The 61,075-nt window shown below is 49.0% G+C and overlaps 2 protein-coding genes across 2 annotated transcripts; both read left to right on the top strand.

Moving 5' to 3' along the window:
• The first annotated feature begins 3,518 nt into the window (after positions 1-3,518).
• Positions 3,519-31,625, top strand: ALDH4A1 (aldehyde dehydrogenase 4 family member A1). The gene is made up of 15 exons (XM_079987032.1): positions 3,519-3,676; positions 6,952-7,045; positions 9,029-9,121; positions 10,082-10,129; positions 10,471-10,626; positions 12,259-12,408; positions 13,546-13,620; positions 15,651-15,838; positions 17,307-17,380; positions 18,632-18,828; positions 20,840-20,884; positions 26,148-26,300; positions 28,282-28,403; positions 28,846-28,964; positions 30,511-31,625. Exons 1-15 carry the CDS (start codon positions 3,636-3,638, stop codon positions 30,621-30,623), a joined length of 1,668 nt encoding a protein of 555 aa, XP_079843158.1. The 5' UTR covers positions 3,519-3,635; the 3' UTR covers positions 30,624-31,625.
• An 8,535-nt stretch (positions 31,626-40,160) lies between these two features.
• Positions 40,161-54,231, top strand: TAS1R2 (taste 1 receptor member 2). The gene is made up of 5 exons (XM_079986918.1): positions 40,161-40,431; positions 41,993-42,769; positions 44,963-45,175; positions 49,515-49,635; positions 53,096-54,231. The coding sequence occupies exons 1-5, from the start codon at positions 40,171-40,173 to the stop codon at positions 54,022-54,024; spliced, it is 2,301 nt and encodes a 766-aa protein (XP_079843044.1). The 5' UTR covers positions 40,161-40,170; the 3' UTR covers positions 54,025-54,231.
• Positions 54,232-61,075: the final 6,844 nt, after the last annotated feature.

The raw sequence follows: 61,075 nt of genomic DNA, 5'->3' as shown, positions 1-61,075 counted from the left end.
TAGCCTTAGAATGCTAATAATAGCTCACTTCAAGGTAATGCTGATAATGGTCTGTCTGGATATATCTGTGTGCCGAGAGCACCTTTCCTTGTTGCTCAGCCTCCACTACCTCATTTAAAACAGAATTAGTTTTTTTTAAAACACAACACATTTCTTGAAAATATTATTTCATTTATTACCTGCCCTTTGCCAACATGTCCCCAGCGTGGGCTAGAACAACCTTAAAATTCAGCATTAAAGGTAAAGGGACCCTGACCGTTAGGTCCAGTTGTGGATGACTCTGGGGTTATGCGCTCATCTCACTTTATTGGCCAACGGAGCCAGTGTACAGCTTCTGGGTCATGTGGCCAGCATGACTAAGCCACTTCTGGCGAACCAAAGCAGCGCACGGAAATGCCGTTTACCTTCCCGCTGGAGCAGTACCTATTTATCTACTTGCACACTGACATGCTTTCGAACTACTAGGTTGGCAGGAGCAGGGACTGAGCAACGGGAGCTCACCCCCTCGCAGGGATTCGAACCGCCGACCTTCTGATCGGCAAGCCCTACGCTCTGTGGTTTAGACCACAGCGCCACCCGCGTCCCTAATTCAGCATTAACAATGGTTAAAACAAATAACGGGCTGCGTTCCGAAAACACATATCATGTGTCAAAAGGCCAGGGCAAAGAAGTGTGTCTTCAGAGTACAACAAAAGCTGCATTATGAAAGTACCTGATGGACCTCTGTGGGGTGGGAGTTCCACAGTTCAGAAGGTGCCACAGACAATGCCCTCTCCTAGGCTGGCCACCCCCCTGAGCTTCTGAGGGCAGAGGAACTACCAAGCACCCAGAAGGCTCTGTAGGGAAGGAGGTGGCCTTTTAGGTGATTGCAGCCTGAGTCTACGGCTTTAAAGACCCAGAGGGTACTATTGGAGGGTTTGCAATTTTTAACAGGCTTTTGTTCTGGGCTCCTCGCCTTCCTGCAAGTGTGTGTGTGGGGGGGGGGGGGACTCTGTTGCAAGAGGCCAGTAAAGATCAACAGCTTGCTTGCTTCCTCCATTTGTATCTCTGACTGATAGCAGACCTCAGGGGACCCGAAGTCCCTTGATGGGGAGTTGGCCTGCATAAGCCAACCCCAGTTTTCTTGCAAGAGGCACGCTGCCACCAATGGCAGAGAAAGTAGAACAGAGCCATCACCACTAGCAGCCCTGCTTGTGATTCCCAGCAACTAATATTTCAAGGCCCCTGGCACCGTTCTTAACAGGAGGTAGAACCTGCCCATGACGACTCAAGAGCTCTTGACCCAACTGCACTGTAGTTGCTGGAAATCCCAGGAGGAGAGAGGGCTCGTGCTCAGAGCCTGCTCTCAGACTTCCCTTTGGGCATCTATCTGGTTGGCCACAGTGAGAACAGGATGCTGGACTGGATGGGCCTTTGGCCTGATCCAGCAGGGCTCTTTTTATGTTCTCCAGCAATACCAGGCAGATATCCCACAGAGAAAGCACTTCCCTCTATCAGTGGTTCTCAACCTTGGGTCCCCAGATGTTTCTGGCCTACAACTCCCATGATCCCTAGCTCACAGGACCAGTGGTCAGGGATGATGGGAGTTGTAGGCCAAAAAACATCTGACTCAAGGTTGAGAAAGGCTGCATGGGTAGTGAAATAAAAAATTTAAGGTCTTATATATATCATAATGGGACGCGGGTGGCACTGTGGGTAAAACCTCAGTGCCTAGGACTTGCTGATCGTAAGGTCGGCGGTTCGAATCCCGGCGGAGGGGTGAGCTCACATCGTTCGGTCCCAGCTTCTGCCCACCTAGCAGTTCGAAAGCACCCCTAAGTGCAAGTAGATAAATAGGTACCGCTTTATAGCGGGAAGGTAAACGGCGTTTCCGTGAGCGGCACTGGTGCTGGCTCACCAGTTGCAGCTTCGTCATGCTGGCCACGTGACCTGGAAGTGTCTTCGGACGGTGCCGGCTCCCGGCCTCTTGAGCGAGATGAGCGCACAACCCTAGAGTCGGTCACGACTGGCCCGTACGGGCAGGGGTACCTTTACCTTTACCTTATATATAATAAATGTTCATAAATGTACCAACCAAGCGCATACATAGATGTGTGGACCACATGTCTGGCACAGCACAGGAGGACCGCCCTGAAACCATTTTCAAATGTTTTCTCTGCAAGGAGGGAGGAGGTGGGGGAGCCTCCCCATTGTCTTTTTGTTCACAAATCCTGTATTAAGGATATGTTTGTGTATGAATAGGGTGAGCCTGTGATCTGGCTCAGGAACTAAGTATTTGTCATTACAAAAGACTGGCCAGGCACCCCAGGGTATCCAATCAAGTAGGCATTAACAGGTAATCTGCCAGACAGGAGGTAAACAACGCACTCAGATTTCTGCTGTAGACCACCCTTTATGTGATGTAGGTATGATGTATCTGGGGTGGTGGTCTTGAGCTACACCCCTTCTGTGATGTAGATATGATGTTTCTGGGGGTGGTCTTGGACTCCAAGGCGGGCAGTTTGAAATGTCTATAGAAGGGTGGACACACCTTTGTTCTGGGTCCTCCTCCTTCTGCATGTTGCAACAGTTCAATAAAGATCAGGCTTTGCTTCTCAATATTCTCAGGTTGGCCTCTGTTATTTTCTCCGACCGATGAAGAACCTGCAAAGGACTCTATAAGGGCTCTTGTGTCCCCCATAAGGGAATAAGGGCAGATTTACATTTATTACAGTAGGCAAACTAAGGCCCAGGGGCCGGATCCGGGCCAATCGCCTTCTAAATCCAGCCCGCGGACAGTCCGGGAATCAGTGTGTTTTTACTTGAGGAGAATGTGTGCTTTTACTAGAAATGCATCTCTGGGTTATTTGTGGGGCATAGGAATTCGTTCATATTCCGCCCCCCAAATATAGTCCGGCCCTCCACAAGGTCTGAGGGACAGTGGACCGGCCCCCTGCTGAAAAAGTTTGCTGACCCCTGCTCTAGATGCATCTTCATAGCACGGAGAGCTGCACCGGTTGCATTTCTGCCTGTGGTCCAGCTGCCACAGACTAAGGGAAAATGCTTGCTTGGGTCTGGGGCCGATATCCAACCCTTTGTGAATGCATTGGAAATGCTGCAGGATTCCTTAGTTTGCCCCCCACATTTTTACACCCGCTTCCTTAGCTGATTCCCCCTTTAAGACATCTTTGCTGCGTTTCCCCTTTACCTCTCTCATTTAAAGGTTGCAACTTGAAGCCGGCGTCTGATTGGTCGGAACTCTGCGGTGCCGCCTTCTGGTTGGCTCCCGCGGCTCCCTCCCCGTTTTCCGCAGAGCATTGGGTTAGCCTACTTGCCTTTCTTTGGGGGGGGGGAGGCAAAGGAAGAATCTAAATATAGATACTTTCAGCTAGGGATATTTGAGGCTGAAATCTGCTGAGAAAATACACATAACAATAAATGCTTTCGGAGCTATGTTCTGTAGCAAGGCGTAATGGGTTGTTCTTCTCGGGGGCGGGGGAATACAGATATCCCCCCCTCATTGCTAAGAGAATGGTCCATTCCAAATTAAGGAACAGGGAGGGGTTACCCCTTTCCATGCGTGCTTTGCTCCCAGTTTGGGATTCCTTTTTGCAAAGCCTCTAAAGAGAGAGATATATACAGTGTATATACGTAAGATGCTGCTTCCTCTGTTACAGAGAACGCTACCCAGGGTGGGGTGAGTTTGGATTATTGGGGGGGGGGGGAGATTATTTGGGGAGGGGGGCAAATCTTCTCTTTCCTGTCTTGAATCCCGATTTTCCAAGTGTGGGGCAGTCAGGCTGAAACCACCCTATCGCAGACTGTGCTCCTAATAATAATAATAATAATAATAATAATAATAATAATAATAAATAATAAATAAATAAATAAATTTATTATTTATACCCCATACCATCTCGTTGGGTTTCCCCAGCCACTCTGGGCGGCTTCCAACAAAACACTAAAATACAATAACCTATTAAACATTAAAAGCTTCCCTAAACAGGACTGCCTCTAGATGTCTTCTAAAAGTTTGGTAGTTATTTTTCTCTTTGACATCTGGTGGGAGTGCGTTCCACAGGGCGGGTGCCACTACCGAGAAGGCCCTCTGCCTGGTTCCCTGTAACTTGGCTTCTCGCAATGAGGGAACCGCCAGAAGGCCCTCGGCGCTGGACCTCAGTGTCCGGGCAGAACGATGGTGGTGGAGACGCTCCTTCAGGTATACTGGGCCGAGGCCGTTTAGGGCTTTAAAGGTCAGCACCAACACTTTGAATTGTGCTCGGAAATGTACTGGGAGCCAGTGTAGATCTTTCAGGACAGGTGTTATATGGTCTCGGTGGCCGCTCCCAGTCACCAGTCTAGCTGCTGCATTCTGGATTAGTTGTAGTTTCCTGGCTGGCTTTTATATTGGGTATTGCAGAGCCCCTCTTATAGAAGTCTGAAAGTGACCCACCCCATTTTTGGAAGGAAGGTCTTCTTGCCACTATCTGATCACCCTTCAGGCTGGTGGTGGCGAGTCTGGAGCCCTTAGTTCTAGGGGTATCTCTGGAGTAACCTCCTTCCTTGCATGCAAAAGTACCCCTGCAGTAAACAAAGATCAAAACTGGGCAGTCCCTTCTATTTTTTTTGGGGGGGGATAGGGAACCTCCTAGTAGCCTCCCCAGGAATTACTTTTCTCTTCATTCCTCAATGAATAGCCCCCTTCTACTGATTCCTGATGTAAAGACCCCTTCCAGAGTTTGACTGCAAGCCTAACTTCACTTAACCTGTGAGTTAAGCTCCATTCAATTCAGTGGGACATTTATGTATATATAGTTCAGCCATGATCTCTTTTTGTCTCCTGGATCTTACTCTCTTGTGCTGTTGTAAGGATTTGCAATTTCAAACTGTCAGTATTCTATTGGTGGGTGGTAGCAGGGGATGGAGATCTGTATTTATTGAGTTGTTTCTAACATTAGCCCTCCTTTGAGTAAACTAATAAACTTAATGGACATTGGCAAACTTGAGACCATTAATTTCAGTAGGTCTAATCTGGGTAAAACTAACCCATAGTATTTATCTCCCGGGACAGGCACTCGTTTTCCTCTCTTTTTATCTCCAGAAGCCTTTCGCTTTCTGAGACTTTGACCATGCCCGAAAAGAGCAATTTCCCCAAATTTAGACAACCTGGAAAAAAACAGACCTGGGGGAGGGGTTGTTAGGTGTGCTTTCCTCTCTCCCTAGGCAGCCAAAGATTTTGCAAGGAGCTTCAAGGCAAGAACTTTGACAGAGGTCGGGTGGCTGCTCTGATGAAATTTTCTGGCCTGTCGTCAGCAAGTGGAATTTTTTCTTTCTCCCCCCCACCAGCAAAAGAACTTCAGTGGGAGGTTAAAAGATGATTCGAGCTCTTAAAAATTAAACTGCAGGAGGAGAACGTCTGCATTTTTGCCCTTCAGAGTGCTTGCCTTAACTTATTTGGAAAAGAATTATTTATAGGCTTTAAATTAAAATGCTGATCCCAGGCTTTACTGCTAAATTCATTATTATTGATAATTACCCAACCTTCACCCTAAGGCGATCAGGTCCTTGAGATGGTAAAAACAATACGTGATTTTTAAAAAGACTCACTTGTGTTGTTGTTTTTTGAAATTCAGACTGAAATGAAAATGGAATAAAATATTTAAAAAGATGGCAACAGGGCAATAGTTCCCATTCAGCTTTGGTCTTACCAACTCAAATCATTTGTTCATTTAGTTCAGTGCTGTCTACTCTGACTGGCAGCAGCTCTTCAGGGTTTCAGCCAGGGGGAATCCCAGCCCTAGCTAGAGATGCTAGTTATTGAATCTGGGACCTTCTACTACGCCCCTTTCAGATGTAGCTGAACTACAACTCCCACCGCTGCTGGCCGTGCTTGCTGGGTCTGCCGGGAGTTGAAGTTCAGCAACATCCAGCGGGCCTTAATTCTTAAGTCTATCTCTTGCCTCCCGTTGACATAGATTCCTGGTAATTCCAACAGTCCCACAGTCCTGTTATCTCTATCTGCCTTGCACCTTTCCTTTCCTTATCGCAGCTAATGAGGGCTTGGATTTTATCAGCGCTTGCATGAGATAACAGACCGGCAAAGCCACCATCTTAGGAAAGTAAACACACGCAGCCGGTCTGCTTTCCACATGTCTCTCCAACTGCACTTGCCCTAAAGTTCTTAAAGAAAATTCGAGCTGGCTCGCTGGTCCGGTGCGGAGAAGAATGTCAAGCTTTGCACCAAGACGCACAGGTCTGCTGAGCAAACTGTTGAACTTTGGACTGAAGGCCAAAACATTGGGCAGGCTGCGTTGGCAATGGCAGCGTCTCTGTAGCAAGATCTTTTGCTAGCGCTGTTAATAGCTGTCAACCGTCCCTTATTTGGCGGGAAAGTCCCTTATCCCAGCGCTGTGTCCCGCTGCTGTCCCTTATTGATGATGTCCCTTAAATTTCCCGGGTTTCAAAGGAAGCAGCTCCTCTCTCTCCCTCCCAGGGAGGAGGGAGGCTCCAACTGTGTTGCTTGGCTGCGTTGCTCACCCAGTAAGGAGTCTAAGAACGACTGGGGGGTAGAGCTTGCATGCCTTGTGCCGATCAAATCGGCTGCATTGCCTGGAGACTCGCCTTTGCTCAGCGCTTCCCAGCGGAGAGGTGACAGTGGTTTTCCTTGCTGCATCCCCTTTGCCGGGTTGCTGTGCTGTGGGAACCACTGCTTGAGGCTTCATTTGGCTGCTGGCTGGGCTTTCTGCATTTGGCTGCTGATCCTGTATTTACGAGGCTGCTGGTCCCTTATTTTCAAATCTGTAAGTTGACAGCTATGGCACTGTTGTGGATGTCATTCTGTAGCCGTCATCCGCCACGGCCTTTCTGTAAAAGGACCCAGCAGCTTAATAGGGGGGGTAATTCCCAAAGGAACCTGAGAACTAACATTTCTCCCTTTTCTTTCTCCCTTCTCCCACCTGCTCCCCTTACCAGGTTGCGATGGCAGCACCGAGCCACTGCAGAGGTGGCCAACGAACCCATTTTGGCATTCAAGTCCGGCAGCCCTGAACGAGCAGCTCTGCAGAAGGTACTGCATAGAGGAGATATACGCACTTTGGGCATCATTGAACTTGACCGTCACTTGCCTTTACTGCCCCTCACTGCCTCCGTCACAACTCTGCCTTCTTTTAATGCTAGAATGGGGAAACCTTGGCCCTCCAGATGTTGCTGCTACAGCTGATGGGAATTGGGAGTCTAGCAACATCTGGAAGGCCCACAGTTCCCCCATCCCTAAACTAGACCATCACTTGCCTTTACTGACCCCAGCTACCGTATTTTTCCATGTATAACAAGCCCCTGTGTATAAGACTAAAAATTGGGGACTAAAAATTGAGAAAATGGGTGGAGATTGCCCACAGTTGCTGAACTTTTTCGGGGGGAATTGTTAGATAATGAAGCTTAATTGGTTTACGACCCCAATTAGCTGCAGTTTATAGCGGTCCGGCACGCTCCTCAGCCAAGCTGCGCCGATCTGCGTCTCTCCGGTTTCGCCTTGCAGAGTAAAAACACAGCGGAAAAACTGTTGCTTCAGATCCATGCAAACACATCAAGCACTTGTGTGTCCATTTTATCAGTCTTTTATTACAGCAGAATATTTACATCTCAGCATTCCCCTGGGCTGCTAGCAGCCATGGCCACCGTCTCCTTCAGCTGCGGAGACGGAACAGTGAGGAAACGACTCCTCCCTCCTTTCGGGTCACGCGACAGGAATTGAGGGACGTCACACAGAACTCTTTAACCCTGTGAGTTCTGAAACCATTCACAGGAATTCCCTAGAATTTTTGAAAATTGCTCACCCTCAGGACTGCCACAACCAATTGCACACACATCCACAAAGCCACCAATCATCTGCACACTCGCCGAAAGCAAGTGCCAATTGCCCGCCCAATTGCTGCAGCAGCCAATAGCCAGTGGACCTCCACGCATCCACCAATAACATGCAAAAACGCCACTGGCAGTCTCCTACTTGCTGCAGCCAACAATCGCCTGTGCCAACTCTCCACTATCCGTGTATAAGACGAGCCCCAATTTTTTGCATAATTTTAAAATAAAAAACCCTCGTCCTATACACGGAAAAATATGGTACTTCCATCAGCTACCGTTTTCCTTGTGCATTTTTTCCTTGTTCATACCTACTTCCTTGGGTTATGGGGCTTTTCATGCCAAAGCCTTTTTACTGTTATGCCGACTTAGGTACCCTAATTCGAAGCATCCTCAGATTTTGCATCCTATTCAACTTCTAGAGTGTCATGCTGTTTTGGAAGAAGGTAAAGGTACCCCTGACCGTTAGGTCCAGTTGTGGACGACTCTGGGGTTGTGGCGCTCATCCCGCTTTATTGGCCGAGGGAGCCGGCGAACAGCTTCCGAGTCATGTGGCCAGCATGACTAAGCCACTTCTGGCAAACCAGAGCAGCGCATGGAAACGCTGTTTACCTCTCTGCCGGAGCGGTACCTATTTATCTACTTGCACTTTGACGTGCTTTCAAACTGCTAGGTTGGCAGGAGCAGGGACCGAGCAACAGCAGTTCACCCCGTTGCAGGGATTCGAACTGCCGACCTCCCAATCGGCAAGCCCTAGGCTCTGTGGTATAGACCACAGAGCCACCTGCGTCCCTTTGGAAGAAGTTACATAACCCGTAATCTTACATATACATGTATGGGTCTGAGTGACAGACGTCTTTGTTACATATCTTTAGGCACCAGGCAGAAAGATTCTTTTTCCCCCAGGTAATGGCTGCATCAATCATCTATAGCCTTTTAAACTGTGTTCTTGTTTTTGTTTGTTACTATATTATGTATTTTTATGTTGTAAATTACTCTGTGATCCTTGGATAAAGGGCAGTATAGAAATTTAATTAATAATTGTAGTTGTAATAATAATAATAATTTTAATGCAGAGATGGGGAATGAACCCATGGCTTCCAGATATTGCTGAACTACAGTTCCCATCCGGTGTTAGAAACTCAGATATATAAGCTGGGCACCAAATGACTCTTAACTCATACTGTAGGCTCTAAATGATTTGAAAGGCAAGACTGAATCCATCCCTTGTGTCGTTGGAGGAGAGGAGGTGTGGATGGCCGATATGAGGTATCAAGTCTCGGTGAGTTCCATCGGCAAACTTCCGCTTATATCTATATTTTGTTAGTGCCCTGACATAGCCCTGTGATGAATTTTCCCTCCACTTCCCAAAATCACTAAGCTGTCGAGATTTTGTTTTTAGATTTTGTTTGGGAAGGATAACCTCTCTGTCGCTGGAGCCTGTGTAGCGGTTTGAGTGTCAGGCTAGGATCTGGGAGACCCGGGTTCAAATCCCGACTCAGCCGTAAAGCTCTCTGTGGGAACCTTGGGGGCCAGTTGCTGCTTTTGCTTACCTCACTGGGTTGTTGCTGGGATTAAATGAGGGCAAGGAGGAACTGTGTACACTCCTCGGGCTTCCTGGAGAAAAAGGCAGGATATAAATCCAATGAAAGAAAATCTTGTTGGGATTAGTTGGATGGCCCTTGGTATGAGCTTGAAATATTCCTTGAAATATCTTTTGGAATGCCAATGGGCTTTGTTCCTACCTAAGACTACTGCTATCCTATATAAACTTAAAGGTAAAGGGACCCCTGACCATTAGGTCCAGTCGTGACCGACTCTGGGGTTGCTGTGCTCATCTCGCTTTATTGGCCGAGGGAGCCGGCGTACAGCTTCCGGATCATGTGACCAGCATGACTAAGCCGCTTCTGGCGAACCAGAGCAGCGCACGGAAACGCCGTTTACCTTCCCGCCAGAGCGGTACCTATTTATCTACTTGCACTTTGATGTGCTTTCGAACTGCTAGGTTGGCAGGAGCAGGGACTGAGCAACAGGAGCTCACCCCGTCACGGGGATTCAAACCGCCGACCTTCAGATCGGCAAGCCCTAGGCTGTGTGGTTTAACCCACAGCACCACCTGCGTCCCTTGCGCCACCTGGGAGTAAATCTCGTTGAAACCTGGGAGATGGGGCTGGCTTCTGAGTAGACGGGCAGAACGTTACAATAAGGACCTCCAAAAATACCCTTTTCTTTTCTTTTTCAGCCTTTCAACCATTCCCACAAAGTGGCCAAATACTGCTATGCAGATAAGGTGAGCAGTGCCTGTGTCGGAAGCCGTGTCTGGCGGCAGATGTGCTGCTTGGGCATGGATAGTTTCCTGGTGACAGAAATGGGTTTTCCTGCATGCTCTACCTGTTGAGCTACAGTCCCTCTCTTAACTTCCCACGGCGGCCAATCAGATGCCTCTGGTTGGCCCACCAGCAGAGTACAAAACTCCCCACCATCCAGTACTCAGATGAATGCTGCTGTCCTGTGGCAGGGAGTGCCGCCGGTGCTGTGTGCATCGAACGATGGAGGAAGTTATTCTCTCTATTCTCTCCAAACTGCATTTAATTCTTATAAACCTCCCCTGTCGTCTTCTCTGCCAACCAGGACTTGCTGAACAAGGCCATCAACGCCGCAGTAGCCGCCCGAAGGGAATGGGACCTACGGCCTGTCCAGGACCGTGCAGAGATATTTTTCAAAGCGGCCAACCTGCTGAGCGGTCCCAGGAGAGCAGAAATCTTGGCCAAGACCATGGTGGGACAGGTGTGTGGTGTGTCACGGGTCTAAAACCCCAGCAGGCTGTGCAAGGGATTATGGGAGATGTTTCTGTGGTTAGGGCCAGGTGCGCAGCCTAGAAGTCATTTTGGACTCACAACTGTCCATGGAGGCACAGATTAAATCGGTGTCCAGGGCAGCTGTTTACCAGCTCCACCTGGTACACAGGCTGAGACCCTATCTGCCCGCGGACCGTCTCGCCAGAGTGATGCATGCTCTGGTTATCTCCCACTTTGACTACTGCAATGCACTCTATGTGGGGCTACCTTTGAAGGTGACCCGGAAACTACAACTAATCCAGAACGCGGCAACCAGCCTGGTGACTGGGAGCCGAGACCACATAACACCAGTCTTGAAAGACCTACATTGGCTCCCAGTACGTTTCCGAGCACAATTCAAAGTCTTGGTGCTGACCTTGAAAGCCCTAAACGGCCTCGGTCCAGTATACCTGAAGGAGCGTCTCCACCTCCATTGTTCTGCCCGGACACTGAGGTCCAGCTCCGAGGGCCTTCTGGCGATTCCCTCACTGCAAGAAGCCAAGATACAGGGAACCAGGCAGAGGGCCTTCTCAGTAGTGGCACCCGCCCTGTGGAACGCCCTCCCACCAGATGTCAAAGAGAACAACAACTACCAGACTTTTAGAAGACATCTGAAGGCAGCCCTGTTTAGGGAAGCTTTTAATGTTTGATGTATCACAGTATTTTAATATTCTTTTGGAAGCCGCCCAGAGTGGCTGGGGAAGCCCAGCCAGATGGGCGGGGTATAAATAATAAATTATTATTATTATTATTATTATTTATTATTAGGACCCTCCTCTGCCTTCCCACGGGCTGTGTTGAGTTAGAAACAAAAATCTGAAAGAAGAAGCAATATCATTTACAGTGGACACTCGGGTTGCGAACGTGATCCATTTGGGAAGCACGTTTGCAACCCGCAGTGTTCGCAACTTGCGTCTGCGCACGCACGGGTTGTGATTCAGCGCTTCTGCGTATGCTCAAAGCGCAATTTAGCACTTCTGCGCATGCACGGCCACCGAAACCCGGAAGTAACCCGTTCCAGTACTTCCAGGTTTCGCCGGTCTGCAACCCAAAAAAACGCAACCTGAAGTGTCTCTAATGCAAGGTATGACTGTATTTCTTTCTTTTACTAAAATTTTATATACTGCTTGATTGCAGGGGTGGACCCTTGGCAGTCCCTTCCAATTCTACAGTCCTTGGATTGTATGATTGCAAAAGAAAAGAAACCCAATATTTTTGCACCTAGTCTTTGGAACTCCCTGCCCCTTGACATCTTCACCATACACCTTCTGGTGCCTGCTGAAAACGTTTTTGATTAGGCAAAGCCGATCCAGACACGTAGAATGCTTGCGAGGGTTTTGATCCGATTTTTAACGCCTTGTTGATTTTTGTTCTTTTTTTCCAGTGTTTCAAATGTTTGATTTTAACTTTTTTTTTAAAAAAAGTAATAATTTGATTGTTCTGCTCATTTTTGTGAACGCTGGACGCGTATTATGTGGTAGCTCCGTGTTAAGGGGAGGGAAGCAGAGGCCAGTGTGGATAAGGGACTGAACATGAACTTTGAAGAATGGCAACTTTGGAAAGTTTTGTTTGTTTAAACCAGGCAAAGACCGTCATCCAGGCAGAGATTGACGCGGCCGCAGAGCTCATCGACTTCTTCCGTTTCAATGCCAAATACGCCGTGGAGCTGGAGGAACAGCAGCCGCTCAGCGTTCCCCCCAGTACCAACAGCATGATCTATCGGGGGCTGGAGGTGGGGCACAAAGGTTGTTCCCCCCTAGGGTGGGGTATCCTCTATGTGACAGTCAGGATAGAGACCATTGTGACTGGGGGGTGGGGGGTTGGACCAGAACATCCTTGCGGGTTCCTTCCAGCTCTGTAATTCCATGATCATAAAGACAACAATCCATGGAGGCGCAGGTCAGTTCTGTGTCCAGGGCAGCTGTTTACCAGCTCCATCTGGTATGCAGGCTGAGACCCTACCTGTCCGCAGATTGAGTCGCCAGAGTGCTGCATGCTCTGGTTATCTCCTGCTTGGACTACTGCAATGCGCTCTACGTGGGGCTACCTTTGAAGGTGACCCGGAAACTGCAACTAATCCAGAATGCGGCAGCTAGACTGGTAACTGGGAGCGGCCACTGAGACCAAGTGTTGGTGCTGACCTTTAAAACCCTAAATGGCCTCAGCCCATTATACCTGAAGGGGTGTCTCCACCCCCATCGTTCTGCCCGGACGATGAGGTCCAGCGCCGAGGGCCTTCTGGTGGTTCCCTCACTGTGAGAAGCCAAGTTACAGGGAACCAGGCAAAGGGCCTTCTCGGTAGTGGCACCCGCCCTGTGGAACGCCCTCCCACCAGATGTCAAAGAGAAGAACAACTATCAGACTTCTAGAAGACATCTGAAGGCAGCCCTATTTAGGGAAGATTTTAATGTTTAACAGACCACTGTATTTTAATCTTTTGTTGGAAGCTGCCCAGAGTGGCTGGGGAAGCCCAGCCAGATGGGCAGGGTATAAATTATTATTATTATTATTATTATTATTATTATTATTATTATTATAAAGCACTTTGCTAAATGACAGGGAGCCATTCGCCCCCAACTTCTGACCATCAGTCCCGCCCACCCACCTTTTCTGACTTCTGCATGGTTTCAAGCTTGCCTGTGCACAATGAGGGCTAGAAGCTTTGCAGGGCTGTGTTTGTTTGTTTTTTAATTAAAGTGAAGTTTCTCAGGGAGCTGCAGCCCTGTTCATATTTTTAAAAAAATAGATGCTACAGATGCTTTTGCAGGCTCATTCGCTCGCTCGCTCGCGCCTCCCCCCCCCCCCAGAAACTCTTCTGTGGCTGCTTATTCCACGGTCCTAATTCATCCTTTTTTCCCTACTCCTGCAGGGTTTCGTTGCTGCCGTCTCCCCCTTCAACTTCACTGCCATCGGAGGGAACCTGGCAGGAGCTCCCGCTTTGATGGTGAGTAATCGGGGGGGGGGGGCTGGGCGGCTCTTTGGTGTTTCATCCTCCCCCCACCAGCCAGTGGCAGGGGGAGTTTGGGGGAGAAGTGTTTCTCCCCCCCCTCCCCACGTATTTCTACACCCAGCCCTGTGCTTTTTGAACACCAGGGGGGGTCCCTCCTGCTGCCTGCTAAGCATCTCACGGAGAAAGCGTTCCGGTTCTTAAACATCGCCCTCCCTCCCCTCGCCATCCTCTGGACATTTTTTTTTAAAAAGGTCTTTTTTTTAAAACTAGGAAACTTCCTCGAAGTTTGCTAGGCAATCCTGAGACACGGAGGAGAGTGGGTTAGGGACAAAAGCACATACCCAGTCTCTCAAATTCAAGAACGTAAGAATTTAGGAATAATCAGGCCACTGTCCCAACTAGTCCCTCAAGTGCAAGGGCCTTCTCCCCTCCTGTAGTTTTCTGCAAAAATAGAGGTTTGTAGCCATCACTGCCTCCTGTGGCAGGCAGTTCCATAGTTTATGTGCTGCATGAAGAAGTTATTTCATGTTATCTGTCTCAAATCTTCCAACGTTCGGCTGCGTTGGAGGAGTTCTAGTGTTATGAGAGAGGGAGAAAATATTTTCTCTCTCTGCTTTCTCCATGCTACGCCCAAATTTGTAAACTTCCATCATGGCCCCTCTTCCTTGCTTTTTCTCAAAGCCAGAGTTTCCCAAACTTGGGTCTCGTGCTGTTTTTGGACTACAATTCCCATCATCCATGACACTGGTCCTGCTAGACATGGATGATGGGAGTTGTAGTCCAAAAACAGCCGGAGACCCAAGTTTGGGAAACCCTGCTCTAAACTAAAAAGTCCCAAATGATGTTACCTTTCGTCGTAGGGGAGTCTCTCCACCCCCTCGCTCGCTTTGCCCTGTTCTGAACCTTTTGAAACTCTACAGTGTCCTTTTTGAGGTGAGGCTCAACCTGGGAAAGTCTTTTGTAGCTGCAGGTCTTATCCCTGCCATCTCCAGTTAGGCTTGAGATGTCCTCTTTGTGAAGCCCTGGGAGCTGCTGCCAGTCAGTGTAGACAATACTGAGCTATATGTACCAATTGGCCTGATAAGGCAGCTTCCTGTTCAGTGTTCAGCCTGCTGAGTGAGACTGCAGCAAGCCCACCTATTCTTGTCTCTCCTACTGCTTGTCCCCGAGTGACTGGCATTTTGGAGATAGACTGCCCCTATACATGAAGGCTCCATTCCATGCCACAGTGGCTGTTTAAGGACATCCAAAGGCCCAACATCAAGCCAGCCTCCTGCTTCCCACGCCAGCTGATAAGACGCCTCTGGGAAGCCCATAATCAGGGCACGAAGGCAACAGCCCTCTGCCTTTGTTTCTGCAAAGCAGCTGACATTCTCAAGTACACTGCCCCTGAACTTGGAGGTTCCATTTACCGTATTTTTCGCCCTATAGGACGCACTTTTCTCCCTCCAAAAATGAAGGGGAAATGTGTGTGCGTCCTATGGGGCGAATGCAGGCTTTCGCTGAAGCCTGGAGAGCGAGAGGGGTCAGTGCGCACCGACCCCTCTCGCTCTCCAGGCTTCAGGAAGCTCTCCGCAACCCTTGGGAGCCCGGCACGAAGTCGCACCGGTCTCCCAAGAGTTGCGCAGAGCTGCCTGCATCCTGAAGCCTCTGGCGTGCTGAACAGCGCGTCCCGGGCTTTGGGCCTCTGTGCGCAAGCGTGGGAGACCGGTGCGACTTCCCGCCGGGCTCCCTAGGCTTGCGGATAGCAGCCTGTTCTGGGGTCAGGGGAAGCTCGGGCTTCCCCTGCCCCAGCCCCGCGCCTGGGGGGGAAATAATTTTTTTTCTTTATTCCCCCCCCAAAAAAAAAACTAGGTGCGCCCTATGGGCTGGTGCGCCCTATAGGGCGAAAAATACGGTAACTGTCCTAACTAAATACCAGTTGCATTGCAGGCGGGTGAACTAGAATCCCTTCCAGCTCTACAATTCTATGATTCTGTGACAAATCTGATTTGCTTTGTGGCCTTTGCTTTCTCCCCTTCCAGGGGAACGTGGTCCTCTGGAAGCCTAGCGACACAGCCATGCTGTCCAGCTATGCCGTCTACAAGATCCTTTTGGAAGCCGGGCTCCCGCCCAACGTCATCCAGTTCGTCCCGGCCGACGGCCCCATTTTTGGCGATACAGTAACCGCCTCGGAGCACTTTTGTGGGCTCAACTTCACCGGCAGTGTACCGTGAGTTAGGAGGGGTGGGAGACCTCCTGTTTGTAGGCTGCCACCGATTTGAAGTTTTCTTTACAGGTTGTTCAATTTCCTGTTCATAGGCTGCCACTTCCTGGAAGACCTGTTTACAGGATGCCCAGCTTCCTGTTTACAAACTTCCACTTCCTGGAGGTCATGTTTGTGGGCAGCTCAGCTTCCTATTAATAGGCTGCCACTTTCTGGAAGACATTTATAGGCTGCCACTTCCTGGAAGAGTTATTTACCGGGGTGCTCAACTTCCTGCTTACACACTGATACTTCCTGGAAGTTGTATTTGCAAGTTTCTCAACTTCCTGTTTATAGACTGATACTTCCTGCAAGATGAATTTGCAGCATGCTCGACTTCCTGTTTATAGGCACCACTTCCTGGAAGAGTTGTTTACGGGATGCTGAGCTTCCTGCTTACACACTGACACTTCCTGGAAGTTGTATTTGCAAGTTGCTCAACTTCCTGTTTATAGACTGATACTTCCTGGAAGGTGTGTTTACAGGTTGCTCAACTTCCTGTCTATAGGTTGACACTTCCTGTCCGTGGCAGAGTGCAGGAGAGGCAAAGCCAGAAGTACTTCATTTCGTTCTCTCTCTCTCCCCCCCCTCTTTTTTTCTTCTTTTTGATTTCAAGTGTGACCAAACTCTTGCTTTTCAAAACAATAAAAATGCTAATGCTGTCACACCAGGAGTCTCACACTCCAGCGCTAATTTATGAGCTCCCCACCTTTTAAGGAGCAGGGGCGCATCCGAGCGTGGCGCTCGTTCAGAGGTTTAGAGGAGGCTGGCGCTTTTAATAGCCTCGCAGTCTTCTGAGAGCCAGAGATTGCAGGAGAGGGGGGGGTCAGGTCGGGGTGGAAATGGCAACTCCCGCTCGCCCCAGAAAACAGCAAATTGTAATGGGAGGGAGAGAGAGAATCTGCTGATGCAGCCTCTGCCAGAAATTAAGCAGCTGGCTGGTGGCAAACAGAGAATTTGGTGCCCCAAGAATTGTAGAATTGTTAGAGATGGAAGGGACTCCACAGGGACATTTAGTCCAACCCCCTAGAGATTGAACCCAGGATCACATACAATATGTTTAGGGGCAGGCTTGACAGATTAAAACAGAGATTATGTGTGTGTGTAACATCACTGTTCATACGAACACCGGAAGTGTCTGAGTTCTGAAATTCTGCATCATGAGAGCCAGTGTGGTGTAGTGGTTAAGAGCGGTAGATTTGTGATCTGGGGAACCGGGTTCGATTCCCCGCTCCTCCACATGCAGCTGCTGGGTGACCTTGGGCTAGTCACACTTCTCTGAAGCCTCTCAGCCCCACTCACCTCACAGAGTGTTTGTTGTGGGGGAGGAAGGGAAAGGAGAATGTTAGCCGCTTTGAGACTCCTTTGGGTAGTGATAAAGCGGGATATCAAATCCAAACTCCTCTTCTTCTTCTTTTCCTCCCCTCCTTTCCAGAACCTTCAAACGCCTCTGGAAGCAGGTCTCCGAGAACCTGGATCGGTACCGCACCTTCCCACGGCTTGCTGGGGGTAAGCGTCTGATGTGGGTGATGCCGCCCCAATTCTCCACGGAGGCCGGAAAGACTTGAGTTGTTCCTTGCATGAGTTGCTGTTATTTACTCCTTTCCCCCAAGGAACTAAGAACATAACAACAGCCTGCTAGATCAGGGCACCTGGCTCATCTAGCCCAGAATCTTGTCCTCACAGTGGCCACAAACTGATGCCTCAGGCCAAGCAGGATCTGAGCCCCAGAGCCCTCTCCCCATCCTGCCACATTTAGCAACTGGTATTCAGAAGCATAGCTGCCTCCGGCTGTAGACATGGTGGTTGTTAGTCACTCAGTGAATGCATGGAGTGCTCAGGCAGGCTGGAAAGAAACAGATCTGTGCTGTGCGATGTGCAGGGAACCTTTGGAACTCACTGCTGCAGGACCTGAGCAGAACAGCAACTCTCCCCACCCCTCAAGGCTCTTAGAAGAGAGCCCCCTCGTGCTTGAGCTTTGCTTGTGGGCTTCCTGTAATGGGCATCTGTTTGGTCGCTGTGAGAACAAGATGCTGCGCTAGATGGCTTGATCCAGCTGGGGGCTTCTTATATACCTCCGGGAGGCATGTGGATTGAAAGGCTGAAATTCAGGTGATGGTTTGCACGGAGACTCCGAGTTGACTTCTGCCATTTTTTCATTCATTCATTATACAACTGTACAGTGGATGCTCGGGTTGCAAACGTGGGTTGCGATTCGGCGCTTCTGCGCATTCACAAAGCGCGATTTAGCGCTTCTGCGCATGCGTGACCGCCGAAACCCGGAAGTCACCTGTTCCGGTACTTCTGGGTTTCGGCAGCCTGTAACCCCAAAAAACCGCAACCTGAAGCGTCTGTAACCCGAGGTATGACTGTACCTTGGTTTTCGAACAGCTTAGTTCTTGAACGTTTTGGCTCCTGAACGCCGCAAAACCAGAAGTGACTGTTCCGGTTTGTGAACTATTTTTGGAAGCCGAACGTCCAGCGGGGCTTTCGATTGGCTGCAATTCAGTGTTTGAATGGGGTGTGTGTGTGAGAGAGAGAGGGAGGATTTCAGCTCCCAGAAACTGCAGGAGAGTGTCGCCGCTGGACTCGGGTCACGCTCAGGGTACCTGGCTGGCCGCTCTGAGAAGAGGACACTGGGCCAGGGTCCTGATCCAGGGGCAGGGCTCTTCCAACGTTCTCACGAAGCACGGAAGACGACGCCATGCTGCTGCTCAACTCCCGTGCCAAAGTCTCCCTTCTCTCTCTCCCTCTGCGCAGAGTGCGGCGGCAAGAACTTCCACTTTGTCCACGCCTCGGCGGACGTGCCCAGTGTGGTGAGCGGAACCCTGCGCTCGGCGTTTGAGTACGGCGGGCAGAAGTGCTCGGCCTGCTCCCGCCTCTACGCCCCCGACTCTCTGTGGCCCCGCATCAAAGCCGCGCTCCTGGAAGAGCACCGGAAGATCAAAGTGGGCGATGTGAGTGGGAAGACTCCTCTCCCGCTGAAGGGGCTTTGCGGCTCAGCGGGTGGCTGATGGGATTAGAGGCTGCACTTGGCTGGCTGCTAATTCCCATTGAAGGCACCTCTTTATCCCCTGCTTTCCCCCTCCCCGCTTTCGGGACCATCCCTGCCCCCTCCCCGCAATGCTTGACACCCCCTTTCCCTACAGAACTCTCTCCTTCGTCCTTAGTACAGTGGTACCTCGGGTTACATACGCTTCGGGTTACATACGCTTCAGGTTACAGACTCCGCTAACCCAGAAATAGTACCTCGGGTTAAGTACTTTGCTTCAGGATGAGAACAGAAATTGTGCTCTGGTGGCGCAGCAGTAGCAGGAGGCCCCATTAGCTAAAGTGGTGCTTCAGGTTAAGAACAGTTTCAGGTTAAGAACGGACCTCTGGAATGAATTAAGTACTTAACCCGAGGTGCCATTATACTCCCCCCTCCTCTCTCTCTCTGTGGCAATTAGAAATAAATTTGTTGCCTACACAGGCAAGGGTTGGTTGCACGGAACAGACTAATTAATAAACGAACAAACAAACCACTGCCTTTTGCCACCCCCCCTTTTTTTCTTCAGAAAGCTATTGATGGCTACTAGCCATGGTGGCTTGACGCGGGTGGCGCCGTGGGTTAAACCACAGCGCCTAGGGCTTGCCGATCAGAAGGTCGGTGGTTTGAATCCCCATGATGGGGTGAGCTCCTGTTTCTCAGTCCCTGCTCCTGCCAACCTAGCAGTTCAAAAGCACGTCAAAGTGCAAGTAGATAAATAGGTACCACTCTGGTGGGAAGGTAAACCGCGTTTCTGTGCACTGCTCTGGTTCGCCAGAAGCGGCTTAGTCATGCTGGTCACATGACCCGGAAGCTGTACGCCGGCTCCCTTGGCCAATAAAGCGAGATGAGCGCCGCAACCCCAGAGTCGGCCACGACTGGACCTAATGGTCAGGGGTCCCTTTACCTTACTAGCCATGGTGGCAGTTCTCTGGCTCCACAGTCAGAGGCTGAGATGCTTCCGAGTCCCAGTTTCTGGAAAACACAGGAGGAGAGAGAGGGCCCTTGCTCCTATATCCCACTTGCAGGTTCCCCCTTTGGGGTAGCTGGGCTACTGGGCACTGCAGTGTTGGGCTACTTGGGCCGTTGGCCTGGGTCAAGGCCGCAGGGCGGATTGCAACGTCAGAGCACAATATTGCAAGCGGTCGCAGTCACAAAAACAGGAGGGGTTCCCAAAACATGCGCTGGCTCCCCTTCCAGCCATAGATGGCGAGGGTTGAACCTAGATCCCTTCGCCATCCAAATCTCGTGCTCTGTGATTCGTTTCTTCATTGAGCACATTCACAGAGTGCCTTAACAATCCGTCCTTTTTCCCGGGGAGATCTGGGAATTGTAGCTCTGTGTGGGGAAGAATAACTCTCACCACCCGTAACAGACTACAGCTCCCTGAATTCTTTGGGGAAAGCATTGATGATAGTAGCTTCTGTACCTAAAGACACTGAACTTCATTTGGCAATTAATTACATTAGTTTCGGCCATTGCAGATAGCGAGATTAATGGTTTTTAGTGGGACTCGGAACTGTAGCGCGACTGGACCTAATGGTCAGGGGTCCCTTTACCTTTACCTTTATCATGTCACTTTAAACATTCATGGCTTCCCCTGAAGGATTCTGGGAACTGTAGTTTGTTAAGGCTGCTGAGATTTGTGACGCAGTTCCCCCATTCCCCTCCCAGAGCTACAATTTCCAAAGCAGTTTAGCAATCATTCCCTCTTCCCAGGGAATAACTCGGGAGGGGAAGAGGGATCTCAGACAACCTTCAGCACCTTTAATAAACTACAGTTCCCAGAATCCTTCAGAGGAAGCCAAAGTGGTGTTAAAATGGTATCACAGTACTTTCAATGTAAGACATGAATGCAGCCCTCGCTTTGGTGGGAGATGGGCAGAACGGAAACCAAGTGGCATCTTACATTTTTCTTCCTCGTTTCCTTTTCTCCCCAGCCAACAGATTTTGAGACGTTCTTCTCTGCTGTCATCGACCACAAGGTAACGTGCTTCATTTGTATCTCTTTTCCGGTCGCTCCAGTAATTCTGTACAGTGAAATCAGGATTTCTCTATGGAAATTCCGTCCCTGTGCACCTCTGACTGCCCCCTACGCTGGTTTTGTTCATTTATCCTTGCAGGCTTTTGGGATGCTGTAGGGTTGATCTCACTGGCCCAGTAGACTCTGCCCTAAGCTAGTGATTCCCTGCCTGGCTTTTGTATTGCAACCAGACCAGGGGTTGGCCCTGCCTGTCCTTTGCTCTAGCGCCACCTGCTGTTTGGCTCCCTGCCTTCTGCCCTACTGGGCCCAGTGGCCGCCAACCGCCATCACTAATGGAGAATTGTATGGCCAAGCTGGGATTCTTGGTTTTTTTGAGGATCATAACGGATTCTAGATTATGGTTTCTGTAAAATCCATTTTGTGTGTTAGCTGCTGGTAGCCGCCACCCCAGGGCTTTTTTTGAGAAAGATTTGGATGAAACAAATTTAGTAGCAGCAGCAGCAACAACAACAACAACAACACATGTGCACACTCCTTATTCTTTGGCCAGTAGTTGCCAAGTCTTTTGCAGACCGAGGGTCACATTCACTTCTAGGCAGGCTTTCAGGGGCCACGTGTCATGGTAGATGGGGGCAGAGGCAAAAGTGGGACGGGCAACAAAGGTAAATTTTGCCTTTGCGCAGTAGGGTACTTTCAGGGCCGGATTTAGGTTTGGTGAGGCCCTAAGCTACTGAAGCTAATGGGGCCTTTTATATGTCCCGCTGTCAACAACAAATTATTACTGGTTTTTGTGTTGAATATATGCTATATGGTAATTGATGGACCTACACTACTGTTGCTGTATATAGGTTTTATATTACTTGATTTTTTATCTTATATTTTGGAAATGTACATCCAGTTTTTCCCCCCTTTAATTTTTTTGGGGGCCCCCCAAGAGAGTGGGGCCCTAAGCTATAGCTTGTTTAGCTTATACGTAAATCCGGCACTGGGTACTTTAATAAAACAGTCGCATGTCCTTCTCTATGCCCCCATCCAAGGAAGGAAGAGGCATTTTCAGAGTTCAAGGGAAGCATTTCCCAGCCAGGGAAGTGGGGTGCAAAGCAGGGGCAGTGAGGGGTGTGGCCTCAGAGGAGGGGGTGTGGCCTGGCGAGAGTCCTAGGGGCTGGACAAAGAGGCTTCGAGGACCTCAAATCAGCCCCTGAGACCCCCATTTATTCACTAATTAACTTGGCTAGTTGCTTTATCTTGCCCAAGGCAACCCAGAGCAACTTACAACTACACCCCTGCAACATAGATGCATTAAAATCAAGGTGGGGATGGGGAAATGCATCTCACCCACTTCTCAGAAGCCACAGATAGAGGTGGAAGGCCTGGTTGAAGAGGAATGTTTTTGCCTGGTGCCTAAAGGTGTATAATGAAGGTGCCAGGTGAGCCTCCCTGGGGTGAGCATTCCACAGACGGGGAGCCAGTGCGGAAAAGGCCCCGTTCTTGTCTTGCCACCCTCCGGACTTCTCACAGAAGAGGCACATGAAGAAGGGACCAGGGTCCAGATCGCTTTTATGGGGAGAGTCTGTCCTTGTGGTATTGCGGTCCTGAGCCGTTTAAGGCTTTATACATTGAAAGCAGCACTTCGAATTGGGCCCAGAAACAAATTGGCAAGCAGCACAGTCAGGCCAGGATCATGCCATCTTGCTCCAGTGAGCAACCTGGCCACCAAATTCTGGACCAGCTTGAAGCCTCCGAACTATCCTCAGACGCAATTGCAGTAATCTAACCTAGAGGTCTTTGTCCATGGAGTTTTCTTGGCAGGGATACTGGAGTGGCTTGCCAGTTCCTGCTCCAGGTGGATCATGTTTGGTCAAAACTCTCCACTATGACCTGTCCATCTTGGGTGGCCCTGCACGGCATAGCTCATAGCTTCTCTGAGTTATTCAAGCTCCTTCGCCACGGCAAGGCAGTGATCCATGAAGGGGCAATGATGAAATTAAAAGATGCCTGCTTCTTGGGAGAAAAGCAATGACAAACCTAGACAGCATCTTAAAAAGCAGAGACATCACCTTGCCGACAAAGGTCCATATAGTTAAAGCTATGGTTTCCCCAGTAGTGATGCATGGAAGAGAGAGCTGGACCACAAAGAAGGCTGATCGCCGAAGAATTGATGCTTTTGAATTATGGTGCTAGAGGAGACTCTTGAGAGTCCCATGGACTGCAAGAAGATCAAACCTATCCATTCTGAAGGAAATCAGCCCCGGCTGCTCACTGGAAGGACAGATCGTGAAGCTGAGGCTCCAATACTTTGGCCACCTCATGAGAAGAGAAAACTCCCTGGAAAAGACCCTGATGTTGGGAAAGATGGAGGGCACAAGGAGAAGGGGACGATGGTTGGACAGTGTTCTCGAAGCTACCAGCATGAGTTTGACCAAGCTGCAAGAGGCAGTGGAAGACAGGAGTGCCTGGCGTGCTCTGGTCCATGGGGTCACGAAGAGTCGGACACGACTAAACGACTAAACAACAACAGCAACCTAGAGATTACCAGAGCATAGACTACAGAAGTTAGTCTATCCCTGTCCAGACAGGGGTTCAAAAGACGTTCATGGCTATGGCAGATTTTTGCCCTTCTGCAGTGCAGGTTGCTGCTTAGTCCTGGAAAACTTGGTGGAAAACGTCTCTCAGGATAATCCTCAATGAAACTCCGGAGTGCATCACTTGCACTGCAGGCAGTGTGATGTAGTGGTTATGGCGTTGGGCTAGAACCCCAGAGACCAGGGTTCGAATTCACCCCCACCCCACTTTGCCATGAAACTCGTTTGGTGGCCTCGGGGCAGCCTAAACTACCTCACAGGTTTGTTGTGGGGATTAGAGGAGGAGAACGATGTCAGTTGCCTTGAGCTCCTCGGGAGAAAAAGGTGGGATAGAAAGGAACAAAAAAAGGCCCAAATTAGCAAACCCGTTTCCTCCTTCCACCTAGGGATATAGATCTGGCCTCCCCATCCTTCTTGGACCCACAGCCAGCGATCCCACAGCCACCTGCCCTTCCCTGTCCCACTTTCCATGGCTCCCTGTCCCACCCTCCTCCCCAGTCTCTGGGTCCTGCATGGTGTTACCCCCACCTCAGTTCCTTCCTCGCCCCCCTCTCGCTCTGCTATCTCCACCTCCCAGGAGCTGAGCTTCCTCCATTCCTGCCTTTTCTGCTGAGCGAATCCCTGCCGAGATTACGGCTGAGCCGGCAAATGCTTTCTTTAAAGACGTATTTTCACAGCTTAGCAGCAGGCATCTGTCAATAATGATAACCCCACCGCTGCCATCGCCTCCTCCTCCTCCTCCTCTTCGCTCCCCGCCCTCACGTTCCCCTGCTTCGCTCAGTCTAGGCACATTTCCCCCTTCCCGTAGCCGAAGACTTTCCCTTTGAAGTCCTTTGCTTCTCCTGTTGAATCGGGCTAATCTCTCGTCACACCCAAAGGGGTTGGGAATAGGCGTCACTGACCACAGGGATCTATCTTTGGGGCAAGTTTCTTGTTTCCCAGAATCCTCCTCTTCTTTCCTTTGCTTGGCCCTCTTAAGAAGGTCAGGGGTGGCCACCGTCCCTTCCATCTAGCTCAACCCACCCCCAAGTGGAGCCACCGCTTGGGGGCATTACAGTGGTGCCTTGGGTTACGTACGCTTCAGGTTACATGCGCTTCAGGTTACAGACTCCGCTAACCCATAAATTTTACCTCAGGTTAAGAACTTTGCTTCAGGATGAGAACAGAAATCATGCTCCGGCGGTGCAGCGGCAGCGGGAGGCCCCATTAGCTAAAGTGGTACCTCAGGTTGAGAACAGTTTCAGGTTGAGAACGGACCTCCAGAACGAATTAAGTTCTCAACCAGAGGTACCACTGTATAACCTCTGAGCGCTTTATGGAAACAAACATATCCGAAAACTTCCGAAAGAATTAAGACTGGCAGTCAGCTGAAGTACGTGTGGCTAGGCAAAAAAAATGTTTCTGGTGGGTGCCATGAGTTTTGGCACGTTCTGGATTTCAAGAGGCGGGGAGTTCCAAAGTGTAGGTGCGGCCTTCATGGAAAAGATCCTTTGCCTAGTTTACAACAGGCAACTGTAACAGTGGCAGTTTTGCAGAATTTGGCAGTCGAGTGGGTGTCTGTTAAGGCGACCCTGCAAGCAAACGAGTCCCAAGCTGTTAAGGGCTCTATACGGTGATGCTCAATTTCCAGCGGAGAACAACTCTGAAGTCGACACAGTAGAGTGCTGTCGGGGTGCTTGTATCGATCACCCAAATGCAGGCGGTTGTGTGAATGCGATCTGGGTACCTGCTGGACTTGGGCCTTCCTTCATAAACCCCCCATTCTGGTGGCCGCACCCCAATTTTGTAGGGTGAGGATGGAAATGGAAACTGCCCGTGCCGTAATGCCATTATACAAACCCGTGGTGCGATTGCATCTGGAATACTGTGTCTCGTTCTGGTTGCCTCCCTTCAAAAGGGATATTATAGAGTTGGAAAAGATTCAGAAAAGGACAAGCAAAATGATCAAAGGCTGTGTGTGTGTGTGTGTGTGTGTGTGTGTGTGTGTAGCGACTCCCCTATGAAGGAAGGTTGCAGTGTTTGGGACTTTTTAGTTTAGAGCAGTGTTTTCCTAAACTTGGGTCTCCGGCTGTTTGTTTTGGACCACAATTCCCATCATCCATGACCGCTGGTCCTGCTAAATGGGGATGATGGGAGTTGTAGTCCAAAACAAAAACAGCTGGAGGCCCAAGTTTGGAAAACACTGGTTTAGAGAAATTGTAAGTAAGAGGCGACCCAATAGAAGCTTATAAATTTATGGGTGGCACGGAGAAAGTGGATAGAGAAAGGTTTTTTTTCTCCCTCTCAAAATAACACTAGAACTCGTAGGCATCCGATGAAGCTGAACGTGGGATATGGTAATTCAGGACGGATAAAAGAACTTCTTTATGCAGCACATCGTTAAACTACGGAACTCCCTGCCACAGGAGGCCGTGATGGCCACCAGCTTTTGTGGCTTAAAAAGATGATTGGACAAATTCATGGAGGAGGAGGAGGAGACTATTGATGGCTGTTAGCCACAGGCAGCCATGCTTCTGAATGCTAGTTTCTGGAAACAGTGGAAAGGGGAAGAGGGCTCTTGTGAGCAGATCCTTGCTTGCTGGTTTCCTGTTCTGCCACTGTGAGATGGTGGACTTGATGGGTCGTTGGCCTGCCTGATCTGTAAGGTTCTCTTTATGTTCTTATGTCATTCTTCTCTTCCAGTCTTTTGAGCGTATCAAGAAGTGGCTCGGCCACGCCAAGACGTCATCAAACCTAAGCATCCTGGCCGGAGGCGGGTGCGACGATAAGGTTGGGTATTTTGTCCAGCCGTGTATTATTGAGACGAAGGACCCGAAAGACCCCATCATGCAAGAGGTGAGTCTTCGAAGGGGGCGGCGTTTCTTGCCAGGGCAACGTTGACCGTTCTCTGTGGCTCACATATACATTTCGTGTGAAGCTGGAAAGCGAGGCCAGGTGTAGCTAGGAAGTCATAGAACAGAATCATAGAATCATAGAATCATAGAGTTGGAAGAGACCACAAGGGCCATCGAGTCCAACCCCCTGCCAAGCAGGAAACACCATCAGAGCACTCCTGACATATGGTTGTCAAGCCTCTGCTTAAAGACCTCCAAAGAAGGAGACTCCACCACACTCCTTGGCAGCGAATTCCACTGTCGAACAGCTCTTACTGTCAGGAAGTTCTTCCTAATGTTTAGGTGGAATCTTCTTTCTTGTAGTTTGGAGCCATTGCTCCGTGTCCGCTTCTCTGGAGCAGCAGAAAACAACCTTTCTCCCTCCTCTATGTGACATCCTTTTATATATTTGAACATGGCTATCATATCACCCCTTAACCTCCTCTTCTCCAGGCTAAACATGCCCAGCTCCCTTAGCCGTTCCTCATAAGGCATCGTTTCCAGGCTACAAGATCCAACTTGGATGGCTTTTGAAGGGGGTTGGAAAAATTTGGGGTCTGTGTATAATAAATAATAAATAATAAAATTTTATTTATATCCCGCCCTCCCCAGCCGAAGCTGTGGCTAACAACAATAAAATAATACAACATTCTAAAATCATTTCATTATAAAATCAGTTCAAATCAAATAATAATAATAAAATTTTATTATTTATTATTTATTTATGGCTGTGCTCTGCCTCCACAGTCAGAAGCAGCAATGTTCCTGAATACTGGTTGCTGGAAATTGCAAGAAGGGATTGGGGATTGGGTTCAGGTCTCGCTTGTGGGTTTCATCAGGCTGGCCACTGAGAGAACAGGACGCTGGACTAGATGAGGCATGGGCCTGATCCAGCTGGTTGCTAAAGCAAAAATTGCCAAAAGTATTTGTGTCCCCCCCACAAACACAGCTTCCAAGGTGGGTACCATGGATGAAGGCATTTACCCTACTCTAGAAAGGAAAAGGGACGCGGGTGGCACTGTGGGTTAAACCACAGAGCCTAGGGCTTGCTGATCAGAAGGTTGGCAGTTCGAATCCCTGCGACGGGGTGAGCTCCCGTTGCTCGGTCCCTGCTCCTGCCAACCTAGCAGTTCAAAAGCACGTCAAAGTGCAAGTAGATAAATAGGTACCGCTCCAGCGGGAAGGTAAACGGTGTTTCCGTGCGCTGCTCTGGTTCGCCAGAAATGGCTTAGTCATGTTGGCCACATGATCCGGAAGCTGTATGCCGGCTCCCTCGGCCAGTAAAGCGAGATGAGCGCTGCAACCCCAGAGTTGTCCGCGACTGGACCTAACAGTCAGGGGTCCCTTTACCTTAGAAAGGAAAAAGGCTTTGATCTGTTAAGACTGGAGGCAGAAACATTTTATGTTGGATCTCACGTTCTACTCTGGGGGGGAAAACAGAGATTGTTGGACTCCAGGTCCCATCAGCTTCATCCAGTTGGGACAGTGGTCAGGGATGATGGGAGCTGTAGTCCAGCAGGATCCAGAGATGAATAGGTCGCCCATCTCTGCACTATATGATGTGATGGAGGGAGCCGGAGGGCAGTGAAGGCAAGCGATGGAGGCATCTAGGGGCAGTAAAGGCAAAGTGACAGCCTGGTTCAGGGATTGGGAACTTGCAACTCTCTTTGTGTTGTTGGGGCTCCAGCTCCCATCAGCTTTAGTCAAGCTTGGCCAGTGGTCTGGGATATTGCTGGGAGTTGGGGTCCTACACAGAGTAGACCCATTATGTGGCATCCAGCTAAGTTCGACTCTAGGTGTTATCTAAGCTGAATGTGGAAGGTTTGGGACCGATCCTGAGGATCTGCAGAGGCTTAGACACTCACACCAGTGCTGTTCTCAGAGATGAATCTCTTGTCTCTTATCTTTTGCCCCCTATCTCCTCCCTCTCGCCCCACATTCAGGAAATTTTCGGGCCCATCCTGACGGTGTATGTTTACCCGGAGAGTCAGTACAAAGACATCCTTCAGCTGATTGACAACACGTCTCCGTATGGCCTCACGGGGGCAGTGTTTGCCCAAGATAAGTAAGCACTGGAGTCCACCCCCCCCACAGGGTCTCATCCTGACCACTTTTGCCAGCATAGTACAAATCAGGTGGTGCCAGCAAGTCAAGAGATGAGGAACTAATTTTAGATAGGTATGGGTTTTGATTCTGGGCCGTCTTTCCAAGACAAGGACCCACGTTTATTATTTCATTGGGTTGGTACCCCACTATTTCCCCTCCGAAGAGCTCAGTGCGGTGTGCATGGTTCTGTCCGTGCTCCTCGTTTCATCTCCACAACGACCCTGCGAGGTAGGTTAGGCTGAGAGAGGCACTGTCTGTCCCCTCCCCAAGGGATTCCATCCCCCTCCCCAAGGGATTCCATCCCTCGTCTTCTGGGTTGTCTGTGTGACTTGCTGCACAGGTGTGGCCTTGTGGTGTCTTAACATGATTCCCCCCCCCCCCCGGTTCTATGTCTCTTACAGAGCCGTCATTGACGAAGCGTCAAAGGTCCTGAGGAACGCAGCTGGCAACTTCTACATCAACGACAAGTCAACTGGCTCCGTCGTGGCGCAGCAGCCGTTCGGCGGATCCCGGGCCTCAGGTGTGCGAGAGCGAAAGTTGGGTGGGGTTTTGCACTGGGTGGGGCAGCACAGCACCTTCTGCCTGCCTCCTCTGTTTTAGTCACCTTTAAAGCCCTAAACGGCCTCAGCCCAGTATACCTGAAGGAGCGCCTCCACCCCCATCGTTCTGCCCGGACACTGAGGTCCAGCGCCGAGGGCCTTCTGGTGGTTCCCTCGCTGTGAGAAGCCAAGTTACAGGGAACCAGGCAGAGGGCCTTCTCGGTAGTGGCGCCCGCCCTGTGGAACGCCCTCCCACCAGATGTCAAAGAGAAGAATAACTACCAGACTTTTAGAAGACGTCTGAAGGCAGCCCTGTTTAGGGAAGCTTTTAATGTTTAATAGGTTATTGTATTTTAATACTCTGTTGGAAGCCGCTCAGGGTGGCTGGGGAAACCCAGCCAGATGGGCAGGGTATTATTATTATTATTAATAATAATAATAATAATAATAATAATAATAATAATAGAATTTAAGCAGAGGTTGGATGGCTATCTGTCATGGAATTGGCCTAGGTGAGCCTTTGGAATCCCTTGCAATTCTACGATCATCTTTCCTATGAGCTCAAAGTGGCATGTCTAGTGCTCCCCCTCATTTTATCCTCACAACGACCCTGTGGGGTAGGCTAGGCTGAGGGACAGCTGCTGTCCCTAAGTTCTCCTGGGGGGGGGCCCTTTGTGTGGCCAAATGGGGTGATTTGAACCCTGGTCCCTCCCAGGTCTGACACACTACACTAGGAGTGGCCAACTCCCGAGAGACTGCGATTTACTTTCAGAATTAAAATCTGGCAATGATCTACCCCTGCTTTTGGGGGGTTCAGGTCAAAGTTGTTGAACTTTTCTTAGGGAGCTTTTTCCGTTTTTGAGGGGTGTTAGAGGCAAGGGTCAAAGGGGAAAAGTCACTCACAATAATATCGCTTTGAGTGATAACAGCCACAGAGGGAAAGCTCTGTCTTCTCTTCCACTGATCAGACAACAATGGAGGGCAGGGAAGGAGTCAGTTTCAACGATGCTGAGGAAAGGCAGCCAGAGATCAAACAGTAATCTACCAAGGCCTTGAAGGGATCTACCAGTAGATTGCGATCGACCTGTTGGACATCCCTGCTCTATACCATGTTGGCTGCCCAAAAGCAATTAACAGGGAGTGCCGAGAGGAAATGTAATATTACATTTCTTTGTAATAGTGCATACTTCCAAATCCCAAGATTTATTTATTGAATATCTTGTGGTTGTTTTTTTTTAAAAAAATAGCATTTCAAAAATGCATGTCATAGCGGTTTACAGCAATAAAAACAGAACCATGCAAGAAAACCATAGAAAAAGTTAAAAATGCAAAGAGGTAAAGACCAATGAAAAGGCAGGTGAAAGAAGAAGAAAACAGTGTTAGCACTAGAAAATCCCTAACGTGAAATAAGTAGCCGGAGGCGCAATGAGGTCTAGCAGCTTGCTTTGTTTGTTTTGCGTTTTGAAAAAAAAAAAAGGAAATCGTTGTTCTCAGATTGCCGTTTGCATTTCCCCCCTTTGGAAACAGGAACGAACGACAAGCCCGGGAGCCCCCACTACATCCTGCGCTGGACGTCCCCCCAAGCTGTCAAAGAAACCCACGCACCCCTGGGGGACTGGAAGTATCCGTACATGCAGTGATGCAGCTCTCGACGGTGCCTTTATCTTGGAGCCGCAGTTGGGTTACCGACCCACCGCACTGTGGATCTGTTAAAGTAGTGGCAATCTCTCATAATGCACAGGTGTATTTAGGAACTCCCTCCCCAAATTCCTTGGGGAACCTTATTTCCTGTTTTGGAGGAAACATTGAGGCTCAGTGCAATGTTAGCCTTTGGAATAACCTTTAATTATTAATATTATTTTAATCTTTAAAAAGCTCTCTTAATTTCAACACATTTTAAACCTTGGTAGGATTCCAGATATGCTGAGCTAAGCCCTCTTGATCCGAGTCTCTAAAAAGTTTGCATCATTCTGTTTTTCCACCTTAAACCATGCCCTGCTCACACACGGGCAGAGGAATACGGTTTCTCTGCCAAGCGCAGCTTCGTTAAAAGGTTGGCTCATAGGGACATTTGCTTGTCTGAGCTGACCCTGCAGCCTTTGCGCTCAGAGTTGTGGGTTGGAAAAAGAGGGTTGCATCCCCCAAAAGACCTCCGGCTTTCAGACTGAGCATGGATCATATCAGCAGCGAGCATTGCAAACTTGCTGAACTGTGTGACCTGTTCCTTCCAACCCCTGTGGGGTTTTGTGGTTTTTTTGGATAGAATCTCCAAAACCAAAGTTCCCATTGGCCAATATTATTTGGACAACAATGCCTCTTTCTTTATAAACCTCACCTGCTGTAGATTTGATCGCTGAAGTGGGGCAAGGCAAAGGTGGTTTTTATTTTTTTTTTAAGGATGCCTATTTTTGCAGCCCTGATATTTTTATCCAGATTCCGGCATCAACTTTCCAAATAAAATAAAAGAAGGATTCTTTGGAGGGGAAAGTTAAAATGGAATGATTGGTTTGTGGGCAGCTAACATGCAATATGTTTAACAGCTCAACGCGGCTGTTAAATTCAGTGTTAATAATAATGTAATCAGGTGTATATTTTTATGTGCCTTTGGAACAAAGAGAGCTTAGTAAATCCAATTAAGATTTCATGCGTTTTCGGACTTGGCTCATTAAAATACTTTTACTTAGGGAAGGGGTGGGGAGGCTTAGGGCACTGCTGAGTTGCCTGATGGGAGGCTTTGTGGTTTGAGATCCTGAGGGCCAGATACAGAGTCTGGAGGGCCACATCTTGCCATTGGGCCTGAGGATTTCAATTCATGTGACATGCACACACTTGAGTTTGCTCAGGGGGTTAGAGGCAACTTTCCAGCTCTTGGGGATCCCACAAGTGGAAATCTGTGGGTAAAAACCTTTTAGCGTTGGGTTGAATGAGACCACGAGTCATACTGTTAACAGAAAAATCTGAGGGCTCCCTTGGACAAAAACAAAGACACCAACCAGGATAACTTGGAGCAAAACAGCAGCCTGTAGGCTTGGCCTTTATTGAATACTGTCGTGACAGGACTCCCACCCGCAACAAGATGAAGCAAAATGGAAGTCCAGAACAAAAGAAGACCCCAACTTTTATTAGTTACTAATCCCCCAAACTATACCCCTAAGACTACATCACAACTACATCACAAAAAGGAGGGGTTGAGGGAGAAGTTGTGGAGGTAACCTGAGTATCTTGTCACCTGGCTGGTTCCTCCTCTCCCCCTCCCCATGAGTCATTTCCAGAGGACAAGGGGAGTTGGCAGTTTCCTGCCCCCAGAGGGAAGATCTGATCATTGTCCTTTGTTCCAGTCCATGTTCCACTCCCATATACAAGTCCTTTGTGACCTGGAGGGTCTTCTGTCTGGGACCATCAAGGTTGTCATGTCAACTGGGTAGGGCTCCTGTGTATGTGCTGGTATGGTTAAGGGATTATGGCCATCCTGTATCAAACCACCCCCCTTTGATAGTCCTTCCTTCATGGAGCAAAATAAAAGTGGACCGGTGTAAATCCGATGTATGTTTGATTTACTATGAATTTATAACAGAAACGTCACGTATGTTGTGTGTGTGTGTGTGTCGTGTTTGTACAAACTGAATGATTGGGGGGGGGGTTCCTGCAACAATACAAAATGCTGTGTGACTTTGTGGACTCTTGTGTGACATCAGCAGCTGCTGAGGTGAGCTAAACGCATTTGCTTGGGAAATAGAGGCCCCACGTGCCGTGATCCTGCCACTGGGACACCATTTTGTTCCACTAAAGTCTCAAAAACGCAACCGGAACCACTTAATGAATTCTACAGGCATCCCGTCAATTAACGGTGTAAATAGGCCTCTTCATCTTCAGACAAGGCGCACATCCCTTATGCTTAAAATTCATTTCCCATAAATTGCAACAGCAGCATTACCTTGGGTAATGCTTGGGCACGCTCTGCCGCAGGACCCTAAGGTTCTAGTCCAGTTTGTGTCCTGGAAATCCAGTTGGTAACTACTCAGTTGCGAAGATGTGTAGCAAGGTGCTTTGAGTTTACTTTTCATGAAACAAAACAAGACTAAATGCAAATAATAATAATAATAATAATAATAATAATAATAATAATAATACTACAGTGGTACCTCAGGTTACAAACACCTTGGGTTACAAACTCTGCTAACCCGGAAGTAGTACCTCGGGTTAGGAACTTTGCCCCAGGATGAGAACAGAAATTGTGCCGCGGCGGCACGGCTGTGGCAGCGGGAGGCTCCATTAGCTAAAGTGGTACCTCGGATTAAGAACGGTTTCAGGTTAAGAACGGACCTCCGGAACGAATTAAGTTCGTAACCCGAGGTACCCCTGTAAATGATAAAAATTAGCCTGTGCTGACTGGTAACAACTTTTTAGGGGTTCAGACTGAAACATATACAACTGTTTACCACTGAGCTACAGCCCATTTGCTGAGCTGGGCCATTGGTCCATCTAACTCTGCACTGCCTACTCTGACTGGCAGCAGCTCTCCCCAAACCCTGCGTCTCGAGATTCTTTTCACCAGGCAATGTCTGGGAGAAGTTTCTGTCTTAGGTGTGTCTGTTGGCTTCAGCTTTTGGACTCATCTGTTCCAGGTTTGAGTTCAGATACTTCAGGGCAGGGAAATGTATGCAAACCAGCCAGATTGCTGAGCCCTCTGTAACATCAAATGGAAATATCCACTAACTGACTCATCTTATTCGGCATGACTTTTCATCAGGTGTCCTTCCTGCCCCCAGAGGAAAGTAGACTGAATCGTAATTGGGATGCTGGGAAAATCAGGTGTTCATGTTCTGTAAGCAAGATTCCGGGTGAGGGGGGATCATCTAGATTATTTCTTCTATTTCGCCAGGCTGCTGAAAGCCCAAGCGCCCTGCAGTCTTGGGCAAAACAGTTGATGAGTCTCTGTAGAGCAGGGTTTCCCAAACTTGGGCCTTCAGCTGTTTTGGGACTACAATTCCCATCATACCTGACCACTGGTCCTGCTAGCTAGGGATGATGGGAGTTGTAGTCCATAACAGCTGGAGACCTCAGTCGGGGAATCCCTGGGCTAGATGGCCATTCCAACTCTACAGTTTTATGACAATGCACCATAGTAAGGTAAAGGGACCCCTGACCATTAGGTCCAGTCGTGGCCGACTCTGGGGTTGCGGCGCTCATCTTGCTTTATTGGCCAAGGGAGCCAGTGTACAGCTTCCGGGTCATGGGGCCAGCATGACTAAGCCGCTTCTGGCGAACCAGAGCAGCGCACGGAAACGCCGTTTACCTTCCCGCTGGAGCGGTACCTATTTATCTACTTTGACGTGCTTTCGAACTGCTAGGTTGGCAGGAGCAGGGACCGAGCAACGGGAGCTCACCCTGTCGCGGGGATTCGAACCGCCGACCTTCTGATCGGCAAGTCCTAGGCTCTGTGGTTTAACCCACAGCGCCACCCGCTTCCCATGCACCATAACACATAGCAATTGAGGATTGTAGCCACAAATAGCTCTTTCCTTCATGAATCCTCTCTTTTAAAGGCAATCATGTTGATGGCCATCGCTGCCTCCTAATCCCTGCTGCAGAACTTGCATTTCTGTCCCACGTTTCTTCCTCCAAGAAGCTCAAGGTGGCTTCTGCTCCCCCCTCATTTCATCCCACAACAACCCTTCGAGGTAGGTTACGCCAAGAAGCAGTGATGTAGCAGAAATCTAGCGTCCAGGGTTGGAGGCAGTGATACTTCTGAATACCAGTTGCTGGAAACCTCAGGAGAGTGGGTGGTCTTCTGCTTGAATCCTGCTTGCAGACTGTCCATTGGGAGGCATCTGGGCAGCCACTGTGAGAGGACAGTGCTGGACTAGATGGGCCATTGGCCTGATCCAGCAGACTCTTCTTATGTTCTTAGGATGATCTGGGCAGTCTCCCGCTTGGACTACTGCAATGCACTCTACGTGGGGCTACCTTTGAAGGTGACTCAGAAACTGCAATTAATCCAGAATGCAGCAGCTAGACTGGTGACTGGGAGCGGCCACTGAGACCATATACCACTGGTCCTGAAAGACCTTCATTGGCTCCCAGTACATTTCCGAGCACAACTCAAAGTGTTGGTGCTGACCTTTAAAGGCCTAAGTGGCCTTGGCCCAGTATACGTGAAGGAGCATCTCCACCCCCATCATCCAGCCCAGACACTGAGGTCCAGCACTGAGGGCCTTCTGGTGGTTCCCTTGCAGCTAGAAGTGAGGTTACAGGGAACCAGGCAGAGGGCCTTCTCGGTAGTGGCACCTGCGCTGTGGAATGCCCTCCCATCAGATGTCAAGGAAATAAGCAACTATCATACTTTTAGAAGACATCTGAAGGCAGCCCTGTTTAGGGAAGTTTTTAATGTTTACTTATGATGCTGTATTATGTTTTTAATATTGGAAGCTGCCCAGAGTGGCTGAGGAAACCCAGCCAAATGGGCAGGGTACAAACAAACAAACAAACAAACAACAACAACAACAGAAAGTTGCCCCTGCCCTCGTCCTCCAAAGAACGCCGGGGTCCCCGGATCAGGATCGCTGTCGTGCTCTCAAAATGCAACCCTCCACAGCTTTGACAGAGCAGTTGGCCTGTTCTTGTAAGGTTAAATGCAAACAGGCTACTTATGCAAATCCAAAGCACAGGGTTATTTGCCTGAGCGAACCCTGAGCTTTGCATGAAAAAAGGGGAAGAGGAGTTTTCTAGCATGGTGCAAATCTGGGAGGTAAGAGGGCTGAGGGGTTTTTTTTTTTTTTTGGTTTATGATCTCCTGACATAAACCACCCCCTGACATAAACAGAAGTCCATTTCTTTCTTTCTTTTAATTTTATTGATTTGTTAAGCCCCCTCCCCTCCAAAGTACAGACAACAAAGAGGAAGAAAACAAAGAATCTGATATTTAAAGAAGCACCTCCCGGAAGGGCAAAAATGCGAAGATACGGCACAGCTCCAAAGGGATTATGAACTTTAACTCGTAGAAAGATTCCGCTTACAAACAATAAAGAAAGAAAAGTATTCTTCACCTGTGTGCTCCTTTATTATTGAGAATAAAGGCTCTCTATAGTCTTAAAAAAATTATTAGTGTTTATAGAGAAAAGTACAAAACTTAATACGGAATATCTTCCCCTCCTTTTATTGTCCACATTAAGACTTTGATCTAAATAGAATAAAAACAAAGGGGGGGGGAGAGGAATCAAGAAAGAGCGCAAGAGAAATAAGGAAATAGAATGGTTAAAGAGAGAAAGAAATAAAATTCAGAAAGTAAGACTTTGAATTCTTTGTTTGCCACATGCAAACAACATTCACTTCATTCACTCAGTACCTAACAAATTTTCTACAAAAAACATCTTCAGTCTTCAAATCCAAAGTCATTATTTTTCTTTTCCATCCAAAGTCTACAGGAGGCTTCCAGTTGTCAAAAAATGTGAACAGCGACTTTTCTCTGGTTAAACATGTCATTTCGCCATCTCAGCTAAGTCCTGAACCGGACCATCTCTTGCCTTCACTGCCCCTAGCTTTTAAGGTAGGGCTGGGGAAACTCTGGCCCTCCTGCTGTTGAAGGACTCTGACACCCATCATCCTGGACCATTGTTTAAGCTGTCAGGGGCTGATGGGAATTGGAGTCCAGTAACATCTGCAGGTGGCACTGTGGGTTAAACCACAGAGACTAGGACTTGCCGACCAGAAGGTCCGTGGTTCGAATCCCCGTGACGGGGTGAACTCCCGTTGCTCTGTCCCTGCTCCTGCCAGCCTAGCAGTTTGAAAGCATGTCAAAGAGCAAGTAAATAAATAGGTACCGCTCCTGCGGGAAGGTAAACGGCGTTTCCGTGCGCTGCTCTGGTTCGCCAGAAGTGGCTTAGTCATGCTGGCCCCATGACCCGGAAGCTGTACACCGGCTCCCTCAGCCAATAAAGTGAGATGAGCGCCGTAACCCCAGAGTCAGTCACGACTGGACCTATTGGTCAGGGGTCCCTTTACCTTTACCTTTAACAGCTGCAGGGGGCCACGTTGTCCAAACCTGAAAGATATAAAGCGGTCAGCACATTGCAGCGAAATGACTGAGGCCTATGTTTTCACTTGAGCCATTGAGTCCAATGCCCAGGTCACAGTTCCCCACACCATGCATAAAGGTAAAGGGACCCCTGACCATTAGGTCCAGTCGTGACTGACTCTGGGGTTGCATCGCTCATCTCGCTTTACTGGCCGAGGGAGCTGGCGTACAACTTCAGGGTCATGTGGTCAGCATGACTAAGCCGCTTCTGGCGAACCAGAGCAGCGCACGGAAACACCGTCTACCTTCCCGTCAGAGTGGTACCTATTTATCTACTTGCACTTTGACGTGCTTTCGAACTGCTAGGTTGGCAGGAGCAGGGACAGAGCAACGGGAACTCACCCTGTCGCGGGGATTCGAACCGCCGACCTTCTGATCAGCAAGCCCTAGGCTCTGTGGTTTAGACCACAGCGCCACCCGCGTCCGGCCCACCCCATGCATAAATGCATGCAAATGAGCTGGTCCTTACCTGCATCCTATGCAAAGGAGCTAGCGAAAGGCTCTGGCAGGTGGCAAGGGGAAGGTCAGAAACATCTCATTCATCTTCTGGCTGGACAGCTGCCGATATGAGGGTGCCATAAAAAAAGTGCCCCACCATGCGCTTCACCGGACTAGTGGCAGCCTGCATCTATGCCTTGGTGGCTGCCGCGGCCTCAATAACCACGCCCGCTTCCCATTTCCACCTGGCAGGAGATTACATCCTAGGGGGCCTCTTTTCCTTGCACGCAGAAGCTGTGGGCAGGCCCCACCTCAGCCCCGCGCAGGAGGTCCCCATCTGCAAAAAGTATGTACCGGGTATCAGAAATGGGGGAGGGCCAGGGCCGGATTTAGGTTTGATGAGGCCCAAAGCATGACTAAGCCGCTTCTGGCGAACCAGAGCAGCGCACGGAAACGCCGTTTACCTTCCCGCCGGAGTGGTACCTATTTATCTACTTGCACTTTGACGTTCTTTCGAACTGCTAGGTTGGCAGGAGCAGGGACCGAGCAACGGGAGCTCACCCCGTCACGGGGATTCGAACCGCCGACCTTCTGATCAGCTAGTCCTAGGTTCTGTGGTTTAACCCACAGCGCCACCCGCGTCCCCCTTGAATATATGCTATATGGTAATTTATGGACCAAATAGGTATCTCAAGCCATTTGCCCATGTTGCCATGCAACCAGTACATGCAGAATGTAGGCACCCTGTATACAGAAATGAGCAAACCTGTGATATTTTAGGGAGCAGGCTAGCAGGCGGGGCCCATTACTTACATCATAGGAGCCTACACAACACAAAACACTGTTGCTGTATGTAGGTTTTATTTGTTTTTTATCTTATAATTTGGAAATGTACATCCAGGTTTTTTCCCCTTTAATTCCCCCCCCCCCCCGCAAGAGAGTGGGGCCCTAAGGTATAGCTTGTTTAGCTTATACGTAAATCCGGCACTGGGGAGGGCAGGCCATTTTAGGAGAATGAAATGAGATTGTGGGTGTGGATTCATAGAAGTGTCTGGGGTACACCCAAGAGTTAGGTATATAGTCCAAACCCCTGTAATTCAGGATTCACAGCTAAACAATCTCTGGCAGGTGGCTATCCAATCTCTGCTTAAAAACCACTGGTGAAAGAGAGTCCACCACTATTATGCTGTGACTAAACAAATGATATAAGGGACTAAGTAACAAAGAACATGTGATAAATGGCTTAATAGGAAAGGAAAAGAAACCAAAGGCATAATAGGTTGAAATGTATAAATAGGGTACAAGATTGGAAAGAGGGTAGGAAATTGCTGAATTTGATTGTGTAAAGGGGAACACAGAAAAGGGAGATGTGAGGAAGTCAGGAAAGAGGGTTACAAAGATAGTAAGCAAGGAATAATTTTTTCTCTGATTTTTGTTGTTTTTGTTACTTTTGGTTTGTGCTATTTTTGATTGTTCTTTTCTCTGTTTTTTTCTTTTCTTTTTTTTTTGATTGTGATATTTGTTCTATTATGAAAAACTTTAATAAATATCTATAAAAAAAATAATGAAAGAGAGTCCACCACCTTCCAGGGGAGTCCATTTTACTGTTGGAATAACAATAACAATAACAATAACAATAACAATAACAATAACAATAACAATAACAATAACAATAACAATAACAATAACAATAACAATAATAATTTATTTATATCCCGCCCACCCCAGCCAGAGCCGGGCTCAGAGCGGCTAACAACAGTAAAAGTAACACAGCATTCTAAAATCAATTCATTTTAAAATCAATTCAAAATCGAATTAATGGAACAGCTCTTTCTACCGTATATTTTTCTTCCTGGTCTTTTGTTGGAATCTCCTTCCTTGGGAAGCCGTTGGTTCGGGCCCTGGTCTCCAGAGCAGGAGGAAACAAGTTTGCTCCATCTTCCATGCGGCTTATCCTTTAGATATTTGAAGATATCTCCTCTCAGCTTCCTCTTTCCCATGCTAAACATACCCAGCTCCTTCGTGGTGCCCAGAGCTGAACACAGGACTCCAGTTGTGGAATATGCATCTGGATAGGCTTGCCTGAAGGCCAGGAGAGCTGCTGCCAGTCAGTGCAGGCAGCTAGACCATGGGTCTGATGGCTTCTGATCATAGCTGTCAGCTTACAGATTTGAAAATAAGGGACCAGCAGCCTCGAAAATAAGGGATCACTAGCCAAAATAAGGGATCAACAATTACTTTGATAAAATACATATTTTGTTGCGTGCAAATGGCTTTAGATACCTATTAGGTCCTAAAAATTACCATATAGCATATATTCAACACAAAAAACAGCAACAATTTGTTGTTGACAAAGCACAGCTGGACATAGAAAGGGCCCCATTACCTTCAGTAGCTTATTTAAGGGACATCATCAATAAGGGACAGCAGCGGGACATGGCCCTGGGATAAGGGACTGTCCCGCCAAATAAGGGACACTTGACAGCTATGCTTCTGATGTTCTTGTGTTTCACATTTTTTAATGATGCTTGTTGGAATCCTTTTAAAGAAGAGCAGGAGACTCAACCGGAGCTTTGCCCGGCCTCCCCGGTCCAGAGCCTGGCCCTCAGTGCATCGCCTCTCACCCCTCTCCCAGGTACAATCTGAAAGTCGTGAGCTACAGCTACCTGCAGGCCATGCGCTTCGCGGTAGAAGAGATCAACAAAGCCAGCGCCCTCCTGCCAGGGGTGCGGCTGGGCTACGAGATGGTGGACGTCTGCTACCTCACCAACACCATCCATCCCATCTTATACTTCCTTTCCAACAACCGCTCCCTGCTGGATATCGAGACCAACTACACACAGTACCGCCCGAGGGTGGTAGCCGTCATCGGGCCAGACTCGTCTCAGGCAGCGGTGACAGCCGCTTTCCTCTTGAGCCAGTTCCTCGTCCCACAGGTAAAGTTGGTGGCCCTCCTCAGCAGGAGCAGGGAACTGCGGGCCCCAGGGGTGGAATGTGGCCCCTCACACCTCAACGTCTGGCCCTTGGAAGCCTCCCAAGGCCATGCCTCCTCTCCACAAGCCATGCCTCTGGCCGGCCCGGAGTCATTCTTTTAGTATTTTCACCTGGCTGGCATTATGTATATCCTCCAAAATTTCACTGATGAAAATAGGGATGTCCTGTTTAATAATAATAATAATAATAATAATAATAATAATAATAATAATGCCCGCCCATGTGACTGGGTTTCCCCAGCCACTCTAATTTGCACATATTACCAGCTTACTTAGCTTTGACTTCCCTCCCCCCTTCTATGGTTCATTTCATTTTTCCTTTACTGCTGCATATTCTAACTACCGTATTTTTTGCTCTATAAGACTCACTTTTTCCCTCCTAAAAAGTAAGGGGAAATGTGTGTGCGTCTTATGGAGCGCATGCAGGCTGCTCAGCTATCCCAGAAGCCAGAACAGCAAGAGGGATTGCTGCTTTCACTGCGCAGCGATCCCTTTTGCTGTTCTGGCTTCTGAGATTCAGAATATTTTTTTTCTTGTTTTTCTTCTCCAAAAACGAGGTGCGTCTTGTGGTCTGGTGTGTCTTATAGAGCGAAAAATATGGTATTTCTTATTCTTTCTTTTCCAGTTGTCCCCTCCACCTGTAGTCCAACTGCTCAGTTAATAATAATAATAATAATAATAATAATAATAATAATAATAATTTATTATTTGTACCCCGCCCATCTGGCTGGGTTTCCCCAGCCACTCTGGGCGGCTTCCAACAAGGATGAAAAATACACTAAAATTATTCCAACCCTGCTAACGTTTTAAGTTGTTTACAATAATTTTTCAAGTATTCCGCAATCCCCCCCACTCTTCTTTAAAAACTCTTTCTTCCTAATCTCTCATTCTGTTAGTTTAAGCTAGCAGTTTCTACATATTCCATCGGTTTCATCTGCTAGTCCTGCTTTGCTGGTGCTGTGCCCTCCTATGAGTTTCTCTTCTTTGGTCGCCCTGAGGGTGACTCGGCTCTCCTTCATAGCTGTCAACCGTCCCTTATTTGGCGGGAAAGTCCCGTATCCCAGCTCTGTGTCCCGCTGCTGTCCCTTATTGATGATGTCCCTTAAATTTCCCGGGTTTCAAAGGAAGCAGCTCCTCTCCCTCCCTCCCTGCCAGCCAGGGAGGAGGGAAGCTCCAACTGTGTTGCTTGGCTGCGTTGCTCACCCAATAAGGAGTCTAAGAACGACTGGGGGGTAGAGCTTGCATGCCTTGTGTCAATCAAATTGGCCGCGTTGCCTGGAGACTCGCCTTTGCTCAGCGCTTCCCAGCGGAGAGGTGACGGTAGTTTTCCTTGTTGCGTCCCCTTTGCCGGGTTGCTGCGCTGTGGGAACCACCACTTGAGGCTTCGTTTGGTTGCTGGTTGACTAAAATCCCTTATTTTGGCTGCTGATCAATTATTTTCGAGACTGCTGGTCGCTTATTTTCAAATCCTTAAGTTGACAGCTATGCTCTCCTTCCACTCCAGATCACCTACAGCGCCACAACCGACTACCTGGGCAACCCCAAGGTCTTCCCGGTGGCTTTCCGCACCATCCCAAGCGCCGAACAGCAGATTGCTGTCATGCTCCGGCTCCTGCAGCACTTCAAGTGGAACTGGTTCATTGTCCTCGCCAGTGACGATGACTATGGCCAACAAAACCTGCAGCTGTTGCGAGCCCAGGCAACCCAAAGCTGCATTGCCTTCCAGGAGACCATCCCGGTCCAGGGAAATGATCCTCACGATTCGGGCAACAGCACCCAGGAGTGGATCAGCAGCATTGTCACCAAGATCAGCAGGAGCACGGCTAAAGTGGTGATCATCCTCAGCCTGGAACTGCCTCTCCCCACGTTCTTCAGAGAGGTCATCCGCCAGGAGATGACGGACGTAGTGTGGATCGCCGCAGAGGCCTGGTCCATTGACCCGACTACCCACGGCGTCGCCAACATCTCGAGTGTGGGCACCATCTTTGGCGTGGCTGTGCAGGATGTGCCCGTCCCAGGGATGGATGACTTCCGTGTCAGGGGTCCGTCCCACCCGGGGGAAGGCGGCGAAGGCCAGGCCGCCTCCGGCGCAGCGACGTGCAACCAGGAATGCAACAACTGTCTGGCGGAGGCTTGTTCCTACGACAAGAGCCTCCGGGGCACTGGGGACCGCATCAACTTCAACGTCTACTCGGCGGTTTACGTGGTCGCGCACGCCTTGCACCAGCTGCTAAGATGCAGTGCCACGCGATGTGACCGGCGGGAGATTTATCCGTGGGAGGTGAACCCCCGCATCAATGCCACATGGCTGGGGAGGGAGGGAATGTACCATATTTTTTGCTCCCTCCTAAAAAGTAAGGGGAAATGTGTGTGCGTCTTATGGAGCAAATGCAGGCTGCGCAGCTATCCCAGAAGCCAGAACAGGAAGAGGGATCGCTGCTTTCGCTGCGCAGTGATCCCTCTTGCTGTTCTGGCTTCTGGGATTCAGAATATTTTTTTCTTGTTTTCCTCCTCCAAAAACTAAGTGCGTCATATGGTCTGGTGCGTCTTATAGAGCGAAAAATACGGTATTTATGGAGGGCTGACCAAAGGCGGGAGGCTGCAAGACACGGTTGTTTATGGTTGGATGGAGAAAATGAGGCCAGGGAGCCAGCCGAGGCCCTCCAGACCTCTTTATCTCGCCTCTGGGGATCCTTACGGGCTGTGTCCCGTCCCAAAACCACACCCCCGCCCCAGTGCCCTACCCCCTCACTGGCCCTGACTTGCCCAGTGGGCAGAGGATAGAGAGGGATGATGAACGCGAGTGTAGAAATATGCCTACCAAAGAAAAATTGAACCAAATTTTGCCTCTACTTCCGCAAGTGACTAGGACTGGGCGATTATCTGGTTTTCAACAATGCAATATGTCAGCAGGTAAACATTGCGACGTAACCGATATATCACGGTGTCTGAAATAAGGATGGAGCTGTGTACTGTAGAGGCATTGGCTAGCTTCATGGTTTCCCCCCATGCTGTGATTTTTTTGCACACAAACACAAAGACACATCATGATTCACAATATATTCCTAGGTTAAAGATTACAAAACTGGTATCATGATATGGAGTGGAAACCAATTTTGGACGATATACCTTGCCCAGCCCTAACACACGCTGTGATTCACAATATATTCCCAGGTCAAAAACTACAAAGCCGATATCATGATGTCAGAGCTGCCTCTAGGTCCCAGCTCACAGAGGACCAACGCTAGGCTGTAGTTATGTACAAAAGTCTTTATTGAGGTTCAGTTTCCATTTTAAAGCCGCAGCGTGCAGCTCTACGTCTCGACCTTAGACCGGCGAAGTCCCGTCTGAGTCTCCGCCCCTTCCACACCAGTTTAAGACTCTCGCTTTGCTCCACCTCTTCTTAAGTTCCTTTCTCCTCTGGGCCCTCCTGCCCGCTAGGGTTTCATCCTTTCTGGACTCCTCTGACGCTGACCCTGATGATTCTTCCCCCTCCTTCCGGCGGGCTTTAGGACCTGGTTCCCTATCCGGGCTACCTTCTGTGCCGCTCGCCTGTACCTTTGAACTTGGCGCGCGCGCCCAGCCTGCAACTTTCCTCTTGACCGTTAACTCGCTCTCCGATGGAGGCGTGGTCAACCCTGACTCATCTTCTCTCGCTGGTGGTGCATATGCGGGCTCTGACACCTGGGACTCCTCCCCTCCACTACGCTCTGGTGGGGAAGCTGGTCCTGATTTCCAACTGCTGCTCTGGGAGTCCCTGCTGGCCCCTTGCTTCTGGGGTGTCCCCCTTGGGTCCCCCCTTGCCCTGCCCATCGGCGCCCCCTTCTGTGAATCTTCCGATTCGCTGGAGAGGCTCACGGAATCTATCGGGCTGCTGTGATCCTCTCCTACGCTGCCCTCGGATTGCTCCCCCTCGCTCTCCATCTCCTCTCCTCCCTGCGCTCCCGCTGAGTCCCTGACACATGATAATGGACTTGAAACCAGTTTTGGACAATATATCGCCCAGCCCTACCAATGACCCCAGTAAGGAGACCCGGAAGGAAATACAGCCTTCCAGCTACAAATAAAAAAAAAACCCTTTCCAACAGTCTGCCATCATTCCAGGGCCACTGGGCACCATCAGTTGGGTCAACTGCTGGAACGACCCCATATGGGTGGTGCTGTTTTGGCTACCTAAGCGACAGCACTCAATGCTGAACATTGAAACTAGAGGGAGAGATAGAGCCTGGGCAGGGATTGGTCCTTTGGGGTCAGCTGGCAGAATGCTAAGGTGGGCCCCTGGTACTGGAGCATAGAGGGCGCCCTTGAGGTAACCAAAATATGACATAGGGTGTTTCTATGGGGGTAACTCGCTTGCTGCATCTGCAAGAGTAGATGCAGGGAGGATGGTGGTGGTTGTAGTGTGGTTTTGAGGCCTGAGCTCAAAATGGCTTGCCATCATTGCACAAACGATGCCTCTCTCCTCGTGTCGTAGCTGCTGAAGGAGATGCACAAGGTGAACTTCACCCTGCTGAGGACCGTGATCAACTTTGACCAGAAAGGAGACCCACCGAACGGTTTCGAGGTCATACAGTGGCAATGGAACGTTCCCGGCCAGCCTTTCAAGAAGATTGCTTCCTATAATTCATTGCAGGGAAGGCTCGACGTCAATGAGAAAATCATCACCTGGCACACCGAAAACAACACAGTGAGTAGCGTCTCAAGGGACTCCCATGGCTGCCCTGTGCCAGACAGCCCATTCCACCTCCGAGGTCTTCCTCCTGTTGTGGAATGAACTCAGTGGGTACTTACTAGATACAAGGGTCTTCTTAGTGGTGGTGGAAACTTCCATCGAGACCTGGCGTTGTATCTCAAGGTTGTGGGGGGGACATCTGTGGCCAGGTGTTGGGCTCCAACTCCCATCAGTCCCAGCCAGCATGGCCAGTGGTTAGGGAAGATGATGGGATCTAGAGTCCAGCAAACCATGGGAGGGAGGCGGCAACAGGCAGAGTTGTGGTGGAGGTAGCCTGGGGCAATAAAGACAAGTGATTGCATAATTCAGAGATGGGCAACTTGTGGTCCTTCAGACATCCTTGGACTTCAACTCCCATCAATCCCAGTGTGGACGGCCAGTAGTCAGGGATTATGCTGGGAGCTGTGGTTGAACAACCTTTGGAGGGCCACAGGTTCCACCCATCTCTGATCGAGAACTTCAAATGTCCAAAATAGGGATTTCAGGGAGTTTTGGTAAGCTGGTGGAAGTTTTGTTCTAACTGAAGCTTCTGGGCAATTTTCAAGGACTGCACCCACCGACCCCCGACCCCCCCAATTGCAACAGTCTAATCCGGAAGGGTCCAGGCCACAAATGACCATGGACTAGGGTTGCCATATTTCAAAGTTTCAAAAAAAAATGAGCTTTTTGAGCTTTTTTAAAAGGACGTTTGCAAAAATCTACACTTCCGACATGGGTTGATGTGTGTCCGGGTTTTCCCAGACGTTACAGCGATTTCTGCCTGGATACTATTTCCGCCTGGCTATGTCCAGGAAATTCTGGATGTATGGACAATATTGACCATCACTTTCTAGGAAAGGTCCACAGCTTGATATCTGCTTGGAGATCTGAGGCTCAGCCCCCAACAGAGCTATCAGAATTGTCTCCTATCCAAAACCCTGAGGAAGCTGCCTGAAGATCATTGCTCCACTCAGCTCAATACTTCCTGCACTGACCGGCAACAGTTCTCCCGGGTTCCAGGCAGGGAGTCCTTCCCGGCCTTACCTGGAGGTGCCAGCGATTGATGCAGGCTTTCTGCATGCAAGGCAGGAGCTCTGCAACTGAGCTCCGGTCCTTCCCTATAATTTGCTAACTTACCAATATGCTTTAGGGTGAATGCAACCAAGTCCATAGAAATCTCAGTTCGCCCCTTCTGATAGATAGGTGGGTCCCACAACTTATTTACATTGGCTCAAGACTGCCACCTTGTGCCTGTTTGGAGGTTAACTCCTTGAGGCATCCCTGCACAGAGCTTTGATAGACAGATATAATAATCACCGGGACGCAGGTGGCGCTGTGGGTTAAAGCCTCAGCGCCTAGGACTTGCCGATCGAAAGGTCGGCGGTTCGAATCCCTGCGGCGGGGTGCGCTCCCGCTGCTCGGTCCCAGCGCCTGCCAACCTAGCAGTTCGAAAGCACCTCCGGGTGCAAGTAGATAAATAGGGACCGCTTACCAGCGGGAAGGTAAACGGCGTTTCCGTGTGCGGCTCTGGCTCGCCAGAGCAGCGATGTCACGCTGGCCACGTGACCCGGAAGTGTCTCCGGACAGCGCTGGCCCCTGGCCTCTTAAGTGAGATGGGCGCACAACCCCAGAGTCTGTCAAGACTGGCCCGTACGGGCAGGGGTACCTTTACCTTTACCTTATAATAATCACCGCTGCTTTTTTTGTCATTATGAAAATGTCTACAGTGCATGTAAAGGGGATGAAATTGGGCACAGAGCTGACGCAGGATGCCAGGGCTGATGAGAGCTGTAGCTGCAGGTATTTTGAGGGTACCAGGTGGATGAAGGCTGTTTCAGGACACAGAATTGTAGATTGGGAAGGGACCACTAAGACCATCTAGACCAGCCCCCTGCAATACAGGAATCTTTAGCCCAACATGGGACTTGAACTCACAACCCTGAGATTAAGAGTCTTATGCTTTACCTGCTGAGCTATCGGGAAAAGGGTCCTTACAAACAGGTGGAGATGTTCTGTTAGGTACAGATGTCCCAAGCCCCACAGAGCTTTGCAAGTGAAGAAACACCTTGGATCGGGCCTGGAGATGAACTGGAAGCCAGTGGAAGATTGCCAGGCCTAATGTGATGTTCCAAACATTAGGTAAAGGTAAAGGACCCCTGGACGGTTGTCCAGTCAAAGGCGACTATGGGGTTGCAGTGCATCTCGCTTTCAGGCTGAGGGAGCTGGCATTTGTCCACAGACAGCTTTCCGGGTCATGTGGCCAGCATGACTAAACCGCTTCTGGTGCAATGGAACACCGTGATGGGAGCCCTAGTGCACGGCCACAGTGGTACCTATTTATCTACTTCCACTGGCGTGCTTTCGAACTGCTGGGTTGGCAGGAGCTGGGACAGAGCAACGGGAGCTCACCTTGTCACGGGGATTCGAACTGCTGACCTTCTGATCGGCAAGCCCAAGAGGCTCAGTGGTTTAGACCACAGCGCCACCTGCATCTGTCTTTGGTTTGTTGCTGATTTTTATTTTTTGATTATATCCAAGAGTTTTGGTTTTTTTGCTGTTTTTAACTCTTTGTAAACTGTTTTAAGGGTCGTTGTTTTGTTTTTTGTTTTACAATCACGGGGATTTGAACCGCATCAATTTGACACTATACAAAGGAAAGCACACAACTAAACTACTCCAGGATCATTGCCTGAGAGGCATCCTGTTGCTCGGTCCCTGCTCCTGCCAACCTAGCAGTTCGAAAGCACATCAAAGTGCAAGTAGATAAATAGGTACTGCTCTGGCGGGAAGGTAAACAGCGTTTCTGTGCGCTCCTCTGGTTTGCCAGAAGTGGCTTAATCATGCTGGCCACATGACCCGGAAGCTGTACGCCGGCTCCCTCGGCGAATAAAGTGAGATGAGCACCGCAACCCCAGAGCCAGCCACGACTGGACCTAATGGTCAGGGGTCCCTTTACCTTTACCTTTAAACTATCTGTGTCTCACCTGGAGATGCCATTAAGATCCTGCATTTCTGGAGCTGTGTCTTAAACACATCACTGGGAATGAAATTCCTAGGAACTCAACAAATAAATGTAACTGACCGAAATTGACAATTTTCCTGGTGGCAAACCTTGGCGTGACGCAGCATCACGGACGGACTTACAAACGGAAGACCCTCTGCTCTGGAAGATGTTGGGGGGCCTTCCTGTAGGAAGGAGGAATCCGATTTATCACCACAATAAAATAAATAATAAAAATTGTGTGTGGAGTGGGAATGAACAGCAAGAGGGGAGCAAAAGTTTGAGCTGGCTAATTTGGGCGATTGACATTCAAAGGTCTGAGGATTAGCCTTATTAGAAATCCCACCCCCCTGGCCACAAAGCCTTTGGAGTGTCTAGCAAAAAAAGGACAGATTTTAGGTTTTTTTTGGCAGTACAGTGGTACCTCTGGTTAAGAACCTAATTCGTTCTGGAGGTCCGTTCTTAACCTGAAACTGTTCTTAACCTGAAGCACCACTTTAGCTAATGGGGCCTCCCACTGCCGCTGGGTGATTTCTGTTCTCATCCTGAGGTAAAGTTCTTAACCTGAGGTACTATTTCTGGGTTAGCGGAATCTGTAACCTGAAGCGTTTGTAACCCGAAGTGTTTGAACCTGAGGTACCACTGTATGCTTTGTTTATGAATAAGGTGGCATATAAACAGTGCCTCCTGTTTATGCTATAGTATGGGTTAGAAGAAGATACAATAGTTAAGATACAACATACCCATGTAATTTTATATATTTATCAGATTTATATGCCGCCTTTTGTCACCAGATCTCAGGGCTGTTCACAGGATAAACAGACAAAATAAAAAACACGTCAATAGTTAAAACAAAAACAAAAACACACCCTTCCAAAAACACATTTAAAATGCTGTAAAATATTAATCCGCCTTATAAAACAAACAAACAAAAATACAAATACAAAATGCAAATTAATATATAACACTTAAGAATTTTATTTTATTTTATTGCTATAATTGTATCCATAGTCATATGGTGTGCACATGATAAGAAAGCAAGGGAATTAAGATTAACATTTTGGTTTGTTTCGTTTTTGTTTATTTCACCGCACACACCGCAGTGTTCCCTTTTGCAAGCATGCTGCACAACGTCCTTCTTCTATTTTCTCTCTCCTTCCTTTCTTTCTTACTTTCCTTCTGTAAATCCCCACTTTCCTCATAATGTTAAAATGTCAATAAAAATTTACACACACACACACACACACACACACACACACACACACAATGGTGAGAAAATCACGTATAATTCTTCTCACGCTCTCTCATTTGCAGGCACCTCAGTCCATCTGTTCAGAGCAATGCGAGGCGGGACATAAGAAGAAATTGATCGGGATGCTCACCTGCTGTTTCGAGTGTGTGCAGTGCGAGGCTGGGACCTTTCTCAACAGCAGCAGTAAGTTTCTGAATACTACTTGCTGGAAAACGTAGGAAGCTGGAGCTGCTGTTCTGCTCAGGTCCTCCTTGCAGATTTCCTTTTGGCGGCGCATCTGGGTGGATTGATGTTTCTGAATACTAGTTTCTGGAAAATGCAGGAGGGGAGAGGGCTGTTGAGCTCAACTCCTTTTTTTTTTTTTTTTGAGAAGTTAGTTTTATTTTTATTTTTTTAAATAATATTTATTGGTGTTTCAAAAAGTTACAAGAATAAAAAAGAGAGAAAAAGAAAAACAGAAAATACAAAATACAGAAGGAAAAAAAAAACAATTAAGAACAAATCCATCTTTCCATATCTTATCTATCATTTGCTTGTTTCCTTGACCTCCTCACACCTCCTTTTTTTGTATTCTAGTTCATTAGTTGTTTCAGCAAATCCTTTCCTTCTTTGTTTTTATCTTACTAATTTATCTTAATATATTGTAACTTTACATTCTGACCTGTTAACAATCCATTTTTACTTAATCCTTTATAACATTACTGCGAAAACCACATAGCTTCATTCCAGCATCCTTCTAACATTCCTTAATTTTACAATGTTTCTGTAGATATGTTGAGCTCAACTCCCATTGGTGTTCCCATTGGGCATCTGCTTGGCCACTGTGAGAACCCATCTGGCTGGGTTTCCCCACTGAGAAGGCCCTCTGCCTGGTTCCCTGTAACCTCACTTCTCGCAGGGAGGGAACCGCCAGAAGGCCCTCGGAGCTGGACCTCAGTTCCTGGGCAGAACGATAGGGGTGGAGAGGCTCCTTCAGGTATACTGGACCGAGGCCGTTTATACTGGGCCGAGGCCCTCCCAGTGAGGGGACTGCCAGAAGGCCCTTGGCGCTGGACTCAGGGGCGTACAAAGGGTGGGTGGAGAGGGTGGGCCGCCCCGGGCACCACTCAGGGGTGTGTGTGACAAGATGGTCCGCTGGCCCCCCCAGCTGTAGAGCGGTCGAGGGATCACACGCAGTTAGTATGGGCACTGCTCGTGTGGCGTCCGTACGGACTGCTGCTCTCACACGTCGTCAATATGGACATCCGTATGGGCTGCCGCTCGCATGGCAACCGTATGGGCTGCCGCACATGCTCAGACCGTATTGACGTCGCACATGCACTGCCAAGTGATTCGCCCTGCCCCTCAGTGTCCTGCCCTGGGTGCTAGAGAGGGTTCCTCCACCATAGCCGTCAACCGTCCCTTATTTGGCGGGAAACTCCCTTATCCCAGCACCGTGTCCCGCTGCTGTCCTGGATTGATGATGTCCTTTAAATTTCCCGGGTTTCAAAGGAAGCAGCTCCTCTCCCTCCCTCCCTGCTGACCAGGGAGGAGGGAGGCTCCAACTTTGTTGCTTGGCTGCGTTGCTCACCCAATAAGGAGTCTAAGAACGACTGGGGGGTGGAGCTTGCATGCCTTGTGCCGATCAAATCGGCCGCGTTGCCTGGGGACTTGCCTTTGCTCAGCGCTTCCCAGCAGAGAGGTGCCGGTGGTTTTTCTTGCTGCACCCCCTTTGACGGTTTGCTGCGCTGTGGGAACCACCACTTGAGGCTTTGTTTGGCTGCTGGGCTGGCTGGGCTTTCTACCTTTGGCTCGGGAGCTGGTTGATTAAAATCCCTTATTTTGGCTGCTGGTCCCTTATTTTCGAGGCTGCTGGTCCCTTATTTTCAAATCTGTAAGTTGACAGCTATGTCCTCCACCACTGGCTGGACCTCAGTGTCTGGGCTCAACGATGGGGGTGGAGACGCTCCTTCAGGTATACAAGCCCAAGGCCGTTTAGGGTGTTCAAGGTCAGCACCAACACTTTGAATTGTGCCCAGAAACGTACTGGGAGCCAGTGTAGGTCTTTCAAGACCGGAGTTATGTGGTCTCGGTGGCTGCTCCCAGTCACCAGTCTAGCTGCCGCATTCTGGATTAGTTGTAGGTCACCTTCATCTGGCCTGATCCAGGAGGGCTCTTCTTATGATCTTATGTCCACCAGTTTGTGTGGGTGGTGGATATGGGGGAAAGCCTGCCACCCACTCTGCTTTTAGCTTAAAGAAAAGGCAAGTAAGTGATGTTAGCAGTCTATAAAATGATGAATGGCCTGGAGAAAGCAGATGAAAAAAATGGTTTTCCTCCCTCTCTCATAACACTAGACAGGAGTACCAACCTGGCCCTGCGACTGTGGGTGCCCGGGGCCACAGGTGCCATGCAGCATACATGGCCCTGGCACTGAAATTTGTGGGTGCCCAGCCCTTTTCTGGGGAATTTTGTGGGTGCTCAGGCACCCAGGACCCCAGGGAGTTGGCGCCTATGATACTCAAAACTGTGACTTGTAAGAAACCGAGGGCATTTTGGGAAATGATATATGGTGAGATAAAAAATATGTTTAAATGATAATACAAAAAACAGCAACCCTGAAGCTTTTCTCTTAGGGATTATAGGGTCTAGGGCTGCATTAAAGTCTTTGTAGACCACTGGCACTCTTATAATTGTAACGCCTCCTGCCCATCCCTCCAATATTAGATCTATAGATAAATATGTACATTTTATAGACACCATAGTCATAGATCCAAGTACACGAGAATTCTGCTACAACCTGCCCAGTTGCAGTTGTGAGAGAAGGAGACCCATGGCTTTTCAGCTCTGTGAGCAAGTAAGAAGATCTCTCCTGGTGGAGCTCTAAACATTTAGCATGCCTAATGGAAAAACCAGACCCAGCCAGAGGATCTACAACGGAAGCTAAAGCTTCTTAAACAGGGGTCAGCAAACTTTTTCAGCAGGGGGCCGGACCACTGTCCCTCAGACCTTGTGTGGGGCAGATTATATTTTTTTGGGGGAAAAGAAAGAATGAATTCCTATGCCCCACAAATAACCCAGAGATGCATTTTAAATAAAAGCACACATTCTACTCATGTAAAAACACCAGGCAGGCCCCACAAATAACCCAGAGGTGCATTTTAAATAAAAGGACACATTCTACGCATGTAAAAACATCCATGGGCCAGATTGAGAAGGTGATTGGGCCGCATCCGGCCCCTGGGCCTTAGGTTGCCTACCCCTGTCTTAACAAACAAATGCAAATGCAGAATAATAATAATAATAATCAGGGGATTTCTGCGTTTGGAGAGCATCCTCTTTAGTATTGAAACAAACATGACACAACATAAATCTGCAGCAAGACTGAGAGGAAAATTCACTGCAAACAACTAAACAGAATATTCGCCCAACGCCACAGAGTGAAATATGGCAAAGGAAGGTCAGCTAGATAAATTCCACCTTTTAAAATGGTTTATAACTGGGCCAAAGATGGTCAGTTCACTTTTCCCAATCGCCACCCACCCACCAACCAACCTTTTTGTTGGACAAAGCAATCCAATTAAATTTCCAGCCCCTGATTTAGTGACAACTTAACTTTGACTGATTATGTGTGTCTGTGGTGTGTGTCCTTTTTGGTCGGCAGACAGTTTCACCTGCCAGGAATGTCCGCTGGACATGTGGTCGGAACCCGGCAAAGAAGAGTGCTTCACGAAAGAGCTGCTCTACATCCACTGGGGCGACGCCATCTCCATCGTCCTCCTTTCTCTCTCGACCCTCGGCCTCCTGGCGACCTTGTGGACCTTGGCCCTCTTCACCCGCCACTCTGCCACGCCGGTGGTGAAGTCTGCTGGGGGCCGCCTTTGCTTCCTGATGATCGCCTCCCTGGCCACTGGTTTCTGCAGCGCCCTCTTCTTCGTGGGCCGGCCGACGGAGCTGGTTTGCTTCGGCCGCCAAACGGTCTTTAGCCTCTGCTTCACCACCTGCATTGCCTGCATCACCGTCCGCTCCTTCCAGATCATCTGCGTCTTCAAGATGGCCGCCCAGCTGCCTCGGGCCTACGACGCCTGGCGGAAGTACGACGGGCAGAGGGTCTTTGTCGCCGTCGTCTTGGTCATCAAGGTCTTCATCGTAGCGCTCAATATCTACTTCAACAAGCCGGTACCCTTCCGAACCCGGGTGAGCAACGACCCGGCCATACTCATCTTGATGTGCAACCAGGACTACCGCGCCACCATGGTCTTCAACAATGCCTTTGACATGAGTTTGTGTTTCCTTTGCTTTTGCTTTGCCTACATGGGGAAGGCCTTGCCGAAGAGCTACAACGAAGCCAAATACATCACCTTGTGCATGACGGGCTATTTTGGCTCCTGGGTGGCCCTCTTCCTTGTCATGTCCATCTTCGAAGGGTTTGTGGTGATTGTCTTTGAAGCGGCCACCGTCCTGTCCAACTTGTTCAGTATCTGCGTGGGCTACTTTGGCCCCAAATGTTACATCCTTTTCTTTCACCCGGAGCGCAATACGACCGCCTTCTTCCAGGACGCCATTCAAAGCTACACCATGAGGCAGGAGTAATTCCAGAGCCTCGTGGAATGAAATGGACGCCTGTTGATTTGTACGTTGCTGCTTGGCGAGATGGTTGCGTGGCGAGTTCCCATCCCCCCCCAGTGGAAATAATGACACTTGACACAATTATTAAGGTTAATGGGCTAAATAAGGCCACAGCTTTATTGGTTACAGGTGATGAGCGGTATTGGCTTAAGCATTGGTCCTAACCGACTATATCCGGCTTCAGCCCGTCAGCTTGAAGTCCGGGAAGGGTTAACCACCAGTAGGGGGAATCCTGCGGATGCACATCAACTAGGAACTCCCACGGGGCCAGCGCTCGGGGCATGCCTTAGGCCCTCACCTCCATAGGTTTCGGACAGGACCACGCCCCCCAGAATCCTTTATTGGACTATCCCTCAATATGCGGGGCAGGTGATGGCGTTACCTCTCCTCTTCCATCTATAGAACTATACCAATGCCTAACCGCCAATACCCAGAAAGTTGTGACGATTTGCTACGAGGTAGGCGAAAACCAAGTGGCTGGTGCCAATTTGCCAAGTGGAAAATTCCTACCAGCCCCCTCAATGGCGACCAACCAAGGTCCATAGCAAGGTCAAGGAACGAAAACCTTAAAGGGCGGGAGGGTGGGAAAAGCAGGAGCAGCTGGTGGGCGGACAAAGAGGGAGATCCGTGGCCACGCCTGTGTTAAACAGGGCAGGCCACGCCCCCAGAGCTGGTCGATTGGCTGGCTAGGGGGTGACGCGGCTGGGGATTTCCCCAATTGTGTGGGGGCTGGGGCTGTGACACCCGCAACCTGCAGGGCGGAATTGGCTTTCCTTCACTCTTCCTTCCTTGTCACTGGGGTTCTTTGATGAAGCTGATTCCGGATGAGCAAATGGAAAGGACTTCTTCACACAGAGTAGGGTTAAACCCATGGAACTCACTGCTGTAAGATGCGGCCATCAACTCGGGGTTATAGAATAATAGAACCATGGAATTGTAGGGACCCCAAGGGTTGTCTAGTCCCCAAACTTGGCCCTCCAGATGTTTTGGGACTACAATTCCCATCATCCCTGACTACTGGTCCTGTTAGCTAGTGATGATGGGAGTTGTAGTCCCAAAACTCTGGAGGGCCGAGTTTGGGGATGCCTGCTGTAGATGGAATCCTTTAAATCAGCCTTTCTCAACCTGTGGGTCTCCAGATGTTGTTGAACTAAAACTCCCATCACCCCTAGCTAGCAAGGCCAGAGCTCAGGGATGATGGGAGTTGTAGTCCAACAATATCTGAGGACCCACAGGTTGAGAACTGCTGATTTAAATGTTTCATTATGTTTTTATATACGTTGGAAGACTCCCACGGTGGCTGGGACAAAACAGTCAGATGGGTGGGATGTAGATAAAAAAAATATATTATTCTTAATATGGAATAGGATGTCCCTATTTTCATCAGAGAAATGTTGGAGGGTATGTTTGGCCCCTGTGAGTGCAGGATGCTGCACCAGATGGGCCATTGGCCTGATCCAGTATCCAGTTTCTTCTCCTCTCTGTAACCACAGCACCACGTCGTGCCAGGCTTTAGGATCATGAAAATACCACCATATACTGCTTTATTACCAAAGTTCACGGTGAATAAAGTCCAATCCCTATGTGGAATCTGAGTCTTTTATAAAGCCGGCCTACTTACTGTTTGATTCTCTTGAAAAGCTCTGATTTCCCCCCTCTTTTTTCTGCAAACTCCTTCCTCTCCGGGTCTCCTCTATCTTCAGACCAGTCTAAGCCAACCAGCTCAGAGACAGTGAGGCCCATAGCGAACGTTCTCAGATGCTCTTTCTGTAAGTTGGGGCAGAGAATCAAGAGGATTTCCCCCCTCCCTCTCTCTCTCTCATCCCGAACTCTGAATTTTCATGGCTTCAGTACCTTCAAATCAGCTCTTTAATGCTATTGAAACACCTCTTTTTTTTTTTTTTTTGAAGATGATAAACGCAAGTGAGTGTGTGAAAGTTGGAGGGGGAAGTTAGCGGGAGAGAAGAGAAGAGAGAAAAGGGATTTTGAGTGTTCCCTGCTAGCACACTGGCAAGCTTTCAACTCTCTTGTCCACCTGTTTCAATTTGTCTTGTTCAGGACAGTAGGACCACCAGAGCTGGTCTTTCAGGCAAGAAGACCAGGACTCATGCAAAAAAGTTGGGATCCTTCTGGGGTATGGTTACCAGATTTTTTTCAATGAATCTGGGGACACTTTTTTTTTTAAGCTGAGTAGCAACAGGGAGTCAGTACAGTCATACCTCTTGTTACGTTTGCTTCAGGTTAAATCTTTTCAGGTTGCATCCTGCAGTGATCCAGTGATGCGCAGATGCTCAAAATGATGTCTTGTGCATGTGCAGAAGTGGCGAATCACGAATCGCGACCCGCAGACGCGCAGACACGGGTTGTGTTCTGCTCATGTTGCGAACAGGGCTCCGAAATGGATCTTGTTCGCAACCAGAGGTACCAGTGGTACCTCGTGTTAAGAACTTAATTCGTTCTGCAGGTCCGTTCTTAACCTGAAACTGTTCTTAACCTGAAGCACCACTTTAGCTAATGGGGCCTCCTGCTGCCGCTGCGCTGCCGCTGGAGCACGATTTCTGTCCACATCCTGAAGCAAAGTTCTTAACCCGAGGTACTATTTCTGGGTTAGCGGAGTCTGTAACCTGAAGCGTATGTAACCTGAAGCGTATGTAACCCAAGGTACCACTATAGTGGGGATGGTGAGGCAAAAGACCCTGGGCCCAAGCACACATGCATATTGTATAAAGGTGCAAAGCCCTTCTTTCGCACCCTGTGAAGCATAAATGCGCAGTTTTTTTAAAAAAAACTGGGCAATGGTGCACTGCTCGCCCGTGACTCCTGAGCCTTCCCTGATCTCCTTCCCCCTTTGTTTTGACAGATCAGAGGAGGCTCGGGAGTCACGGGTGGGCGGCCGTTGCCCAGGAGGGGCCAGCCTGATAGCGCATTTGGCCCTGGATGGCTTCAGGAGCTGCTCGCTGCCGTGGCACAGGAAAAATGGTGGGCACCGTGGCAGCGGGCAGCGGGCAGCGAGCAGCTCCTGAAGCCAGCCAGAGCCAACTGCGCTAACAGGCTGGCAACGGGCTGCTGAGGCTGCCACTGCCACGTTTCCCGGACACAGATTTGCAAATCTGGGGACATTCCAGGGATGGAATTTGTCCGGGGACAGATCTGCAAATCCAGGGACTGTCCCCGGGAACCGGGGGTGTCTGGTAGCCCTATTCTGGGGTCCTTTCTGTGCCAAGCTTTTATAGTACTATAGTTGCTGTTTATAGTACAGTGGTACCTCGGGTTAAGTACTTAATTCGTTCCGGAGGTCCGTTCTTAACCTGAAACTGTTCTTAACCTGAAGCACCACTTTAGCTAATGGGGTCTCCTGCTGCCGCCGTGCCGCTGGAGCACAATTTCTGTTCTCATCCTGAAGCAAAGTTCTTAACATGAGGTAATATTTCTGGGTTAGCGGAGTCTGTAACCTGAAGCGTATGTAACCCAAGGTACCGCTGTACTATAGTTGCTGGATTATTTTTTTGCATGCTTCCACACATGTTTGTCATCATTCAGCTGATTTTCTGGAATAATGTAATGGGACGGGGGACAGGATACTGTTTTTCCTATTGCAACCCATCTCCCACCCCCAATATTTGTGGCAGATCCAGATTGGTTCCTAAATATTTTCATTTGTATGGGATGGGTTAGAGCAGGTGAGGCGAACCTTGAGGGTGCGGAACTACGTCTCCCATGAACCCCAGCAAGCAATGGCTTGGGATGATGGAAGCTGTAGTTCAGCCACATCTGCCAGACCATTGGTTCCCCACATCTGTGTTTAAGCATCCTTGAGGGGTTGTTTTGGAAGGCAACTGGTTTGCACCCCATTTCCCTCTGATCGGTGCAAGCTGCTTGTTTGGGCTGGGTGGTGTTCAAAGGAAAATAAAAGTGGCAGATAAAAGTGGGAGGTCCGGGACGAGTCGTATCTCAGACAGAGACACAGCATTCCTCTCATCTAATCTCTTCTTATTTCCAGGACACCCCCCAAAAATTTGAGGTTTTTTTTTAAAGTATTGGCCATCATAAATAAATCATATATAAAATTTTTAAATTTACAAAAAGGTGATTTTTTTATTGACTTACTAAGATCCAGGACAAAGCACCGCCTTTCAGAAATACTCCCCCCCGGACATCAATTCTGCCTTTGAAATCCCAATAATGTCTGGGGAAATCCGGATGTACGGCAGCCCTATTATTCCCCCGATCTGCTTCCACCTCGGCCATGGTGAACAGGACGTTTGGGCTGGCTGCCGAAGCTCACCTGCTTTAATCGTCTTTGAGGGGTTTGACCCTTGCTCCAGACAGGTGGAGGAGGGTGCCTGTCATATCTCTGGATGAGTTGCCGAGAACGGTGACTCGCACAGAGACAGATGAGGGAGGACCCTTTACCCAGCTCTAGCAGTCCCCCTTAATTTTTGGGGATGTTAAGAACAGAGTGTGCCTCCTGTTTCAGCCCAGGCAAAAGCCTCTTGCCTCTCTCTCTTTCTCCCTTTTTGTCGGGGAAACACTGAGATAACGTATCAGTCCATCTGCTTTTGGTTAGCAGCTCAGTGTGAGGCTAATTGGCAAATCAAACTGTCTGACGTCCCCCCTTGTTAGATAAGTAGCTATTATTACAGGCCGGATGATGATGTGTGACACTTCTTGGACAGAACCCAAAGTTGGGGTTTCTACTTCTCCTCGCCCACCCACTCCCACCAACCTTCCGCTCTCCTGTCTGTGTTGCTCAAGGTGGTAACTCAAACCACATGGGATGCCTGCCGGAGAAAGTAGATGGATCAGCGGGTGGGTGTCCATGGTGCGAGTGTGCGTCAAAGCACCTTGAAGTGCTCAGGGTTCACAGCCGGCGCTCCTGTCATGCGCTTGACACCACGGCAGGCTTTTTACAGGTGGTCTGAAGCTGAAATGGACAAATTTGCCCATTCCACTTTCCTGTCTCCCCTCCCCAAATCTTACTCAGGGGAACCTCATTGAAAGCAACGGTCCTCAGTCGGGATAATTAACTTGGTGGGTCTGACCATTAGGTCCAGTCGTGACCGACTCTGGGGTTGCAGCGCTCATCTCACTTTATTGGCCGAGGGAGCCAGTGTGCAGCTTCCGGGTCATGTGGCCAGCATGACTAAGCCGCTTCTGGCGAACCAGAGCAGCACACAGAAACGCCGTTTACCTTCCCGCCGGAGCGGTACCTATTTATCTACTTGCACTTTGATGTGCTTTCAAACTGCTAGGTTGGCAGGAGCAGGGACCGAGCAACGGGAGCTCACCCTGTCGCGGGGATTCGAACTGTCGACTTTCTGATTGGCAAGTCCTAGGCTCTGTGGTTTAACCCACAGTGCCACCTGTGTCCCCTACTCTTGAGTAGCATTGCATACAATCCTTAAGTTTTATTTGAGCAAGGTCATCAAGTGAGCTTTGTGGACAAGTGGGGGGTTTAAACCCTGGACTCCCAGGTCTTGGTCTGATGCTCTAACCATTACACAACATTGTCTCCCTTTGCCATTTTCCTCCTTCTTAATATCAATGTTGCTAATAATAGGCAAATCTATCCAGACATGTAGACGCTGACAGATGTTTTAACCTGCTTTTTATCTGAACTGTTAACAAATTTGAATTTTTATCCAACTTACTCAGGGCATGTCCATTGAGATGAATGGACCTAATTTAGTCATTTCAATGGGTCTGCTTTGAGTATGGCTATCATTGGCTACAACCTAGGGCGCTTAAACCTCTTTACTGACAATTTCGCTGCTTTTTTTGGTATACTGCTCAGAAGTTCTGTTTACAATCAAGCAGAATATAAATATAGTTAATTAAAATGAGTAAAACCAGTAGTGATGTATGGAAGTGAGAGCTGGGCCATAAAGAAGGCTGATCGCTGAAGATCACCATATACATATACATCTCAAGGTGATCTGCAGACTTGCCGCAAACACCGTTAAACTTTTAAAAAAATAGTTTTGAAGAACAATACCCCCCCAAAAAAGTGCAGATAGCATGTGCCTGTCATATCTCAACTGGGATGCTGTTTCTGGGGCCACCACACTGAAGGTCCTGATTCAAGTTTCTGGGGAGCAGGGTCTTCAGATATTTTGGGGGCATCAATGAGAGATCAATGATATAAGAACCTGTGGCTATCCAACAAATGAATAAAAAGAGGATCTGCCCAAGTGACGCTGACACAAAAAACCTCACACATAAATCAATTCTGAGAAAAGGAAAAATAATTTGCAACTTTAACACTCACCCTCTCCCCAGCTCTTTCTCTCTTTCTCGACCCCTATATTAGATACAACATTGTCTTACGTTGAACGTCACTAAGAGACTCTATGATCTAAAAGAGAGAGAAATTGCAAGTTCTTTTGTAATTCAAGGAAATGTTTAATATTTTTTTTTAAAAAAGAAAAGAAAAAAGAAAGGACGTCTTCACAGAGCACATAGTTAAGCAATGGAACTCACTTCGGCAGAGAGGCTGAGGTGGGCCACCAACTTAGATGGCTTCAGAAAGAATTCGAGAAATTCATGGAGGTAAAGGCTATCTAAACCACTGAACCTGTTGAGCTTGCCGATCAGAAGGTCGGCGGTTCGAATCCCCGCGATGGGGTGAGCTCCCGTTGCTCTGTCCCAGCTCCTGCCAACCTAGCAGTTCGAAAGCACACCAGTGCAAGTAGATAAATAGGTACCAGTGCAGCGGGAAGGTAAACAGCATTTCCGTGTGTGCTGGTTTCCGTCACGGTGTTCCGATGCACCAGAAGCGGTTTAGTCCTGCTGGCCACATGACTCGGAAAGCTGTCTGTGGACAAACGCCGGCTCCCTCAGCCTGAAAGCGTGATGAGCGTCGCATCGCCATAGCTGCCTTGGTGGCCACTATGAGAACGGGGTTTGGGGCTGGATGGCTGGGGCCAATGACCAGATCCTGCAAGCTGTTCTTAGGTTCTTATTCTCCTGCAGAACCCAGAGACCTACTGGGTATATAAGGTTTAAAGTGCTCTCT

This window comes from Podarcis cretensis (genome assembly GCF_951804945.1).
Source record: "Podarcis cretensis genome assembly, chromosome: 8".
Lineage (NCBI taxonomy): Eukaryota > Metazoa > Chordata > Lepidosauria > Squamata > Lacertidae > Podarcis > Podarcis cretensis.
Note: the sequence above shows the minus strand (reverse complement) of the source record. Positions and strands in the feature narration are given on the sequence as shown.

Excerpts from the sequence above, each read along its gene's own strand:
- ALDH4A1 (XM_079987032.1), top strand. The coding sequence starts at position 3,636 with ATGCTGCTTCCTCTGTTACAGAGAACGCTACCCAGGGTGGG. Across the intron at positions 12,409-13,545 it reads TGATCTATCGGGGGCTGGAG|GGTTTCGTTGCTGCCGTCTC; the intron begins GTGGGGCACAAA and ends CTACTCCTGCAG. Across the intron at positions 28,965-30,510 it reads CGGCGGATCCCGGGCCTCAG|GAACGAACGACAAGCCCGGG; the intron begins GTGTGCGAGAGC and ends CTTTGGAAACAG.
- TAS1R2 (XM_079986918.1), top strand. The coding sequence starts at position 40,171 with ATGCGCTTCGCGGTAGAAGAGATCAACAAAGCCAGCGCCCTCCTGCCA. Across the intron at positions 42,770-44,962 it reads GGGAGATTTATCCGTGGGAG|CTGCTGAAGGAGATGCACAA; the intron begins GTGAACCCCCGC and ends CTCGTGTCGTAG. Across the intron at positions 45,176-49,514 it reads GGCACACCGAAAACAACACA|GCACCTCAGTCCATCTGTTC; the intron begins GTGAGTAGCGTC and ends TCTCATTTGCAG.